Source organism: Abramis brama (genome assembly GCF_963993115.1).
Source record: "Abramis brama genome assembly, chromosome: 16".
In the NCBI taxonomy this organism is placed as follows: domain Eukaryota; kingdom Metazoa; phylum Chordata; class Actinopteri; order Cypriniformes; family Leuciscidae; genus Abramis; species Abramis brama.
The window spans coordinates 6,000,742-6,063,673 of record NC_139978.1 but is presented as its reverse complement, the minus strand read 5'-3'; the positions used below and the strand labels follow the sequence as shown (position 1 = coordinate 6,063,673).

The window sequence follows — 62,932 nt, the reverse complement described above, 5'->3', positions numbered from 1 at the left end:
CAGATCAACGTGCCGGCGGGCTCTAGCATATCATTAACAGCGAACTAGCAGGGGAGTCTCGAGAGATACCAGGTTAATATATATTTATATATATATACAAATCGGGTAGATTTAGCAATATAGTATGATGTATAAAGTATATTACTATGTTATGATGAACTAGGCCTATGCCTTTCTCCACTGAGGTCCTGATTTGTTCAAAGCGTTTCTGAGGATTGTTAGAAAGAAGACAGACTGATGGCAAACGAGAACATAGTTTGTGTAACATTAGCAACATATTATTAGCTGTTTAATAACATAGTCAAACAAAAGGCTAATCATATTAATTACCGTTATGTGTCCGACGTTGTAAAGAGTGATATCATTGTGCGTCGTTTACCTCACGAATCTACCTCAGTGAATCTCTGAGCTGGCGTGAGTGGAGGCGGGGCTAATTAGCATATTCATGGATCCGAGTATACAAAATGAGGCAAGGGTGTCAAGTTGCATTCAAGCTATTTTATTCAAAGGAAAAAACTTTTAAACATGTAATCATAAATTAGTTTTAAAGGGATAAAATGATTTACTACAGGGCGACTTAAAAAATAAATTAGGAGCTGACAAAAGACAAAAAAAGCTCACTGCCACATCATCATGGTTGTGACATTATTAATCTATTTAAGATTCAGAAATTCTAAATATAGAATGAGCCTCAAGCCAGACATTTCTAAATGTAAAATGATATAGTGTTTTTCTCTCCCAGGTATCGTTTAGTCTGTTCAGACAAGACAAATATTTTTAGCCAAAGGGCTAATGCGGTATAACAAGCTGACAGGCCAAGATTATATAGACCCTCCTAATGCATGCGAGTATTGCAACCAATCTGTGGAGGAAATCCAATCCAGTGTGAGTAGGGCAGCGCACAGCCTCAGGGGAACAGATGCATTATGGGGGAAGAGATCTATTACTTTATTCATATTTTCCCCCAAAGTACAGCAATTTCAAATAACTGATAAAAGGAACAAATACATGAAATCTTCTGATAAATCCAACATCACATAATAAACAACGGGTAAAATTATTCTTGTAAAGAGGACTTAAAAGAAACTTAGTTATTTGATATTGCAAAGGGATCACTGCAAAATAAAACTGACATTGTCTAGAGAGAATGATTCACCAATTTTTTTAGTTCTGACTAAATAAATATTTAACATTTCCACTATTATTGTCCAAGAAAAACACATTGAACTTTTGTGACAACATCCCACATTTGGACTACATTATACGCCAGATTTACTAACAGCTTGTGTCTGCGCAGGTAAACCTGATTTCACCAAGTACAACATGTTCCTGCATCAACATCTTTGTTGATTCTGTAGTTGCATCCAATCAACCAATCAGATTAAACAGACAAGTTTACAATTTATGTCAAGTTTAGGCTTACAACCAGGGTTAACAAAATATGTCTTACTTGACGACCCAACAGCTCAAACCCTCTTTTTGCATTAAAAACTAAAGGATTGACTTAAGACACGTAGTGAATAATTAGTGATGAAAATGTGTTATTTTTGCGTCTGACCTTATTGCATTATGCATTTGAAGGCAGCAAGTATTTAAATGAATTATGCAAAGTGATTTACCAACCCAATCTCGTAGATATTTTACGAGGTGGCGATTTTGCATGAATTCGTACAATGTGAATCGCATGAAAATGTATGATTTTTAGAAAAAAGTAAGCACGAAGGTCCACCCCTAACCGCACTCCTAACCCTTACCGCCACTGGGACGTTAGCAGATCATGTGAAATCATACAAATTAGCCACCAATTTGACAAAGCGTAAAATAGTTATGAATTGCTGTGAGATTGTGTTGGATTTACTAAGTATTGTCGTAGTCAATTTCAGTGTTGGGGTAAGTTCTTTTAAAAGTAATGCGTTACAATATTGGGTTACTCCCTTAAAGTAACTAATTGCGTTACTTGGTTACTTTTTATTGAAAGTAATGTGTTACGTTACTTTTGCATTACTTTTTCTCACCTGGGCTGGGCTTGCTTGCTCGATTTTTTTTTATTAAAAAAAGCTATATTTTTGGCAACTGTAAAGGCCCTTTAACACCAAAAGTGAAATGAATAAGCCTCAGGCTGAAGGAGATGTAAGTTCACTCCTGTACAGTAGAGGGCCCCACTCAAACAAACCTTTCAGCTGTACTGCCATTCTGGATTGCAGAAGAAAGTTCAACACTGTTCAGCAATAAAAACAAAAAAATAAAACACAAATGTGATGTTTAACTAAAGTCATATTTGCTTATATGGTGAATTGGATTATCGTAGGTCAGCAGCAACGAGATTGGCTAATAAAGTGAGATTAAATACATAAAGTGCATTTGTGTAATTTAACATTTAATCATTGCAGGTTTGCATAATATTCTCAGTTTGCATTTCACTGTTTATATTCATTTTGAGGAATACTGAATCAGTTTTGTGCAAGTGAGATGAGTAAATGCCTGCTCACATTTAGAACTACAATACCCATCATGTTCACACAGCGCACACACACAACGCCTCTGCACTTACTCACGATTTCTCTCAAAATGAGGACAGGAGAGCTGTCAGTCAATAAATGAGAAAACAAAGTAACTTGAGTTATTTATTTGAAAATGGAACTCAGATATTTTGTTGTAAATTTAAAAGTAATGCACTAATTTTCTACTCATCTGCACTTTTATTAGATTGCCGCCGCACGCTAATTTGCCGTTTAGTTAATCTGGCCGTATCCGGGGTAAGTTGCTTTCTCACAATCTTCTGTTGATTTCTTTTTCCACTATTTTATTTTTTCCACTTTTTGTTTTACAGCCACCATTATTCTGAAGGACAATACAGAATGTGAGATTGATTGACAGTTTGACGCCCTGTTTGACCTTTCTGTCATTTCTCCACCAGTGATTCAGTAGTTCCTCATGACGTGGAGTCCAGTGAGCAGTGCAGCCACACACACACACACACACACACGGGGTCACTGACCCAAAACACACCCCACCTACATTAAAGGTCAAAACCCCCTCCGTCTGCCAGAGACATTCTCATATAGAAATATCGTGGAGAACTGAGGAAAGTATATAGCCTATACACAGCCCATTGCAAATCCTAATGCAGATCCAGTTAGTTTTTCTGTTTGATAAACATAAGTTTAAAAAAATGTCACACTTTATAATAAGGTTTCATTTGTTAACAATGAACAATACTTTTGCAGAGTTTATTAATATTATTCAATGTTAATCTCAACATTTACTAATACATTTTAAGATCAAAAATCGTATCTGTTAACATTATTGAAAGCACTGTGACATTAACAAACATTATTAATTACTGGTATTTTTTTGGGGGGGGTAAAAAAGTTAAGATTTAGCTTTTTCTAAAACAGAAAGTTCTTTCATTTTTTGTGATCACAAAAGGCATTCATCTTTCTTTTAGCATCCAAAGATGATTTCAATTGCAAATTATTATTAAGACGTTTCAAAAATAGTAGATCTGCCGTCATGTATACATATGCTGTGATTAACAACTGAAAACTAAAGTAGACCAGAAACGTTTTCTGAACACGTAGATCATGCAGTAAAGCAGTAAATATATGTGGGTTTGTCCTCATCTAAAGTATTCAGGGAATAAACAAAAATCTCTTTCATGAGACCTTCATTTAGAGAGCGATCTGGGTCTGTTTGAAGATTAGAGATTAAATACCCTCTTTATCTACAAACCCTACATTTCCTTTTCAGAGAGTAAAGATATCAGAGACTGTGATAAAGCCCCTGAACTCCTCCTCTGCTTCAGACAGAGAGATCAGATTGGTCATGAACAGATGCAGATGGCCTAAATGAGGTGAAATATTTATGTTGCTTCTAGTTAAGAGGGTTTGAATTGATGTTCGAATTACTTTTCAATTTATGAAAATTACACTTCAAATGTTTGGGGTCGATAAGATTTCTTTAAAGTGATTTTGAAAGAAATCTCTTATGGTGAATGTAATTTATTCCTGTGATCAAAGCTGAATTTTCAGCATCATTACTCCAGTCTATAGTGTCACATGATCCTTCAGAAATCATTCTGATTTGATGCTCAAAAAACATTTCTTATTATTATCAGTGTTGAAAAAAGTTGTGCTGCTTCATATTTTTGTGGAAACTGTGACACTTTTTTTTTTCCAGAATTCTTTGATGGATATAAAAAAAAAATTACACCAATTGTAGTATTGACTTTGTTACCCAAGTTATTGTAAACAAATTGGCTAGTTTCATATGTTTTATGAAAATATAAGTTTATCAGTACCTACAAACCCATATTTGGTCCCAAAATATTTCCCTATTCTTGCAACCTTCATAACCATTCTGGCATTTTTTTTAAACAAATTGTTATTTAATTTTTGTTTGTGGAATCTTATGTAATGCTTGAAAACAGAGAAAACGCACTCACCCTAAAGACTCTCCCTCTGTGTTTTGACTTTATAATCCCTGAATAATTTAAAAACAAAGTCTATCCATTAATAAATCAACAAACACACATAACTCACTGATTACTACATTAAAACTAATAGGATACTCTGATTTTCTTGGCCACTCAGAGTAATTTTCGCCCCAACATGTGTACTTGCCCTCAGTGTGACATGTAATGTTTGGAAGTACACAGCTTACATTGGATTCCCTTCAACTTTTGTGCTGAAGGCTGAAATTGTGCTGACGTTGTTGAGTTCACACTTACAGGCTCGAGCACAGCTGTCCTGGACCATCTGCCCAGAGTGAGATAATACAATTCACTTCACATCCTCCACTTCCACCTCCGCTATTAACACTCCCGCTCTCGCTTTCACTCAGACAAGAACATTTAGATGATGCTGCAAGGGTTTCTTGATGGAAGAGAGAGACAGATGCCTGTCGTCATTTACTTGTGTTGTTCTGTTGAGACTTACTTTCTTCCATGGAACACAAATGGAGAAATTTAGAAGAATGTTCTTGCTGCTCTTTTCCATACAATGAAAGTAAATGGCGACCAGAAGCTGTCAGGCTACAAAAATGACAGAAAGCACCAATAAAGTGGTGTTACACACACAAAGCTATCATGGCTTCAGAAGATTTGGAATATAGCGCATCAGTCATGTGAAATACTGTTGTGATACTCTTTGTTGTAACAGGCGTTTGTACGTTTTTACTTAAATTGGAACGTAAAAGTCCACATTAGAGGTTTAGTAACTAGTTAGTTTGTAATGTTAATTTGGTTGCACCATTTGTTCTTAAAGTCACGATGAAATCAAATTTGATGGAATATTATATTGCAGTATTCCATCAAATTTATCCATGCAGATCATTATTTTATTTTTATTAAATAAATTTACCTTTGTGGTCCTTAATCAAAAAAATTCCCCTCCCGCTTTCAAAAACATATCTTCTCTTCTCTGATGATGTGTTTACTGGCGTGAGGGCGGGGCAACCTGTCACTCACATGAGATCCACCAATAGCAAACCACAACCACCCAATCAATTCCTGATGGATAAAATCAATCCCGCCCTACATTTGTTCTTGTTCCAGAAGCCGTTTCACTCGGATATACAGTACAGTACGTCACAATAGGGAAGACTATTGCAACTTCCTTTTCGTGCCAACTATAAGGCAGATCGTAGCTAGCAGGTCGTAAGCTCTCCATAAATTAATGGTTGCATAATATTAAGTTAACCTTCAATGATCCAATGGCAGCCTGCAAAATCCTGAGCAGAAGATGTGTTGAATTCCAGTTTATCCTGTTAAGGCTGATTCTAACTCATGTTACCTCATGTAACTTACGATACAAATACATTTCACTGAAACGATGCTTAATCATGAAATAATGTAATCAAGTATTTTATATGCAAATAACATTCCCAGTCTAACAGTCTATGAAGCTTGTTTCCGCCAATAAATACAAATTAAAAAGGGCAATTGCGACTTTTTTCTCCCAATTGTGAGTTTTATCTCGCAATTCAGACTTTTTTTCCTCAGAATTGTGTTATAAACTCACCATTGCGAGTTATAAAGTTAGGATTCGATTGAGAAAAAAAGTCAGTCTTTTTTCCTCAGAATCGGACTTTATATCAGAATTTAGAAAAGTAGTCAGAATTGAAAAAGTGGCAAAATTGCAAGATTTAAACACGCAATTGCGAGAAAAAAGTCCGAATTGAGAGTTTATATCTTGCAATACTGACTTTTTTATTGCAATTCTGACTTTTTCTTGCCATTCCCAGAGAGCTACATAGTGTCGGCCCAGATCCGGCACACGTGGATTCCATTCGGCCCAGATGTGGGCCGGATCTGGGCCGACATTATGTTGCCGTCTGGGTTGCGAGTTAACATCTTGCAATTCTGACTTTTTTTCAATTGTGAGATAAAAAAGGCACATATATCTTTTAAACTGTTTTATTTTGTGGCGGAAACGAGCTTCCATACCAATCGGTATTTGAAATTAGTAGCAATAAATGAATACTGATACAAAAAAAACAAACAAGAAATGACATTTATGATTGATTGATTTTATTTGGCAAGCACATGGAGGGCGCACACAAACGTTTGCCGTTTAGATCGGGTTCGTGTTGAACAAGTCTTTTATTCACAATGTTCTCTCTATTAAAATGTAAACAAGTGTAAATGTCAACATATCACCACGTCTAAAGGTAATTTATCAGGTAATCAATCTGTGTTTTTATTCCAACCATTACTCCAGAAGGCTTCTGTAAATATTTAGTTTATACGTAGGGTTACGTTTCAATTAAGTGTAAAAATATAGTGCGTGACTTTAGTGGCCCTGTACGTCGCAACGAAGTGCAACATGTTTCCGGTCACCAAAGAGCAACGTCAACAATGTGCCAAACAGCTCCTTTCTGTGTAAATGATGATTTTAAGGTGAACGTCATTCAGTTTCAACTCGGAATAAGAATTCAACACAAGCCGTTGCATATCAAATAAAAGCTGATACATTTATTGATGCATTTGAGCTATAAATCTGGCGTCGACTAAACCGTAAAGCAACAGTCCCAGTCGTAATGCACGCCTTTGGAGAAAACAGACTCGCAAACCAGTGTTTCTAAAGTCCATATCTGTTGACCCGCGTTGTCTCTCTCAGAACAAAGCAATGTTCCACTAATGAAAATTTACTACAGCCGTCTCATAAACATCACAAACAATGTTAAATGTAAACCGCTGTATACTCTGCGACCTTCAACCGTATTCTTCAAGCGTGTAAATCAAGGCTGGTGTTGCAGGAGTGTGAGCTGGGACTGGGAAGCGAGCCAGTCGTCACTGCTAACAGTCATGCATTTGTAGCGTAAGATGGGTCATTCACACCGCTATAAATAAGGAGCTAACGGTTACACTCGGCTTTCAGCAGGAGACGGCATTTACACTGCGAGCTATGCATTATAATATTTAATCACCCCTACTAACCTGCAGTCAATTTCACTGTAAACACAATTTATGTTGTAAACTCGTCAGCAAGAATGATGTTTACAAGCTTCTTTATGCGTTCATGAACAGCATTTATTGGATGTAATCCTTGTAGAGTAACATAAGTGATCTGCAGATCTTACACACTGTTGATTTTAACGTGCGAAGCGAAACATTTATCGAATTCATCGAGATTTATCATTTTAAAACGCATCAACTCGGACTCGCTTTTAAGACATGAAGAGGAAAACCTTATGAGCCTTTTTAATACGTATATTTCTATAGCTTAAGTCTGACGCTGTATAGCAGCAGTTCTGAGCCACTTCTGCATCAATGATACACCACAACAACATTACGAAACAAAACTGGCCGTCGATCAGCTCTTATTAATATCATTTCATCTACAATTCTCATGGTCACTTTCACAAAAACTACACTTCAAAAAGTTCTAGATAGACGCATCCTGGTACAAAAAAATGCAACAAAATTCAAATCGTGTAATAAAAAATAAGGGTAGAGTGTAAATATATATTCATATTTATACATTTCTAGATGTATTTACAAGAAAGGCTGTGAGTTGCCCGTTGTTAAAATACATTCGGGCAGACCGTTGAGTGGAATACATTTTCTTAAGAATTTGGTCTCGGAGGCAAAATAAAGGTCCTTGTTTAACACCAATAGAAGATATAAACACTCCCAACGTCCATCGATCCGTCCCTCGTTCAGTGATGGCAAGGGTTTCTCTACTACGGATGACAGACGCGGATATTTCATACTGAGAAGTCTGGAGAAGCAAACACGCACCACTTTCTGCTCAAGTGCCCTAGGACAGGTAAAGGGGTCAGTGAACGGCCGGTTTGTTCTCTTCCAGCCGGATCATTACGTGATGTCCATCCCAAGCGCTTCATCTCTGAAGTGTGTGTGCTCTGTGGCAAAGCGTGTTCTCCGTGAGTTCATCCAGACAGGTCACACACTGAAGAGTGAGGGAGCTCAGCGCTTTTTGAACGCCACCCCGCGGTTGGGGTGCGGGGGGAATTTGGGCAGGCAGGGCTCGTCAGCGCCGGGGTCGTGAGAGAACACCGAGTCTTCACCGGAAGAGCAGGTGGAGCTGCGGGTGTCCGGGAAATTTGGAGAAAATTGGTCCAGAGACATAGACAGGTCCAGATACTCCTGAAAATGTAAAACACACACAAAATGTATTAGTTTTGATATTTTTGTTACCATAACAACAACAACCACGATTATAATAATAATAAACAACATTTTAATTGTAATTCTATTTAATAATAATCAACAAAAACACTATGTTGTTGTGCTTGTTTATTATTATTATTATTATTATTTCATCTTGTTAATGCATTATTATTTATATTTTTAATTATTGAATAATAATAATTATTATGATTCTTGTTGTTGTTGATTTATTATTAATGACTGAATAATTATAATCATCATAAAAAACAAATAACATTCTTGTTTATTGTTATTATTATTTGTTAGTTTTATTATTGATATTATTGATTATATTATTTATTATAAATTACTGTATAATGATAGTAAAAATAATTATTATTATGTTATTGTTATTATTATCATTATTATTTTTTATGTATTTTTATTGATATTAATACTTATTGAATAATGAATTTTGATTGTGACAGCATAGCTCTAGGTATATTAAATAACTATTGAATAATAATAATAATAATACATTAAAAATAATAATAATAATAATAACAATTATAATTTTTATTTGTTAATGTATTATTACTGATATTATTATTGAATAATAATTATTTTTGATGATAATTAATATTATTAATGATTGAATAATAATAGTAATAATTATTATTATTAATGTATTATCGGTTTATTATTAGTAATAATCTGAATAATCATCATCATCATCAATAATAATGTTGTTTTTGTTCATTGTTATTATTATATACTGATATATTGATATTAATTACTGAATAACAAAACCAACAATAACAATTATTATGTCAATGCATTATTATTGATATTAACTATTGAATAATACTAATTAATGTATTATTATTTGATTATTATTAATGATTGAATGACAATAACAACGACAATAATTCTTAATCATTAGTTAATTACTTATTATTATTTAATAGTCACAATTACTGGAAATAATTATAATAATTCATTTAAATAAAATAATAATTATTGTCCAATTCATTGAAAAAACTTTTTAAGCACCACTGAAATGTCACGCAATGTACTGAAAGCTGATTTGTGGATTATGAAGCTGTTCTGGGCTGCGTTTCCCAAAAGCATCGTTAACCAACTCCGGTCGCCAGTTCCACTGAACTCTATTGGTTCCGACAGAAGTTGGGAAACGCAGCCCTGATCCGCTCCTGCTTCTGCTCACCTGACAGGACGTCATGGAGAGCGTGCGGTCCAGATCCTCCACCAGCTGTTTGAACGTGGGTCTCTGAGACGGGACGGCATGCCAACAATCCCTCATCATCATATACCTGCAAGAGGAAGGTCATAAGATCATCATAAGATCATCATAAGATCATCATAAGACCTCCAGCACCATCATGACAGAAGTCATATCATTACTACAATCACGGGTCTCACAGTTCATGGGTGCATGTGGAGGGCCGGTCCATGCGGTGGCCTTCCTTTAGCAGTTTAAAGAGTTCCTCGACTGGGACACCTGGGTACGGTGAGCCGCCCAGAGTAAAGATCTCCCACAGCAACACCCCAAAAGACCACCTGACACGCAAAGACACCATCACAATGACCATTATTAACAGACAAAGGCATTATGTATCAGAGTGTGTTTGAGAGAATATCTTCAGACGTACACGTCGCTCTGATGGGTGTAAATGCGGTCGAACAGAGCTTCAGGCGCCATCCATTTCACTGGTAAACGACCCTGTGAAGAACACAATCACTTTATTCACCAACTCATCTCCTGTTCAAGAGTATAGATCAGCATTTGTGACAATCCTGCAGAGAGGATTTTATAATTATAATTATGGCTCAAAGAAAATCAAGACGACGAGAATCATACAAGTCCACCTGTAGTCAATTTTATACCAGATCCACTGGTTGACCTGATTGGTTATAAGCAGGGTTTGAAATGAACTTTTTCACTCACCGGCCAATTTGGCAACTACATTTTTAAGTTACCGGCCATTCAGAACTTCTACTAGCCAAAAAAAGAAAGAAAAGAAAATAACCAGATTCACTATGTTACAACTTATATATATATATGACAAAAATAAGACCACTCTACCGCACACTGTTTACTTTACTCTTATTTTATTCAAAGTGAACAACGCGTTTCGCATATAGCGTCCTCAGGTTCGCTCCGAATAAAATAAAAGAGTAAAGTCAACAGTGTGCGGTAGAGTGGTCTTATTTTTGCTATATATATATATATAAAATTTGGAGTTCATACATTCATTTCGTATTTAAACAAAATCCTGTCATCCAGCAATCTCCTCCCTTCCTCTTTTATCCTCATCCTTTTCACCAAAAATGTGTTTTAGGTGGACAGATCAATACAGTACAAAGAACATAAAAAAAATTAAAATTAGAAATTAACACCCACCAAATGCGGGTAAAAATCAACTGTGGCGGTTAACGCTGTCAAATCACTAGCCAATTTGGCGTGTTACTTATTATGTTAATACTCAAATACTGAACATGTGTGTCATCGTGATATATTAAATACAGCATATTGCGCATAATCTTATTGCGCAAAGCTTACTTGAACACACGTCCCTACGCAAAAAAATAATGGCGCACTTGTTCATTTGTACCCGCATTTGGTGGGTGTTAATTTCAAACCCTGGTTACAAGGTAGTTTGTGACGTCAGAAACACCAGCGATTTCAAAGCGTGTTTTTGAGACTGTCTTTGGTTCACTGCAGTTTTAAGGAGAAAATACTCAGCAATGGTTTTGACTTATGAATTTGCACATGGTTTGTCTTAAAGCATATTAAAAACACCACATAGACATATAAACAACATTAAATGCTGGATTTTCACCACAGGGGGACTTTAAAATACAGACAGCATCAGATAGCACTCACTGCGAGAACTAAAAGCAGTGGAAGACCAGATTAAAAATTGGTGTTTAATAAAGTGATTTTTCTGATGCGTCTCAGTCTGAAATCTTACATTGGTGGTTTTCTTGTAGTAATCAATATGATGAATGTCCCTGGCCAGGCCGAAGTCGGCTATCTTCATCACGTTATCTTCAGTTACCAGGACATTACGGGCAGCCAAGTCTCTATGAATACACTAGAACAGTGAAAACACACATGTACATTAATCAAGGGAACAATTATAAAGACGCCATTTGACTGCGATGAGAACAGAAGAGATGGCAACCTTCTTGGACGAGAGGTACTCCATGCCACGAGCCACCTGGTAGGCGCAGGAGATCAGGTCTTTGATTGACATGTTCTCCACGGGCACCTGGTCGGGGTTGTAGCAATACTCCATCCCAGGTGGACGGCGCACACGCAGATACTCTCTCAGATTCCCCTTTGCAGCAAACTCCACAAGGACGTAGAGCGGACCTGACAATGGCCACATGAAACATAATCAGTCTTTACCGGAGAGGCCACAGTTTTTGATACACTAATGTGTGATTCAATAAGGAAGTTAGGTTCAATTAATCTAGCCGTGTGAAATCATAACAGCTGGACTGATGACAACCTTTTGAAGCCAAAAAGCAGTGAGCCTAACAGATTGGTTTTGAAATGTGATTTACGCCCGTACTGCATTATCTCTAAATGCTTCCCTCCGCCCATCCGCTTTCTTAATTCACCCTTTACTCACCATCTTGTGTGCAAGCCCCCAGCAAGTTGATGATGTTCTTGTGTTTGCCAATAATCTTCATCATTTCCATCTCGGAGATGAGATCTGACAGGTCCTTCTCTGTGGCGTCGGCTATAAAAGCAATATTGATGAACACACATATATCTTAGTATGACAGGTCACGGAACCTTCAACCTCTATGCCGAGAGGGACAATCAGGTTATTATATTCATGCTTTCCTTTTTCATATATTTTCCGGTGTGGACTTGAAATCAACTTAACATTCAAGACAATGACATGAAAAAGCATTCAGAACATAATCGGATGCATTTCCCAGCTATAATAAATTCTCGGTGGAAAATAACGTAGCATGATGATTGATTTTATTGGATGGTGAAAAATTAGGCTATGCCACTATAGAATAATGTGTATTGATGAACTGTGTACAAGTTCAGAAACATTGATTATTTTTGTTTAGCCGGTTAATTCAATTAGTGTGTTTTTTTTTTACCATTTATAATGCGGTTGAGAATAATACTGTCTATGCATGATACATTACAGCTCAGTAAGTGAGTCAAATGTGAATGCATTGAATAAATCAAATGGATAATGAGAGTCTGGGAGTTTGTTTCACCAATTCATCCACAGAACCGGTTCATAAGAGTCATTCATTTGTGAATTAGCCTACTGTACAGTGGTCAAGCTCAATGCTTGCTAAGGCTCCCAGTTGCTTAGAACTTAAGACTAAGAGAAAACTGTTATTCATTTTTATTTATAATGTTTATATTTGTGAAAAGGAGTTCAGTAAGGAGGTCAAAAGTTTTAGAAGCTCATAAATCATGTACAAAGACTCCTGTGAAATCATACAGGAGAGAAGCCAGTCAGCTGAGTTTGTGGCAAAACCTTTTACAGTGCTTGTATATTGTTGTCTTTTACTGCATATGTTAATTCATACTCAGAAAGTAGAACTGAAATGACAATGAACAATGAAAACTGAAAATATAAAAATAAAAACTAATTCAAAATATGAATAAATACTATAATAGCACATAAATAAAACTAAAATAACACAGATGCAGGACACGTCAGCACACACTCTTGTGTTGCCGATGTTTGCCAATGTTTCCGGGCATTGACTCGCGAGGAGAGGACAGGAAACAGACAGACCCTGAATCAGAATAAACAAACTGCTGTGGTACGGTATGTGACACCAGAGCTCAAATAACATGCTTCAGGGCGAAGGTGGAATACAGACGAAAGCTCAGTGGACCATCAGATTCCTCATGAGATACTGAATTCCAGACAGAGTTTGCTGGCATATTTCCCTTTTTACACACACACACACACACACACACACACACACACACACACACACACACACGTGTCAGCTAACAACGGTGGCAGAAAACACTTACATTTAAGCATCTTGACAGCCACTTTGGTGACACGACTGGGTTTGTCTTTATCCATCCCCATAGCCTCGGCCATCATCACCTGCCCAAAGCATCCCTCTCCAAGCGGCTTCCCAAGAACCAGCCTGACACACACACACACACAATATCAATCACTGACACTGCATACTTCGCCTGGCCATTTTTGTGCATATATTAGGGCTGCACGATTAATCGCAATTTACATGAAATCGCACTTAAACCGATTTGGGTTTTCGCGCTTACGAAATTGCAAAGGCTGGGATTATTTGTTATGCACAGCTTGTCATTGATGTACGGCTCTGTAAACGCTGCTCCGTCTGAAAGCACTGCGAGTTTGAGTCGCTTATAATGTGCATTTGAAAAAGCAACACGTGTCAAACATCTTTCCAAACATGAGAAGCATTTATGAACCTCGTCCAACAAAAGACAACATTTAATAACATGCTTTTACTCAAAACTCACATTAATCGTGCAGCCCTAGCATATTTGCATCTTTAGTTAGTGAATGAGTACAATGTGTGTGTTACCTGTCTCTGTGTACCTCCCAGCGTGGGTCCTGGGGCAGTTCGTACTCGGAGACCCCTGACAGCATAGGAGAGCCACTGGAGGATAAACGCGAGGGCCGGACCAGCATCCCACCAGAGTGCATAGATGAGCTGGAGTCCACTGACACCTGCACGGAAATACTAACAAATTACTCTCCACACAACACAGCAACAAAAATACACATATAAAGACTGTGGTCTTGTGCGCTCATATGGGTGTATGCAAGTTACTTGGTCAGGGGGCATCTATAGACACAGATGCAGAGAGACGCACTGATATTATACAACAATCATCAATGAAAACAGATCAAAACGGAAATCAAAAACAACCTCAACAAGAAAATTGTTGGAGAAACGAGAAAATAAGTTTTACATTGGAATCCTGCACGAAACCTTGAGTTTAAATTAGGCATTATATTATTTTAAACAATATCATATTTGTCACATTGTCTGGTGAATTTTTGTGGGCCAAATAAAGTCATTTCAATAAGAATTAACGCAATCCAAAATTTTGCGTGAGGGCGAACAATTTCCCCATGTTGGTCAAGCGGATTCGCAGCTGCTTGGTTTGAAACTGACTTTATACATCGCTGCAGGCGAAATCATTTTAATCCACATGATTAGGAATTTCATGAGGGTGAAAGATTTCCTATGCAGTTTTCTCGACGGGTTCAAGTTGGGCACTGCTTGGTTTGAAAGCAGTTCAGACATCGCTAGACTATTGACAGACCTTTTTTGCCCATGAAATTTCACAAATGCAACTGCACCTTAAGGAACAGAGAAATTAAGTCTTACAAAATAATCTTGTTTTTTCATGAAAACGAATGCTTTAAATGAAAGAGGCAATATTATACCCTTTTACAAAGTTTTCATTTTGTTTTTGGGCTCTGCTAGAATAGGTTTTCATGCTTGAATGTTCAAAAAACACATTATTTTTCATATATTCTTTGTTGCAGCTCCTCTCTTCCCAGTCTGTCAGTAACGCTCTGTTTACTTCCTGTCTCTATGAAGCCCCTCCTTCTGAAAAGCACACTGTGCTCTGATTGGTCGTCTGGATCTGTGTGTTGTGATTGGTCGAGCGCTTCGAGTGTGTTTGGGAAATGTCCCGCCACTTACCATAACCGCCAGTTTCAACACACTACTAACTCACTCAACCAGGCCCCGCCCCTTTATTCTGCGTATGAATTATTTAAATGAGGAATATCGTGACGTGTTCGTTCCCGGAAGAAACTCAAGACTACAATGGAGGCGTGTCAGGAAGTTCAGAAACACTAGCCGCGTTTCCATTACCTTTTTAAATTGCGCAAATTGAAATTGCGAATTGAAAATACGCTCAATGGAAACACGACAATTTCGCAAAAACTCCCATTTATTGCAAAAAAGTTTTTACGCTTGCATGAGGTGTTTTTCAGGCTATTCGAAAAAGAAATACTTCGCAAAACTGCAATGGAAACAGTTTTTGTGCATTTACAGTCACCTGACTTAGGAGCGGTGTGTTTGGACAGAATACGAGACAGATCTCTTTATTAAATTCATAAAAGACAAAAGAATTACAGGAATACTGGATTCTAAACCTCAAAGAAATGCCACAATCCAGACCTCGGAGCAGAAATGAGCGAGAAACACCTCATACATAGTATAAAGGGTTTTTCCTTGCCATTAATGCTTGGATAACACACCTACGTCTCTTTCCATTAATAATAATAATGTCTAGTGCGGTGGCTGTGATATAAATAAACCTACCAACATCCGTTGGCATGATTTTTGGAATTACTTTTTAGTCTTTTTATTACTTTTTAAAATGACGTTTTAGTCGCATAACATTGGTTAATGGAAACGCTGTAGTTCGCAATAGTTTTTTATCGATATTTAGAAAAAAAAATTGCAAAAGTTTTGCGCACATCTGTAATGGAAACGCGTCTACTGACACTGATATAGACAACAACTCCCCTTTTTCATGCTCAAACAGCAACATTACACACTAAAGAAAGATGAACATGGGAAAAAAAGCATAACAGGTCATCTTTAACACTATTATAGTTAAATATCCCCACTATCAAATTAAATACTACAACACCCCAACATTAACATTAACATAAGAAACTGTTGAAATATGATGTTTCTATGTTTAGTGGTAAAGAGATCAAACCCCCTATCTACTTTCTGTTACCTGTCTGCGCAGAGGGATGCTCTTGGCCAGCTTGTGAACCGCCAACTGGCTGTTGAAGTCACTTTTCTTGGTGGAGCTGTGCATTTTGGCCAGCACGGCGGTCACCACCATCACACAGATGAGAAAGAAGCCCACGCAGTAGATCAGCACCTCCAGGTAGGTCTGGTTTGGCAGTTGAGTCGGGGGAATGGCTAGATTATGAAAGAAGGGAGCAATGCAAGGTGGCAGAAGGGAAGGGAATGAGCTTGCTGAACGCTAAAGGGATGATGTGTTTATTTACCTTTGTGTGCTAAGAATGACAAATCAGCCTGTACCAGCAGAGCTTGAATGTTTGACAATCACTGCAACTGACCCTTTGCTAAGTCCCGCCTTAATGTTGCCATCCGCCATGTTATCAGGCAAGCTTTTGGAAACCAATGTGTTCGAAAAGCTTTAAATGGAATTTTACATAAAATATCCCAAGACACTGTAAAAAGTTGTTGCTGGTGCTCTTATAATAGTGATACAAGTTTTTTTTTATTAATATTCCCTCATTCCCAAATGAGCATGCAACCCATCAGTAAAACACCTAGATTGGCTCCAAAGTAAATTAATATTAAGTAAATTCGTTAAATAATTATGGAAGACCATTTCCATCACAGATTTAAAAAATTTACTTTTTAAATCTCATAATTCAGAAAGTTTAAACCTCACTATTTTGAGTTAACATCTTTCCCCCAACCTAATATCAATGAAAACAGATCAAAATGGAAATCAAAAACAACCTCAACAAGAAAATAGTTGGAGAAACGAGAAAAGAAGTTTTACATTGGAATCCTGCATGAAACCTTGAGTTTAAATTAGGCATTATATTATTTTAAACAATATGATAGCTTTGTAAAGTTGGGGTCATATGTGTCACATTGTCTGGTGAATTTTTGCGGGCCAAATAAAGTCATTTCAATAAGAATTAACGCAATCCAAAATTTTGTATCATCTTTCCCCCAACCTAATATCTCGTAAGTCTGCCGTTTTTCTCAGAATTGAGTTTATTCTGACTTTATTTCTCACAATTCCGGGTTTATATCATTTTGCAATTCAGACATTCTCTGAATTGCAAGTTGATATCTCGTAATTCTGCCTCTTTTCTCTGAATTGAGAGTTTATTCTGACTTTATTTCTCACAATTCCGGGTTTACATCATTTGGAGTTAAAATCTCTCGATTCAGACTTACTTTCTCAGAATGTGTGCGTGTATTACATGTTGTTTTAATACAGCAACATTACGCAAGCTGGAGTGGGGCTTAGCAAAAGGTCAGTGGGAGAGAATGACTCAATATTGTACACATTCCTGCCAAAGTTAGAGTATCTGCCCGTTTAAGAAGCTTGAAATATCATATTAGCAGGAGACCTTTTTTAATGTACATTTTTAAAACCACAAACACACTGATGCACACACACACACGCACATGCACATGCACAAAACAAAAATCCTCTAAACGGAGATGTCGTTGTTCACGTGAATGGTGAATTGCAATGAACACAAACTCCTATTGTAGCATCATAATTACTTCTTTCATGGATCAGGTTTCATGGCACATTCTTCTGCTTATGTGACTAGCAGGAGAAGGAAACCACTGCTCATGATACTTGGCAGCCCTCGCTACGAGATTAGGCCAAAAAACTGCCTTATGTAAACTCATATGAGACATTAAATTTGCAACACAAATACAAATGTAAATTGAGAGGAATGGCTTATCTGGGTGGGTAGACAAAATCTGAGCGGGTATGCATTTCAGCAAAGTATAAATGGAGAGCTGGGTTATGGGGTAAAATTACATGAGAAGTCTGGCTGATACAGATATTTCCTATGCTATTTGGTTGGCGTTTGTCTGCCCCAAGGCTCTGGTTCTTTATACAGAGTTTCTTTCACACAGTTCATGCACACAAAAGATGTTATTGTATCATGTATACATTTCACACAACAATGCACATGCAAATGCATCTCATTGACAGATCACTTCTCTTTGCCTTCTCTTTTAATAACTTAATGAACAATCAAATATATTGTAGCGTGAACATGAAGCTCAAATGCTCTTGAGTTATTATATTTACATAATGGTTTATGATAAGAGTAAGGCCCACAGTTTGCTGACTGCAACATGCAAATGCAAAAAGATCAACATTCAACATCCAGAATTAAATCTTATTCTTCATGTTGAATGTGTTTAAGACTTTGACTGGCAAGCATCTTGATAAATCGAATCTATTTAAACCGCGAATAGATTCACCTTCTAGGTGAGGTATTTATCAAACCCGAGCCAAAGAGGAAATGATGTCAGCATAGTGCTTATGCGTAAACTCATGCTCTTTGGGATGCTTGTCCAGTGTTCAGGCACACAGAAATGTTAATTGGAAACAGGTTAATCTTGAAAAACTAGGAAAAGGATTTTATAATATAAAAGAGTAAAATGGAAACAAAGCTTTGCCAAACCACTAGCCACAGTGTCCCATCTGTTCTCAGTTGTTATTTGTTATACATTACATCATTTATTTTGCAGTTAAACTACAGCTCTTGTTCGCAAAACATCTTTAAATTAGGAAACATTTATGGTGCACTCAGTAATTTTGCACTGGTCAGTATTTACACATATACCGATACCTAGTAGCAGGGATGCGACATTGTGTGCAAAATCAATAGTTTTCTTTGTGGTGGGGTGGGCGATCCGATAACTTTAAATCGTTCGTGATGATCTACTTTTCAAGTGAATCGCAGAGATTGTGATCTTTTATGTTCTCATAATAATGTTACAATACAGCAATGACTGCCAACTAGACGGCTGTGCTGACTGGACAAATTATATCATGTGTCTTTCATGCGTGGTGACGCATTTGGGCTGTGCGATGAATAAAATTGTAGTTTTGGTTTCAATTTTGGCTTCCAACACTTATGAAAACGTGATAATCAAGATAAAATTCATTTATCAATTCAAATTCGTCCCTTTCATTTAAAGTGGTTTGCTTAAAAGCCTAAACTAAACGTCCAAATCAAAGTCCGAACAAAGTATACTTGGGGTTTCAGGTGTGCGCCTAAACAATCAAATATACACAAAAATATGTCAAAATGTCCGTATTGGTGAGTATTTACATAAAGACAGTCAGTTATGTCTTAAGTGAATAAACAGTTGGGAAAGAAATCGGATGCGTGTCATTATATTAGATCCGTGCATTCAGTCTTAAAGCCTAATGCAAATAACTGCTGCTGTCTGTCATTAACGTTAAACAAAAGACAGACTAAAGCACTCACTGCTCTTGACTGAATAACTAGTAGTTTAAATAAGAATCAATGTATATTTAATTCATACAGTGAAGATTATGCAGTGTTTTAGAGTTTAACTCCAGGTTTAATGACTATTTTGACAACTGATGTTTAATGCAATATTGTGTTTTAAATTGTGAAAATAGATAAGTCCATAGGCTTGTTCCAGTCTGGATATTCTCGATAGTACATCTCAAAATTGGGAAGATTGTGATTTAGATCGTGGTATGAAATTTTGGGAAGATCGCCCACTCCTCCTTTGTAGCATTTTATTTTACATTCCTGTCTTACATGCATGTCCTATGTACTTACTATGACTAGGTACTAACCCTGAACTTAACACTAAACCTAAACTTAACCTTAACTTAACCCATTTTAAGTAGTTCACTTTTTGTATTACTCAGTACTTTCTTGTGTAAATACACTAAGTACACGTACTGCAAAATAAAGTGCAAATGTTTTCTTTACAATGCCATTATTTATTTCGCAGTCGGCCACAAATAATTACAGAAGTGAGTAAATAACATGGGGTTCCCGAGAAAAAGTGAGTAGTATTTGGCTGGTCATGTGATCTCAACATGACGCCACCATGAGCCGACCCACTACAATTAATCAGCTTACATAAGGCCACTATTATGAGCCTTCAACTAATATTAGTGTAAAAGATTTTTCTAAAATTATGTTCCTGTCTTCGAGTAAATATATACTTATGTGCACCTTTAAATTCAGTTGTGGTCAGAGACAGTGGGAGGTTTGGCTTGGCTTGATTCCACTTTTGTAAAGAAGGACAACAAACATGTCATTTTGACATGCTTCAACTGACATTTCAAGTGTCAGTCAACACCCAGATGAATAACAAAACCACAAAGCAGACACACAGGGGTTGAAGAATGGTGCGGTTCACAAAGAATTGTTATTCGCTATAAAACCACTGTATTGCTTGTAATGGAAGTAAATTAAAGAGCTAGTGTTTACTAGCACTGACAATGTCTTAACACTCATGTTCTGTTTAGAGACATTGAGGTTATTTTAATAGCTTAAAGAAATATTGATGACATTCACGTTAAAATTATCTTACAAAATACCAAAAATTGATTTGATTTATATCAAATTTCACCCAAATCTTAATAACTGCAATATATTAGACAGTCAAACTGTCTATACTACATTAGAAGTGTCTGCACTATATAGTCATATTTATGAAAAGTGAATGTCCACTTTGTGCGAAAAACGTGGTGGTATTTTGAGGTTTCTTGGACCTCAAGGATAAAAGCTATAAAAGTCAATTTCAACTGAACATTTTGAACAGATTTTTATGGAAACTACTGCAGTGATGTGACCAAATTCAACCCACAGTGTGAACTGCCACTGTTAAGCCCAAAGTATACTTCAGTTTTGACGCAAACGCTTGGCGTATGTAAACAGCCTTTCAAAGTACACTCCATTTGATAGCGTGTGCAATAGAAAGTATTATCCTCGTTCAGTGCTTCTCTAAAAACGTCTTTGCACTCGTTTAAACTGTGAACGGGTATGAAGACATTTAACATTGTTGCATCTCCATTAGTTTGTTGTCGTTCCACTTCAGCGGTGAAACAGCGGCCTGGGCCAGTGTTGCCGCCTTGTGGACAAACTAACTAGTGCAAAAATCCTCAATGCACATGTTCAAGCTGAACTTACATTGTATGTGCGGTTAGAAAAATCTGACTACAGTACGCCCGCACTATGTTGACGAATAAATTTGCATCACACGCACAGAACGCATACTCTAGTCTACATGTAAACAACAAAATATACTTTGGGCTTTAGACAGGGAGAAACATCAACCAAAAAGAGCACCGCAAGAACCACAGATACCTTTATAGACAGTCAACCATGCAGAGTGATGGGAGTGGCCGATAGAGTTCCCAGCCAAGCAGGTGTACTCTCCAGAATCCTCTAAAGACACATTCCTGATCTGCAGTACCTCCATCTCCTTATCCGTAGTGTTGACGCCTGCCGTCTAGAGAAAAGAACCACAGGATGAAGCCGGAGAGCTCCAGGAAAACCCACCAGATGAGAGAGAGAGAGAGTGTTTTTGGATGAAGAACGGTAAAGATTTGACATCATGGAGTAAGAGAAGGGTGCTGGAGAAACACCCTTCACCGTCCTTAAGGAAAGCAGGACAGCTCCATGATCGGAAGTGGATCCTTCGATGACCCTGCTGGCAGATTGGTGGTTAGCTGGAGAACGGAGCACGCGGCTCCACCCGCTACAGACCCAACACCTGAAGATGAGGGTGACATCCACCCGCCTCCATCTCCACATGCACAAGACGGGCCACATGGAACATTACCCAGCAGAGACTGAACACAATCGCTCTCACATATGCACGCATTCAGAAAAGGAAGCAGTGGCATTTAGACTGGGAGATTAGAAAGGCTAGTCAAAGAATACGTGAGAAATATGTGCGAGTAAGGATGTCAAAGGTACTGCCACTTTGCTTCAGGCGATGCTATAATACCTATTGAACAGCACTATTAAGAACATTTAGCCATCTACAGAAGTGGCCAGTGAGTCCTGTAGGCTGGAAATGATAAAAAATAAAAGCTGGGGACTGTTTAAAAGGCTACACTAAGTCCGCAAAGCACAGCTTTCCCAATTAAGGTTTTATGCCCGCACATTAATCGTACCTAACATGATTAATTGCGATTAATCACAAAAAAACATGCAAGTTATTAGTACAATTTCTCAAATCAATTTGATAAAACAATTATTGTTACAACTGCACTTATTATAATTATTTATTACTAATTACAATTATTATTAATACAATAAGTAAAATGACTAATGTCATTGTTATTCTTGATAAAAACACAAGCTGTTATAGCGGCTGTTTACTACACATTATTTCTTAGCAGCATGCAACCAAAAGTTTGAAAACCAATAGTCACAGATAAATTACCTCATTAAAGCTACACCGTGTAATTTTTTAAGTTGATTCTTAGCAAAAAACACTTTGTTCTTTCAAAATGATATGTGCTCATTAATGTGTAATTACTTCTACCAACTAATCAAGTATTCTCGTAAGCGTAGAATCTGCCATTTAGAATACATACGAGCGAGTAGCTCGAATGGCGGCAGCCATGTTGCGCCTCCATCTTGAAAATACATTCGCCAAAGAGGGACATACCTGGATATTCAAGCTTCGCCTTTCGCGTTTTTACACTCAGTGACACCGTGACGAATGCGTGGGGGAGATTACTCGCGACTGCCGGCAGATTTGAAATAATACGGCCACCGTAGGAGTTAAAACGCCCTCGGAATGGGAGGAGCTAGAAAGTAATATTCAGTTGGTAGTCATAAACAATTTCACCGCTAGATGGGAGAAAATCCTACACAGTGTAGCTTTAAGCTTTTCAAGTATATACTTAAACTTTATAAATACATCAAGGCTATATGCCTTATATTTAATTATGAGACTTATATTTACATGTAGGCCCGGTTTCACAGACAGGGTTTAGATATTAAGCCAGGATTAGGCCTCATTTCAATTAGGGCATTTAAGTAGCTTTTATAAATGTGCATCAGAAAAAAACATTACTGGTGTTAATCTTGAGACAAAACAATGGCACTGACTTATATTAAGATATGCCAGTGCAAGTTGCATTCAGTTAAAACAGCTCAAACGTGCATTTTAGTCTGGTACTAGTTTAAGCCTTGTCTGTGAAACTGGGGGATAGAGTTTAAAATAAAAGGAGAGCATGTTAAATATCATTTTAATTTTAGCTGTGACATCAAAAACTGTGAAATGCCAGTGGTATTTATGAGGAAGAAAGAGAGACTGCAGAATTTAATAGTCATGGAAACAAAGCAATCCTGAAGAGAAAAATAGCAGGTAAAGAAAAAGCCCTCGAGCGAGGTGAAGGAATTTAGACGGGCACATTCTCAAGGTGCCACTGAAATGCTTTTGAAGTGCAAGTAATCTTCAGAGGGCATGAAAAACACCCTTATTAGGAGGGCAAAGTGCTGCACAGAGATGGAGAGAAGGAAACGTCCAGTGTAAACACAAGCCAAAATACTTCCAGTTGCTCTGCTGGGATTTTCCATGGCGTCATTTGCGGCACCACAAGGGGCACCGCAGAAAACAAAAAAGATCGACGAAGTGGGAAGATGTGTTACGGTCACCTAAGAGCCCGATAACCGCTGTCTCTACCTCCGTCTAACATCTACCTCTGCCTCTTTCTGCACTGATGTGTCTCTGTAGCAGGGGGCGTGCGTTACCTTGCGAGTGTTTAACGACGGTGAGCCATGCTGATTGGTTGGCTTGGCCTATATAATTGGCCACTTTACATATATACTCCCCACTTTCTTCTTCTGTCACGTTGTACAGCGTCAAGACCTGTGTGTTCGAGCTGTTGACCCCAGAGTGCTGCGGAGGTCAAACATATGTCAGAGGTCAAGCACAGTCAAACATTAAGGTCACTGTGATCCCAGCGGTCACTGAAGGACAACACCTGCCATTACAGCTCTTGTGAAATGGATTATGACAGCCTGCCAAGAATGTGGCTCATATTTTTTCCTAAAAGCTGTTAGTCCTGCTCCATTTGCTGAGGTGCTCCGTCCATAGAGGTGAAGTAATACGGTGAAAGACACACTTTTAACAGCAACAGAAAAAGTAAAGAACTTTAGACAAGACTGATTTCTGATATTTAAAGGAAAGTTCCAGGATACAACTAAAACGCTATCAACTGTACCAGTGGCAGCATCAATTACCACAGGGACAAATATATATATGTATATATAAATAAAACCGTATAAGTTTATGAGGAATTTGGTTTGTTTATTCCATAGACTTAAACTGTCAGCACGGTGGCATCAAAAACAACACTTTTTCATCATTTTTATTGTAAACAAAATATAGGGTAGTGTTGCTATTGTTAACTAAAACCAAAATATAGCTCAAATTAAATTAAAAACAAATATTAGATGACTAATTATTAGATTATTAGACTAATTAGATTATTAGACGAATCCTCCTGATCAAAACACATGCAAAAAAGGAGCAGGAACAAGCGATAAAACCATTGCTTTTGCACGTTGTAGTGTTTGAAAAAACAACAACAACATGAATATCTCAGCTTTTTGTTCAAAATGTTGTTGTTTTTTGAAAATTACCCACATACCCACATTTCTCTGTTCTTTCTTTTAATATATTGCATGTTCAGATATTCAAACATCAAAATATTCCAGCGGCCATTAAAGTTTTGTGAAAATGATCAAAAAAGCTGGCGCTGGCTGGCAATAAAAAAAATAAAATAAAAAAAACTGGCAGGGAAAGAGTTAAATTATTTGACTCTTGATTAAATATTGTAAACTTTGAGGCGTCACCACATTATTAATACTGACAAAAAGACAGTTTGTCAAATGGACAAAATACCTTGGTGTTTGACCAAACTTTCGGAGCTTGACTAGTAAGAGGAAATGGATTTTACCTTCAAGATTCGAACGTACGGCAGTCCGTCAGGGCCGACTCTGCTGCCGTTCACCTCGATGTGCTTCAGCCACTGGATGTGTGGTTGAGGATCACTGAAGACTTTACACTCAAACTCCACGTCACTTCCCACCACTGCGGTACGGTTAGCAGGCAAACCAGCCTGGAGGATCGGCCTGTGCGGTGAACGCTCTGTGTCACACACACACATTTATGTCAGTGAGGTTGAAATAAGCCTGATTAACAATTTTTTAAAGTTCTTTTCCCCTATTAAAAGACATCAAAATGTGAATCTGTATTACGGCAAATGGGATCTTCAACAGGGCTCGACAATAAGACTGCTCGATGGCCCAGCGTAAACGACGCTCGGGACAGTTGACACAACTGGCACTTGCCCGATCGGGCCAGTGCTGCATCATGAAAGTTTATCATTTGCACGTGTTTTTAAGCCTTGTCAGTTTAAATAATCAAGCGCAAGAAGACGCGAAAGAGATCTAAATTCAGTAGTGTGAGAAGTTTTGTGAGCGCACACATCTGAAGCGTGCGTCCAGAAAGCCGCTTCTCAGACAGCGTGCGAATGCTGAACTGAGCTCTCGTTCACGTCTTCTTGCGCTTGAACGGATACATTCACACAGAATTACATCGGAAAATGCCAGTCTCGGCGAGTATCCTACTAAATGTAGTCTGTTATATCTTAAGTGACATAAAAAATTGAGAAATAAAATGCATGTGTGTCAGTATATGGGATCCGTGCAGCTCTTAAAGTGACAGCAGCTTAAAGAACCTGCAGCTGTCTTTGTTTTAATGTTAATCAAACAACAAGAATCACTCACTGCTCTTAACTTTTGTAACTTTTCTGTATTTAATTTATACAGAGAAGACTATTCTATTTTACATTTGATTATTAATTTTCTCTACCTGAAAATTACTGTTAGACTTCATGAAAATCATGAAAAGCAGTGTTTATTTCATTTGTATGTTCATTCTACTGTATTTGTGATATTGCTCGTAATTTGATTATATGTTCTTATTTTATTGCTGACCATTTGCTTGTCTTTAACAATTTTATTTTATATTTTATATTATATATATATATATATATATATATATATATATATATATATATATATATATATATATATATATATATATATATAGTTAGCAATAAGAGTTAGCAGTTTTTGGTGCCACAAAATTATTTATTGAGGTTATGGGTCAAAAACAACAAAAGCAATAAATAGGCCTAACTTTTTTTATTTTAATTATTTATTACTTCTTTGTGGTGCGCCAGTGAAAATTTTGGCGGGGCAAGTAAAAATTTGAACGACCGGGAAAGTAGAAAAATAATCCTTAGCGTTGAGCCCTGCGTTCATTAGATGCTAATATCACAGACAGTGCCTACAGGGAGCAGCCAATTTAACATGCAGACTAAAAAAATCATTATAATTGCTGTAATTTGGTGGAAATGAGTGGAAATGTTATTTTAAGCCACAGCCCATCTCTCAGGCCTTCTGAACAAAAGGCAGCAAGTCTATAAATCTACAAACAATCATTAAAAAAAAAAAAAAAAGAGAAAGAAAGAAAAACGTACGTGTCCATTTTATTTCGATACAAATCGCACATGAACTCACATCGCAGTTACATCCTCTGAACTCATAAGTAGGAACTTCTCAAGTGGACTTGATGCCGTAGATGTGTGAGTGTTGTGTGTGTGTGACAAATTCAAATGGTGTCTTCTCATGAATGTGTATGTAGGGTGCAAATGATGTCACAGCAGCACTGATTTATTTTCTACTTAATGAAGGCATCAATCAAGTCCATGTCAGCCAATCAGTGTTTGAATTACTTTCTTCCAAATACACTGATCTCATCTTGAGCCACTAACCGCGTCTCTAACTCATCCAATGCATCACGTAAACACTTTGTATTTGCAATGGATCATTTAACACACACCATCAACAGAGTACACGTGCCTGTCCTTGACAAGCACGTACACACAGACACTCGCACGGAAAATGTAAAGCCAGCCGTTACTTCGGTTCATTTAAGGGAAGTAATGGTAACCATTAGTGGTGCTGCGCCAAAGCATTAGCTGCATGGTGAACAACACCCATTTGCATCTGATTGACTCAAGTAAACATTGCAGTGCTTCAGCGACCCTCCCTTAGGGATCATTTGCCTGTGCTAGCTAAAAACGTAAATCGATTTAATCAAAAGGGTTCGCAATAAATCACTGCAACTGAGCTGGTGGGGAAGGGAAGATCAACACAAATTTGCCCACAACCAAAGAATAACAAAAAAGTTGGGCTTGGGTGAAGATGACATTTACACCAACCTAACTTTTAAAATGTAGAGGTAAGACAAGAAACAAGACTGACCGACTACGTCCAGCTGGTAGGTGTGATTGATGCTGCCGTATTTGTTTTCCACCAGACAGGTGTAGTTGCCTTTATCTGACGGTACCACCGACTCCATTATGATGGTCCACATGTGCTCCCGAACCTGTGCAGTAAAATGAAAAAATATAAAAAAGTGTGCAGATTCTGTGTGCGCCACATAAATTACCACATAATGTATGATCTATTTAGAAAAATAGTGTCTGTTTACACTAAATGAAAATAGCCCGCCTTGTTGGCAGAGGCTATTTACACTAACTCCACCCACCAATGTCTGGTTGGGACAGACAAAATTACAAAAAACGCCTGTGGCCTGTTACCAGCAATGGCGTAGAGCAGGGGTGTCAAACTCAGTTCCTGGAGGGCCACAACCCTGCAGAGCTTAGCTTCAACCCTAATTAAACACACCTGATCCAGCTAATCAAGGTCTTCAGGATTACTAGAAACTTCCAGGCAGGTGTTTTTGGAGCTGGTTGGAGATAAACTCTGCAGGACAGTGGCCCTCCAGGACTGGAGTTTGACACATGTGGCGTAGAGAGTAAAGAGTACTTTTGACGCGATCAACCAGAGTTCGAATCCGCCTTTTGCCGAACTCATTCTTCTCCCTTTTCCGACTGCATATCAGATTGAAAAGGCTTTTATTGTCAATAAATATGAAGAAAATATGTGAAAAGTGCCTAACGGTTAATAATAAAGTGTTTAGGGTTCGAGAGGGCTTTATTGTCCCAATAAGGCGGCATTTATTTAATAAATATACTAATAGTATCTAACTACAATTTACACTTATTGCTAAGAAAATACTGCCATTTTCACTTAATGTAAATAGCCCTGCCTTTGCAAAATTGCCTGTATGGAGGCACAGAAGTGAATCTGATCCAAAACTCTTCAATTAAAGACTTCTTATAGACAACATCTTCTTGCAGCTCAACATCTAAAAGCAGAAAGCTGCTAAATGCATTAGAGGGCTGCTTGTCGTTTAAGATCATTTCTATGAAAGGCTGAGGAAGTTTAACAGAGCGAGCTGGCAGCAAATCCCCGTCAGGTCAGTTTAACATCAGTCAGGCACAAGAACAGAGCCGTGGAGAACAGCTTGTTCCATGGCGGAGAGTGGGAAACGGGCCGATCCATGTCCACGGACACAGAGCTCTTCTCAAGCCAAGAGCTCTATAAACCGCCAGCAAACATCAAACTTCAGTCTATTAAACAACATACATCTGCTAAGCAACATGGACCTCCACAGATCAGTGGCGATTTTAATAAATACATATTTTTTATGAAACTACTTAAAATATAAATTTGTATTTTGTGTATATTATATTGTATCAGCATATGGCAGAGATTTTTGCTATTTGTGAATTATGTACTATTTGTCTGTTTGACACAAAGTTATCATCAGAAGTGCACAAGTCTAATGTTACGGTACTAAATATTGATATTTTGTCCTCTCATTTTGTGTTCCACATGGAAATATGAATGTCATTACAGGTTTGGAATGATATAAAGGTGAGCAAATTATTTTAGGGTGAACTAAACCTATAAAAATCCAGCAAACAGAGCATGTGTTCTCTGCAGTAACAGCTTGATGAAATGAGCTTTAGGTTGGGCAAAATTAATAAGAGGTTATAGGCCTACAGAACCCCAGATGTGAGCCGCTACACTCAGTCTGTCTGACTTCCTTTTCACAAACACTTAATGTAAATGAACAATTGTGCCAGACTCTTGTTAAACAAAAGAAACCACGAGAGACTGGGAAGAGTGCAGGGGGGAGGTTACTACGAAACACTGCAGCAGGGCCCCTCAGCGGAAGTCCTTCACACTCCTGGAGCTCAAACACACGTTAGGATGCATTTATGCACACATTACTATCGCTATGGTATGGTACTGAGTCTGTCTCCACACACACACACACACACACAAAAGAATGCACTTTTCTTAGTATACTCAAATGTCTGTATAAAACCATGTCAATGCACATGTTACTGTGTGTGCGTGCATGTGTGTATGCATTGCAGTGGCCTCAAACACAGTCCAGATGGTAAAGTGTGTATGCGGTGAGGGAGAGGAAGAGGACTAATATCTCCCAGCTGGGAAACACCTTGATGAGAAACACAGACGCTACAGGTCCACAATGACACGAGCAGAGAACTGCGGAGAACACCACTATAATGTCATGTAGAAGGGAGAGGAATGGAATAAAATTTTGAATTTTGATCTGTAGTATTTTTTAGAGACTCATTCTCATTTTGATTTTCTAACAAGTGCGCTGTGGCCAAAACTCTCCTAATGACGCGTTGCTAAGAAATCAATTTAAACGTTACTTTGAGTTTGTTGACATTCCTGATCAACATGGTTAAATGAGTACAAGGACAGAGCTGGTTTATCCTGGAGTTTATTCTCATCTGTCTGAGCACAACGAGTTGTGTAAAATAAGGAGCCAAGCAATAGTAGGCCGCCTCCACCAGAAACCCACGGCTCCAATGTCTGCCTTCCAGGCACGGTTATTCAACCTCTGTCATGCAACAGTGAGGTGTCTGGAAGACAAATCTGTTGAGGAGGAGGTGCCCTTTTAACCTCCAAATCACAGCAGCTGGCTGGCAAAAATTAAGTTTGGGAACCAGTTTGTGACGTCAGAAAAACCAGCGATTTCAAACCGTGTTTTTGAGACTGTCTTTGGTTCACTGCAGTTTTAAGGTGAAAATACTCAGCAATGGTGTCGACTTATGAATTTACACATGGTTTGCCTTAAAGCATATTAAAAAACAACGCATAGACATATAAACAACATTAAAAGCTTGATTTTCACCACAGGGGGACTTTAAGATTAAGACATGGATATTTTGAAAGCATCTCTGAGATAGAATTGGGATGATGTGTCACCTTGAAGCCTCCTATTCGCTGGTCTCTCTTAAACTCTTTGCCGTTCTTGAGCCACTTGAGAGTTGGTGTAGGGTTACCGTTGGCCTGGCAACGGAACTTGACAGTTTTGCTGGCGGGAACCGCGTGGAGCTTCTTCTCCATCTTATCAGGGTGAGCCCAAACAGGAGCCATTGCTGAGGAACCGATAGAAAGTACAAAAAAATAAGACTGAGGAAATTGCTATGAAACTACAATGTGAACATTATCAGGAGGATGACCATCTTAGAACACTAATCCAAAGCAACGATACGAGCACGTTCCAGGCGAGTGATTGTACTAAGGTGACCTCAGATCAAAGTGTGCAAGATTTGGGTGTTGGTGGATGGTTTCGCTCCTTTTGACTGGCTTGATAGTGCCCTTGGGACTCAAAGACTAATCCATCAAAAGACATAAAGACTTTCAGTCTAATAAACAAAAGCTCGGCACATTCCATAAGACGGCTGTGGTTTATAAAACAAAAATGTGCACTATTTCCTGTTATAATTCCTGCTTTGAAGGACAATCCTAACAATATTGATTCGCATTGACATTTGCATATCTTTGAGTCAGAGTTTCGAGCACAGAGAGTTTGACTAAGAGAGCAACGGTGACTCACGAAGCAGCTTCTGGTCATTTGATAGCTTGGCCTCCTCTGAGGAAGACTCATCTTCATCATCATCTTCTGAGGATATCAATCCATCTGACCAAAGAACAGAAAATCAGGTTACGTTTTTGCTGTGTTTGTGAACAATACAAATGTCAACCTATCAGCAATTTTGAATTCAATTGGTTTCTCACCTGTAACGTTGACATTGAAGTAATCTGTATGGTTGCTGTTGGGTCCCTGAGCAAAGCAAGCATACAGACCAGAGTCAGCCGGCTCTACTGTTTCGATCTCCATCTGGTCGCTGCGCAGACGCGTGTGCTCTCCGTCAACCAGTGGAAAATGGTCCTTAGTCCAGGTCACTTCCTGTGTCTCCTCTTTACCTTTACAGGTTAGCTCCAGTTTATCCCCCGGATACAGAGTGTACGGCGTGGGATCAACCAGGGCTACTGCTAAGAACAAGATGAAAAAAATAATGAGTTATGTTAAGCTGTAATATAATTAGAATTCCTGAAAATAATGTACTTTAAAAAAATCATCGTATCGAATTCTAAAGTTCCTATCCAACCATTAGGTAAAACCACCAAACTGGCGACCATTAGGATAACCTCCAACTTAGTTAAATCTAACTCCACAAAAGGTAAGATGTTGGGCTGTTTCAAATATTAAGCATTACGACATAAAACTAGCCACACATAATATGCATCACTATTACTAGGGATGTGCACGAGGACTCTGAAGTGACACCAATGATTGATAATGTGAACAATGATCGGCCATAATGAGTTACGTGACTTTTTGCTGAATTTGAATTTCTTAAGAAAAAATGAAATTCTGAGAAAAAGTCAAATAGGGATTTTTCTAGAAAGATGGAGTGCAAATGGATGCAATATTTTGACATAATTTTGTGCGTGTGTCCGTTCAAGCGCAAGAAAACGCGAAAGAGGAATAAATTCGGTGTTCGAACGCTGTCACAAACTCGCCCCCCTCTCTCTCTCTCTGTGCAAGCGCAAGACCCAATTTGTCGCCACTTTCGCGTTTAAAATCGCTTGAATATGTAAATTGGCAAGACAAAACACGTCCGAATGATAAACTTTCACTCTATGATGGTTAAACTTATCAATTAATCCGCGAATCACATGCTAGCCAAACCGCGGGGCAGCTGGTCCGTACGGATCACGGATCAACTTATAATTAATAAACACACTTAACATCATGATTGATGCAATCAATCCTTCTCCAGCTCCAGTAACAATCCTACTCCAGTAAGTAAACGTGTAATGTTGGTACTCAAAAGGGTTTCCTCCATGTTTTCTGCTGCGCATAGTTTATTTTTACCACACATGCGCACCAGTTATGTGCACACCTGTTTATAATAGTCATATCAAAATATTTTTATTGGTTTCGCTATTGGTTAAAAAAAAACAAAAAACATTTTGAGCAAAAAGCTGAGAAAAATGCGTTTTTGTCACAGACTACATCCAGATCAGATTCAGATCGATGATCAAAACACAGATGGAGTAGATCGAGTCCATCAACACCCCTAAAGCTTCACAGTCCTAAAGCTCGTCCTGGCTCGATATTTCATTGAGTAACATTAGGCAGTTTTGATTTATATGCCGTTTAATGTTGATGATTGCATTATTTTACATTTGCATCTGTTTACAAATGATATCGCTTGTTTCTGCTTCTTTTTCACGTCTTCTACTTTTTCAGAAGATGTGTAATAACGCCCCCTAGCTTATAACAGTGAAAACAAGGAAAGCAGTCTTTCCGTCAATGGCGGGGAAAAAGTTAAGAAAACATTTGAGAACTTAAAGTCCCCCTGTGGTGAAAATCAAGCTTTTAATGTTGTTTATATGTCTATGTGATGTTTTTAATATCCTTTAAGTCTAACCATGTGCAAATTCATAAGTTAACACTATTGCTTGGTGATCAAAGATGAGTTTTGAGGGATAAGATTATTGACTACAAGGGGACTTTAAGAATTTTAACGAATGTCTCAGAATTTATCTAAAAGAAACTTCTTTCTTAAAAAGATTTGTGTGAGTCAAACCCTCGAACATTGTTGCAACTGGCATCCTATAGATGAGCAGAAACACCTTCTAACGTCTATCAAAGATACCAGCTCAGTCACTGCTAAATCAAATCTGAGTTGGAATTAGTCAAGGGCCAATTGTCAGGCCAATTCTGAGATAGAGCTCAAATTTGATTATGGGATGCAAGGTCGGGGGCATTGCCTCGGATACCGCCACCTGAGCCGACCCGTTGCTCCAGGCGACCAGTGGAGGGGGGTGGGGGTGGGCTAAATATAATTACGCAGATTCATTGTCCATCAACATGTCATTCATTCATCTGCACCTTTCAAGCAATTGGCTGTGCACTGTTAAAGGGGAAGTGCTTCTTGCGGAGCAGAGCACCAGGGGATTATCCCTGTTGGGGTTCCTCTTTAAAAGAATAGACTGATGTTGTCAAAGAGCACATTCTGACACCATATGCTAATTGTGACTCTATACTAACGGTAAGATGAGGTGAGATTTTCACTGCTTTGGTGACTGCTTTGTATTCTAATGCTAATTGGATTAATTTCTGTTCAATAATGCATTTGACTTGCGCTGAGGGATTTGAATTACACCAACTGGATTCCTGTAAAAGATGCACCAGGACTTGATGATTGTTCAAAAAAAAGGTCAAATTTCCATGAAATCCTGCCACCTTGCAGAAGACGACATTTACACTATTGTTTTGAAATGTGAGTAAATCCAAAGAAACAATGCGTGGCCTACATCCCATTGAGACACTTTTGGTCAAAAGTAATTGCAAAGTATAAGTAAGAAAATTACAAAAGAATTTCTTCTGCCAAAGATGTGCGGTTGTGAAAAAGCATTCAGCGCACATTTCATGAAAAGAAACCACTTTGGAGAAACTGGTATGCTTTTTTCCCCTGACACGTTTTTAATAGTAAACGTAACCCAGGTTTCCTCTTGACTAGTTCTGCTGTGGTAACTCCGCCCATCACCACCATTAACTCTGCTAATAAAGGAGAGCGAGCGAGAGGCCTGTAGCAGCAGATTTTTGGGATGGTATCCATGGTGACCTCAGTAGGGTCTAGTTAAGGTATTTCCTGCTTCGCATGTGTCTAACAGGCTCTTAATCCTGACAGGAACAGGGGGCCAGGGAGGGATCAACTTTCCCCACCAAAGCACTGCAGAAAAGAATGAAGGAAGAGACAAGAAGATGAGCTAGTCTAGTCTAATTTAGACACAAATAGAAGCTTAAAAAGAGGGCGAGTAACCACAGTTTAAATAAGTAAACATTTTTCAAGGTTGGATTGCTTTTAAAAGTCAATTATATACCTGGAATAGCAAAAAGCTATTATACATTTACACCCACATTGCTTAGGGAAAAAAATACTTTAATTGGCCTTTTGTGACAACATGCCCCAATAGCAGGCATAATATGGGGTAAATAGCCACATTTGTTGCACATAGTCCAACCATTGTTTTAACCAATACTATAATTAATGCATTTTTATTGATTTTATTGGTAGCACTATATTTTACAGTCCTGTTGCACATGGACATACTATGTACTTATTATAATAATTGCAATAACTGGGTAATAACTAGGTACTAACCCTAAACCTAACCCATTATATTACCAGTACTTTCTTTGGTACACGCAAGTGCACATACTGAAAAATAATGTGCAACCATTTTTATTTTTTAACTGATTCCCAATCTGACATTTACGAAAAATAGAGACCAGTTTCAACCTTTATATTTTCAACCAATATGACAGCATTCAAAGAAACTAACTTCAACCCTAAATAAGCACAGCCTCACTTGACCTCAGTGTCAGTGAGCCAGAAATATTTCACATTATAATTGATGAATTCATATTACAGATACACAACTGACCATAAGTTCATGACAATGAGGTTCCAATTTCCTCTTGGCATTTTGAATTGAGCAGAACAGATGCCGAAAACATTTTGCACCAGTCACCAGAGAAGCTGTTTACTGTGAGGTATCAAGTGAGTATTCCGCAATAATCACACAGGGAGAAAACTATACAGCTGCTTTATGATTTATAGTCATTAATCGACATGCTTCCTTTCCAGGATATTAAATAGTGGCATGTTACCAAGCCATCAGTCACTTCAAAGCACAAAACTCCATGCAATACAAGCTGAGGACATGCACCGGTGTGCAAGCTATAGAGTCCAGATGTTGTCTGGCACAACCACTACACTGGAAATAAGAGCATTAAATTGAAGAAAAAAATAATTGAGGAAACAAATTTGGTGTAAAGGTTGTTTAAAAAAATAGGAAACAAAAAATGAAAGCCAAATAGTTCAATCTATTGAAATCTTTTTTTAAAAATGAATATTCGATTTGGAGATTTTCCAAGACAAATTCCCGACTTGGATAACATTTTTTTTAAAACGTGATTAATCGCACACGTATTGTGAAAATAAGCATATACAGTTTATCTTGTTTAACGCATTCTTTTTTTTTTTTTCTATCATTTGCTATATCCAGCAAAGTAAACCACCAGATTGACGATTCTCAAAAAACGACTTTCTGCAAGCCTTTTTCCCCAGGTAAATTTAGAGGTCTTTCCAAAAGAGGAAACTTGGAGACTCCAAAAGGACACTAAATAACCAAATGCGTTTCTGCACACCAAAGCACTTGGAAAAAAAAAACATTACAGAAAAAAGAAAAAACACTTGCTTTCTCCAGCCAAGAAACATAGTATGCGTATCATCTGGCCACAGTGGTGTCCCGTTCAGTCTGTATTTCACTTGCGCTCTTCATAATCACAGAATATGACAGAGCTTGTGTTTTAAAGTGAAACACACACTGGAATGAAGAATAGCTCTGTGTGTAAGTGTGCACACAACGTGCAGACTGCACATTTAGCAGTCACCTTATAACAGTCCTGTTTGTATTATGATTAATTAAACAGCCCTACTTCTAACTCCACTAACTTTAATATATGCACCCTGCCAAGCTGAGTCTCTCCCCATGAAATCTCAAGACTGTTAATCTTCCAGATTCTCTGACCAGATTAGCTTGGATTTAAGTCCACATTTTTGGAACGGCAACCCAGCTGGAATAGCCATTGCATTTTTTTCTTTCCTGCTGCAAGCCATTAGGAAAAAAATGATTGACATGCCTGAAAATCATGTTAATTATGTTAAATCATGAAAGGGATTTTTCTTTTTTGGGCGAAGGATAAAATGAGAGGTGAGCGAGTGAGACTGATGTTGCAGAGAGGCCTTTCAGGATACAAGAGAGGAAGCAATACATGAAGAGAATGACCACATGGATTTCCTTTCATGACAGAACGATGGTCAAGTAGAGAAGAGGAAAAGATGGAAGTAGGAAGATAGAGCCAGAACAACTGCAAAAAAAGGCCAGAAAAAGACCAACCCTTTATCTCAGATCTGATCTGCGGGTGATTATATATACAGTAGTCATTTACATTTCATATTAAAATTCAAGTATAACTTTGATGATAGGTTTTGATCCACTTCAAATGTTGACTACTGTGTGTATATGTATGTATGTATGTATGTATGTATGTATGTATGTATATGTATATATGTATATATATATATATATATATATATGTATATATATATATATATATATATATATATGTATATATATATGTATATATATATATATATATATATATATATATATATATATATATATATATATATGTATATATATATATATATATATATATATATATATATATATGTGTATATATATGTATATATATATATATATATATATATAAAATCCTAATAATCCTGCCAGTGTCTGCGTTTTTAATGTTAACCAAACAACAGAGGGCAAAGAAAAAAAACACTCACTGCTCTTGAACTTTAAAAAGGATATGAAGACTATGCAGTGTTATTTATTTGATTAGCGTACTTTATTAAATTTCAGTAGCCGAAGAGCACTGTTTATTTCATTTGTATGTATTGTATTTATGTTAAGTAAACTGACTGTTTAGTCAAAATGTAGGCTATTAAATGTATACATTAGTTAAGCCAGTAGTTTGTGCTGTGGTATCAAATTGGGATAGAGCAATGTGAATTTTCACTGGCATCTAAAATGTTGGTGTCATAACTGCCTGTTTTTGTGTCACGGCTGGTCAATTGTCTTAAGTCACCGGCCATTCAAAGGTGTGGCAAAAAAATTAGTTTTAGGCCCTGTATATACACACACCGTATATAGGAGGTTTAGTCTCAATAACAGATTGAAATGTGCACAGTCACAAAGAATACCACACAAAGAAAGTGGAATGTGACTAGTAAGTGACCAAATTTGATTATTCCTCTGACTATCAGTCCATTACTTGTGATTAACGAAGGTGTGGGCACAGTGTGACAGAAGAATACACACACACACACCTCCCCTACCATTAACCTGCCTTATGCTAGCCTGCGTCAATTAAAGCCCACATCAGGACTTGGATGCTAATGGCATTTGTTCACAATGGCCACGGTTGTACAAACATAATCACTGCTTGCCTACACGTAAATGTGCTCATGTACACGCAGGGGCAGGAATGAGATCAGCGTGCCCTGCTGAATCACAGCCATTGTTTCCCCCAAAGTATTTATTCATCTCCTTTTAGATGGTCAGCGTGTTTTACAGAGAGTAAGACTGAGAATGAGAGAATGATGTGGCAAGAATAAGAAAAGTGCCATACATTAAAGAGCATCAATGGACATTAATCATGAACAACAGGAATTAGATGGAAACGCACATATTAACAGTATGTTTCTATATCCTTCAAGTCATTTAATGGGAATATTGGGAATACTATTGAGTGACAAGCAAATCAGTAAATTGTGTTTTTCAATATACTGATTCAAAACTGGTTCATTGATAAAGGTTTGAAGTAGGAAATAAAATTCTTTACATTTTTTGTAGTATCTGCGACTATAGAGCATGTTTTACAAATGTACAGAAGTGTCATAGCCGGAGACTAGTAGTCGCCAACCAAAACAGCAAAAACATTGAGCTTAAGTCTTGTTTAACTAAACTTAAACTATTAAAAATAGTTTTTGTTAATCAAAATGAAGCTGCAGTAAAATAAATCTGAAATATTAAAGGTAAACTTAATTCGACTAACTGAAATGAAATAAGCTGAATTTTAAATTCGAAAATAATTACAAATACAAATACACTAACTAAACAGAAATATGAAATAATGATGATAATAATAATGACGAAACCACATAAAATTACAAAGACTAAAATATAACTCAAAATCAAAAAATAAAAGCTCATTAAAAGAATTATAAATTATTATATAAAGTATTATATTATACTTACACTAACAGTTTATAATCATTAACAATAGATAGTTAAAGATTAATTATATAAAGACAAAGTATCAAATTATACAAGGGCAAAATAAAAAATGTTTTGCTCCAATTTTTCCCGCTTTCAATTAAACATGCCTTGGGCTTTTGAAAGTGTCTTCCGATCCCAAAACATTTAAAAGGGTTTAAAGTTAAAATGCTACTTAAGGAAGTCTGTTATTTGTGCAGGTTGTATTCCCACCTAGGGAAAAAAAAAACAAATGTAACCAAATGCTGGAGTGTCAGTCACTCATCAACAGCTGAAACTATCATTTACGCCACAGGAGGCCTGAGGGGAGAGAAGGAAAAGTGCTCTCCGTCCTGACAGGAGGAAGAAGGGAGAGGAGGAGTAGAGGAAATGCTTACAGGGAATCAACACGCTCGGCCATTTGGCTGTCAAGCATTAAGTGGGTAAAAGGTAATTCATCAAGGGTCTTCCTCCCTTCATTATAGTCAAAATAAAGTCTCTAAGGGAAGTGTTCAAACGAATGGCAAGAAACTAAAATATATTATCAAAATAGTCAGATGCATGGGGATAAAAAAAAAAAAAGTATATTCCCAGCGAACCGCCAATTTGTGCATCTAGGGTGTTAGATCAGCACCAACTTGAAATATTGTTTAAAGTCTCCCTGTAGTCAATCATTTTATCCCTTAAAACTCATCTTTGATCACCAAAATTACATATTTAAAAACAATTTCCTTGAAAAAAATTCTTCATGCCTTAAAATAGCTTGAATGTAACTACACCCTTGCTTCATTTAGTATACGCGGTTCTATGAATGTGCAAATTATCCCTACCTCCACTCACACCAGCCAGTCGTACGATAATTATTGTATTTATACAATGAAAAAAAATCCCATAATGTACGATCATTTCAGAATTTTTGTGACAAATGATGGTCGTTGTAATCATAGGGCTTCTATACTCATTGATCTAGCTGTGTATCCTACGTCTACAGTCATGATTGTGCGGAGAACGTGAACGTGGTGTTACGCATGTCTTCCATCTCATCTCACGTTACGTCTTCTCGGCCAATCATCGTGGAGAATGACTCTCTCACGAGCACAAGTTAACGTTCCTGCCGCTGCAGGTTGAGGTTGATAGGTCAGCAATAAAGTAATTTGCAAGTCGTGCAAGTTTGGTCTTGATAAATAGCTGTATTCTGTATGATCATTTTCTTCCAAATACGATAATTTTGAGATTCTGGTATGATAATTGGACATTTCCAATCTGGCAACACTGACAGCAGCTCAGAGATCCACTAGTTGACGATCACACGTTGAACCGTGTTTTCGAGACTGTCTTTGGTTCACTGCAGTTTAAAGGAGAAAATACTCAGCAATGGTGTCGACTTATGAATTTACACATGGTTTGTCTTAAAGCTTATTAAAAACACCACATAGACATATAAACAACATTAAAAGCTGGATTTTCACCACAGGCGGACTTTTTCGTGCAATGCAAGTTTTCTTGAAGAGCACTACAGTACCCACAGGGCTACGCTTCACAGCTCTGCACTCAAACGTGCTTCATTTTCCCAGAAACATGATCTCCACTGTGGAACCGCTCCACAGGGCGGAGTACTTTCTGTGTCTTCTTTTAAAAGCAGTAATTTATAGCGTCTCAGGTAGTCAACTCTTCCCCTTTACAACAAACACCTTTTCATTACAAAAGGAGGATGATGAGACAACGGAGAGGGAGAGAGAGAGAGAGGGGGAAGAGGTATCTCTGCATAGCCGGAGGATACAGATGGCAGCTATTTCACACCTCCAGCTCTGGGGTCCACGTTTATTTAAAGCCTTCACAGGCGGCCAGAGCAGAAGTGACCGCTCATTTTATAATGTAATGCAAGGCATTCAGAAGTCTCCCGGGAACACTGTATTTCCGAAACCCAAAATACGGGGATGACGGTAGGGAAGCACGTTCGGGCCTGTGAGAGCCACAGGCACTCGCTCCGCTGGAATGATGCCAAAGGACACATTTTTCAGGGTTTTATTTCAGCTGCTGTTTTTTTTGTTTTTTTTCAACCCGTTTGCCTTTTTCACTCTCCGTCTATGACTTGAGCGCTTGAAAGTCCTTAGGGTTTTAAATGGCTATTTTGGATATGAGGTGGAAATGGAGAACAAATGGCATCCAATTGTAAACTTCCACAGCTTTCCCCCACGGCATACGACTGACATACACCTTGAATATGGTTTGAGAAAGTGCATATAGTGATACGGCATAGCTATACAATCATGTTGTACAATATTGACAGATATCAAAGTCTAGCTCATTTTAATAGGGACAAATTGTGGAAAACAGTATTTGACTTGCTCTTCAGAATAAGTATAATAACAACAACATGACGAAGATAGATGTTTGATGTACTATGTAGGCATAGTTTCCTGAATATACGCTTAAAAATAGGCCACTGAGATATCGTAATGATGTTCTTTTATATGAACACATCTGCAAAAGAAAACAAAAACAGCCTGTTTAATTCAGGCCCAGACAGAGGGTGGAAAACAATCACACCTGTTTTTGTTGAAAGAAAGCTTAAGCAACATTAAAGTAAAAAAAAAAAAAAAAAAAAAAAGCTGCCATAAACACGTAGGATATGGCCAATTTAAAAACTATTTCAGAGAGCTTAATTGCAAAGTGTCTGAGACATGGTTTATTGTTAACACATCTTCAACTGAGATACAACAAGAGGACTACAACAAAAAAACACTTACTCTCTTCTTGGGTGGCTGGTCTGCAATGGGACTGAAGAGCCTGAGTTAGGAGTATTGAGATCAGCAGCAGCATGGTCTTCATCATCGTCATCATCATCATCATCAAGGGTTCTCTACATCTGAACTCTGCATCCAGCCCAGCTCTCCATTAAAACAGCTAGGACATCCGCACTGCGTGTGAGGTGAAGAAAACCAGAAAGCGAAACAATTAAGAATATTTCTCTATTCACAACCAATGATTAAAGACAACATGTGGCATTTATGTTAGCTGGTGATATTGTTCTCCACACACCAGACCATTAATTTCAGAAGCAAAAAAACATACAATAACCTTCTCTTTAGAGTAACTTGAACTGAGGAGTTGTACAAATTAACATCAGGGACGCTACTGACGAAATTAATCTTATGGCTTAATAGAAAAGAATCCCTGACAGAGAGTAAAACTCCCAGTAAAACTCTATAATAAGAGTCACAGAAACCCCTACATGCTTTGAGCAGCACAGATCAAAGTTTCTTATAAACAGCCTGATAAAACTCTCCATCCATCTGAGCTGTAACCATGAAGCAGACGAAAACATAACTTTGCTGAATAAGGTCAATACTGGAACAGCGCGTCCTTTAAGAACTCAAGGATTTTAACCTCAGACTTTTCCACTACATCATTGTCTTTAATGAGTTTGCGTCAACAAAATCGCCTTGAACAGTAAGCTAACGTGGCTCTCTTTGATTTTAGTTAAATTATGTATTGAAGACAATGCAAATGTAGAAATTTGATTGCATAAACCTTACATATTTTTTAGTAGAAAGAACCGTTTCGTAGCGCAGATCTGCAGGAGATCTTACAAACACACGCAAGTAAAAACGCACAGAAACACAAACACACTCTTCCAACCCTTCACGGATATCTGTCAACCCTGAGCTGGTTTAGACCCCAGCATGACCCCTTCACGCCATTTGTCCTAATAGCTATCGGAACTCCTCGTTCAAACATCATTTACACATTTCAACACACACCCCACGAGCGGATTGGTCTGAGAAAAAAAAAAAAAGCAGCATTTCAGATGGCAGATGTTTTTCCTTCAGAATGTTTAGCTGTGGCAATGTGAGTGTCTTTGCTTGCATTTGGGATTTTGCTTCTAATTCACAAATGTACATCTTAATATGGTTAAAGCTAAAGGTTATATGAACCCTAGACTTTCTAAATAAACTAAATGAAAACTCAACTTACCATATGTGTGACTATTCAACATTAACACAAGAAAAAAAACTCAAGAAATATCCTGGCGAGTCTGTGATCTCATGAATCGTTTTTAATTCTCGAGAGAGATCAGGACCCGGTGGCACCAGCTGTGTGTAAGTTACAACTTAGCATAGCTTTGAAGAAAATGGGCTCTAAGTTACAACTTATGCACTACTAAATATTTTTGCGTTGCACCATTAAGCTTAGTTGAAGCGTAACTCTTCTTATAAACTAAACATTTACTGAAGCCTCCGATCAGGAGTAACGGTTGGAATAGCAGACAGACTGAACTGCATCAATACCCGACAGACTTCAAGTCTGTATAATTCTTACATTTACACTCACTAACATTTTAAGTAAGAGAACATTATGTGAAAAGATTACTTTGTTAGCGGCTCTTCAACACGAACCCGTCCAACAAGAGCACCACTGTGTGCATAGATCACATCAATAAATGTCTTGCTTATGTTTTTTGTATCAGTATTTATTTAATGATCCTTATTTATTGCGTTTCAAATACAGTTTCTGAATGTTATTTACATAAAACATGCATTGTGTTATTCATGATTAAGTAGTATCGTATTTAGCTAATATTTGGACGTTTTTACCCGTTACGTGAGACAATTACAGTTAGTTAAGTGAGACAAAAGAAGTTAGAAGGAAGGATAAACTGAAAATCATGGCATTTCAACAGCGTCTGCTCACATATTTGAAGGCTGCTATTGGATCGTTGAGGGTAAACATCATATTATGTGACTATGCATTACTTTACAGAGGGTTTATGACCTACTAGATACGTTCTGCCTTAAGAACAAATTGTGCAACTGAATAAAGTACAGAGTTAGTTACAAACTAGCTAGTAGTTACTAAGCCTCTAGTGTGGACTTTATGTTCAAATTTAAGAAGAAACTTACGAACGGCTGGTGCAATCCTTCCTAGAAGCATCATGCCTATTCAAACTGGACACATGCCATTCAATTTAAAGCCAAGAGCATTTCGAATGTAACTTCTATAAATATTAAGGAATAAATTTACAATAATTTCTCTTACACCTATCATTTCTTGCCTAGGACGGTTCTAGCAAAGTCAGTGCATCATAATGCACTTGGAGTCTAATATTTTACAGAACAATGCAATGAGATGTCTATCACCTTCACAGCTGCTCTAATAAGGACAAGAAATTTGGAAAAACACCAAGAAATGAGATTTGATACACATAAAATTTTTCCCATTGAGTTTGGGTTGGTTTCATTTTTCAAGCCATGTCTGCAGCTGGAACAAACCAGAAGAACAGATGATTGGAGAGACGGGCAAACGGTCAGAGGTGTGGGACTCTGAGCTTGTGTCAGACACTGCAAAAGACACTTACAACAACATACCAATGATCGTCTCCAGGACAAAAACATACAGAGAAAAGCCCACACACATCAGACTACATGGAAAAGCAAGAAAACAAAGACCTACTAATGTAAATCTGCTCTGTTTCAGTAATATACTGAAGTGTAACAATATACAGTGCGAACGAGACATGACAAAACCAGGAAGCTTCCATTATAATCAAGGCGACATGGTGTAAATAAGGGATTTAGGCATCATCTTATTGCAGTAAATTATTATTATTTGAGGAAGACAGTTCTCAGCCTGTAGTAGAATATTGGCTGCACACAAAACTCAGTATTGCATTACAATATCAAGGGACATTTTATATATTTCTAATTTATTTAAATCAATTTTTTTTTTTTTTCTCAAAACGGAGAAAGGTTGAACACAGTCCATGGGAAACTCCCATCAGGACAGGTGAGCTAAGAGGAACCGGATACGATGAACAGCTACGATTTGCAACAAGTATCTTTAAACCTTCAGATGTTAGCTAATCCTTGGTTGATTGCTCTTTAACACACATGCTAGTTCTTTTTTTCAGCCATGGTCTGATATATTATCGAAGATAACATGTTTGAATTTCTTATCCTCTGTCTACATGACACCCTCTCCAATATTGCATCCATTAAATGTGTAAAAAATTCAGAACTAAACGTGTACTAAATTTGAGTAAACCTGTGCTCATTTTCTCTCTTTATCTCTTGTTTTCTCAGTGTAGTCTTTTTACTGAAGCAACAGGTCAAGTTTACATGGCTGGAATGTCTAATGTACCCTAAACTAGTTTTAACTGTTAAACACATTTAATGAATATGCTTTTGGGGAAACAAAAATGGTATAGTTTAAGAAAATCGCAAACCAGAAGGCTTAGTTCATGACTAAATTACTTGGCTTAGTTTCTGCTGATGTAAATGTTTGAACTTTTTTTTTTTTTTTTAAGTTCCTCTGTTTACGTGAACTATTTCTAAGTAAAACAAACAGCAGAACAAACATTCAGCTGATTATATTTAAAGTCTTTTCCACGGTGTTCACTTTGAGAGGGAAAGACACGCAGACGGTCGAGAGAGAGAGAGAGAGAGAGAGAGAGAGAGAGAGAGAGAGAGAGAGAGAGAGAGAGAGAGAGAGAGAGAGAGAGAGAGAGAGAGAGAGAGAGAGAGAGAGAGCATGGAATAAAAAGAAATCGGCCAAGTCAAGTGGAAAGAGAAGTTAGTACCCTAATTAATGAACCCCAGCATGTTTTTCTCTCTCTGATCATTGGAGGGGAACATGGCGAGAGCGTATAGCAGGCCCAGCTCATTACTACTGGAGCGGAACATTCCAGAGAACAGCATTGGTTTGTGTCGGAGACGGGACGCCTGACCTCACTCATTCCAGTGCCGGTGGGAGCCAGAGCCATAGCCGGCCCACCAAACCAAGAGTCTCCAGACTGCCACTCCATAGGGAGGCTATTAGGGCCAGGCTGATGAACTTTACCTGCAAAACTCTTTACTAGCCGCATTTCCATTACCCTTCAAATTGCGTGAATTGAAAATAGGCCCAATGGAAACGCGTAAATTTCGCAAAAACTCCCATGTATCGCAAAAACTTTTACTCTTGCATGATCTAATTTTACTCTCGCACGCCAAATCTATTGCCATGATTTTCGATCGCGAAAAGAAAAATGGCATTTTAGTCACATAACATTGGTTCATGGAAACGCCATCATTTCGCAATAGTTTTTTTATCAACATTTAGAAAATATTCTATAATGTTCTTAAAAAAACGAGATCCCAGATGAACCCCTAACGAAACTGAATCTGGTGTTGAAAAGGACATCGTATTATACCCTAACCTTTCATATGCAAAAACTAAAGGCAGCCATTTTGCTTTGTCACAGATGTGTAGATGTAAACAAAATAAGGCATTGTAACGCATCTCTCCATTTTGAGACCTAATCTCCTTCTAAAGTTTCATGCTAAAGCTCTCAGACAGTTGTGTAATAGTAACTTTCCTTTTAAAAGTGCTGGGCGATGGTTTACTGTGCCAGCCCAGCCCTGCCAGCCCAGTAAATTAGAGGGGAAAGAATTCCTCTTCTCTCCAAACTCTTAACAGCGTACTTCCACCGGAAGAACAACCACAGCATCTCCATCCATTTGCTTCCTTTCATTTCACTATAAAGCAGTCACTACAAGATCAACACAACAAACCAAAACAAGGGTTTAGGACTGTATGCAGAACATGAAGGCTGGCTCAAATCATTGCGCTCACTCAAATACATCCATTATTATCCAGAAATGCACAGTAAACTAGCTATTAATGCAACTCAAACTGTCAATGCCATATCCCTCTATGAAAATACGAATGATGCTTTGCAAAATACTCTTACTTCACTGCAAACCAGATGAACCAGTGACCTGTCTGGAGCGGCTAACAGTAAAATCACTGGTCAGATCCTGAGGGACGAGCAGCCATAATGATTTCCCCTCTAATTTATGTAATTGATGTAATTATGGACTTAAACAACTACATTTTCACAAGGTTGGTTACAGTTCTTCAGTACTGGCTGAAAAGGACTTAAGAAAACTAGCAACATTAACAAAAAAACTTTCAAATGAAAGCATTAAAACTGCTGCATGAATACATGGACCGAACACTGAGCTTTATGTTCAGTGGAAAATAGTTTCAGGATTTAAATGAAATTACAGTAATGTATAAAAAAAAACTTAAAAAAAACTCAAGCTACTATATGGTTCTTGCACAGATTGCCTGAAAATGTTCATATCTAATTGACTGTAGTTTGCTCACATTTCTGCATCGACTTGCAACTCTGGGTCAAGTCTGCGCATGCAGTCGCCAGCCAGCGCGTCGCCATTCATAAACCACTCTGCTTTTCCATCATGTTCCTCACACCGGTGGAAAGGTGGAAACTGTCCGTGAATGTCTTTACTTGAAATTGCAATGGTGACTTAACAGCAGGGAGAGTATTTAAAAGCTCAACTAGAAGAAAGGATGTTAAGTATATGCAACTTTGATGTAAAGCTTCAATGATTAGAAAGTTCAAGACTGTGCTGAACAGTCCAAGAATGAAGGGGGGGATGTATTTTGCACTACTCTGAAATTATCTAGTGAGTGATGAGGAAGAAAAAGGGAGTGACACTGTGAGGTGGGTGCAGAATTATTTTGCTATGTACAAAGTGACAGAACAAAAGGCCTTATAGCACAACTAACTAACTACGACTCAAGATTGTTGAATTCATTTCTGTAAAAACATACATTTCTTTAGCTGCCCAAAAGCCCTATATTACAACAAGACTCAAGCTTGATGAATTAGGCTAATTTCTGTGAAAACATACATGTCTCTGCCCAAATAAAGACATAAATGTGACTTTCAGCTAGAGAGACGTTTTTTCTGTCTTTGAAATGCTGAAATGATTTCAGGATTTCTTGCGTCTTTTAACAATGTGTGTTTTTTTTACTGAATTATCCTTCAGCCACAGTGCCATCCAAACTCATACCTCAGTATAGTTACGTTGTTTGTGTCTTTTTTTTTTTCTTTTCTTTACTGTGGAAAGATAAACAACTGCAAGAATAAACCTGCCTTCACATCAAGATAACATGCAATTATTTTGGGAAAGGGAATCTGCAAATTCTCATGGATGAAGGGCCAATAATGCATGAAAACACTGATTCACAAAATAATACTAATAATTCTAATTAAAACAGTGCAGGGACAAAATTAAAAGTAACTGTCAGGGTCCCAAATAACTAGGGAGAAAATCATTCTTAAGTAACCTAATAGCTTAAGAGTTGTAACAAATGCTGAACACAATTACACCTTTTCCACAGAAGCCACTAAGTGAAACAGAAATCCAATATCTTAAGCTAAATATGCTTACATATTCCAATCGATTTTTCGATTTTGAAAACATTATTTCGCTGTACTGTCCTCCTGGATGGCTTCAAATATGAGATGATGTGCGAGAGCGCGCGTGACAGTAGGCTACAGGCACGCGCATCAACTCGCTCTCATAAAAACATCAGATTTGGGGCCATTTGATAATGAAAGCTAATGAGATCCCACAGCGTAGGCTACTCATACGAAAACCGTAAGAAAAATAAATAAAATAAATAATAATAATAATAATAATAATAATAATAGCTGGTCAGGCTCAATAAAATACATTAACATTTAAACAAACTGCCCAGTCAAAATGACTTTCCGTTTAAATACATTTTAAAGTGATTTAAAGAAGGGCCTCTTTTGGTTTCTGACAGACGAATAAAATTAAAATGATTCAAGTAACGTTGCAAGATGAGTAGACAAAAAGAGAAAAGAAAACGAAAAACACAGCGTTTCTGGAAACAACTGTCATCAAACTCTTCCCAACAGTGTTTTTATACTGTCCTGGCGTTTTTATAAAAACTCTACTGGTATTATTCAAATCAATAAAATAGCAAAGCATGTGTATTTGATTACAGACTCTAGCAAGAGTCCATTTACAGGCGTTACTCACCTTTTTCTTTCTGAAGCAAATCCTTTCTGAAAAGAGTCAATCCCAGATCAGATTTAAAAGTTCATAGAATACAAGCTCCCAAAAACAGTCAATGGACGAAACTCCACATTTCTTCCTCTGTTGTAAGTTTAGCCTTTTTTAGTTTTCATTAAACCACACGGATGTTACGCGTTCGAGTCGCCTGAGTGATAATCGTTTGAAATCAGTGAAAATATTCGGCGGAGACGCGTGCTCGTACTAAAGATCGCGTGAAGATGATTTCGTTAAGTATCATAACGTTTAAGACTCGCTCATAACACCAGCAAACCGATTTTCGACCGTGTTCGTCCGTTTTTCTTCTGAAAATCCCACCCGTGAGGATTTTGTTTTGTTTGCGCTCGTGCGACAAGGAGGTAGAGGGGAAAAACTTTTACCCCAGTCGCTACTTCGGTCGAAAGTCAAAACTAACCAAAACGATCAAATGCGCTTTTACTTGAGTCGCAGTCCTCTGTATAAATCGGTCTAGCTTCGGAAAACTAACTTCACTTTTGAGTGTTTGTACTGGTTTGTAGATAGTCCGTATCGTCGTCCTCCCCCAGCACTACAGAGGATACAGCTGCGAGATTCCGCACTCATGGATGGAGGAGTGTGTGTGTGATCAGAAAGACCTGACTCCCCCTCCATCACTCCAACACCTCAGGACTACCAAACAGCTCGCCCAGTGCATCTTGGGATTGTAGTTTCTGTCACACTGAGACTAAAAGAAAAACAATAGCCTACAATTCTACATTTCTTTTGAAATTACATTACATTACATTATAAGAATAGAGACACAGACTGGTTGAAGTCCCCATGAAATCATCACCCACATCAAAAGTTGTTTGGCTTTTAGTATGAATATGTTAGCCATACTGTTGTCTATAAGCTAGTGTGATCCAAAAACAATGACAAAATTCGCATTTAGAAGATATAAACGTTCAAAACATACAGTCTCTCACTTTTGTCAATATGAATCAATGATTTTGATGACATCACTCTGCACTTCTAGCCTGGCTCCGCCCTCCTACGTACTTCCGCTCAATTTTCATTTTCCTTCAGTACTCAGTCTGGGTTTGCGGTATATTCTTGGGTTTTCTCCGGCCAATTTTTTGGTGGTCCAATCAGCGAACAGAGGGAGTGGCTGAGAACGATGACGTGTCGTGAGCTAGTTTGATTTGTAGGGTTACGTCACGACCAAAGCGATTGGTTATGGCAAATACAATAGTTTTAAACTTCAACAGAGTACCCGCCTTCAAAGAAGTTAACACTTGTCAATGGAGAGTGGCCAAACTCTCTGTACAAATGAAAAGTACGAGAGTCTGTTAGGACCAGGCTACTGCACTTCAGCTTCTCATCAGATTTTCTGTCCAATCAAATGCTCTCTAGAATCTGAAGCTCCACCCCCTATACTATAAATATACGCTGAAGCTATGGCTGAAATCGGTTATAGCTCCAGTCCAGAGACACGATAGCACAGAGCGGATCATATGATCAGGTCGCCTCAGACCAGAAAACGTATCGAACCCATTTGAATTCTGCACAGAATGCTTTATTTTAAAACGATATGAGGGAGATTAGGAGGAGAAACTGTTAGAGATTAGGAGGAAACTGCGGCTTTACCGACTCGTCGTGACTGACTGTGATATGAACTAAATGCTATTGGCTATTTTTAAAAAGGGGAGGAGCTGATCGATATGTCCCGCCCACATTGAATAATGCAGCGCATTTCAAGGCACTTCAGTGGGCCTTTAAGCTTTGTAATGTCCATGTTATGCATCAACTGCCCATTGAAATAAATATGATAATATTCTAAATGCTTTAAAGACATTATTAGATAAATGACTGATAAGTCAGTTTCTTTGTCCTCCATAGATAAAGCTGTTCCGTTCATTCTTTATGTGTGTATGCATGTGTGACAACAATGTCCACACACCCCTAACACGGTTTGTGTTTGCATAGTGAAGATGACCACAACAAAGTCAAGAGTTTGCAAACGTATTATCTCAACAGCAGGAAAAGGTTCGATTAAGCTCCAGATAACATCTCCTCTTTTATTTCAAACTTCAATTAGTTCAAGAGTACTTTAGCATGGAAAACATCCGTGGGTCCAGGAAGCATCAGCTTAAGTAGCAGTGCAGCCATTGTTGGGGGTCGATGTGTGGATGGGGGGTGTACATTGTCCTGGCTCCTGATGAGGGAGCCCAACTAATGTCCTCTACCTTATTGGGCTCAGGAGAGAACACAACAGCTTTGTCCCGTGTATTTTTGTGATTGACCTGGGTAGCAGAGATGCATCTGTCAAGCTGTATTAAAAGATATGGTTAAAATACAAAAGTAAACATTTTAAAAGGTAAAGATAGAAATATTGCTATAAAACAACCAAGTTAAGTGTGACATGTTCTAAGAAACAACAAAACGGTTTCTTCTGAAATTTCAATTTAGACATTGTTTATTTGTTTGCCAGTGTTCTGTTCACAGTTGTAAGGTTTCACCAGAGGGCTTGAGGTGACAATTTTCTCTCCACTAAAACATTTATTGGCCCAATTTGCTCTCCAAATAACAGCAAAGTCCAAGAAAGAGACAGCAGACGCCTGTGTGACACACTATTTATGTTCCAATAGGGCCTCAGGACTGATGTTTTTCTTTTCTTTTGACACAATGTTTTATTGAAACATCAGTTACTTTAACATGATTGTTTTCCTGGTGACAGAGGAATGACTATAGGCCTATGCCTACTCTACATTAGATCATCAAGTGGTTTAGTCATCCCCAACCCCACTTATGAGACCAGATGCTGGTAAGACCCAAAAGATACATTTCCTGAAATGAAGAAGTGTTCTTCTGAGCTTATTTTCCACAATGGCAAAGCCTAGGAATAATTCTATCTAATTGTCTGCTAGCCCCCCTCTTGTTCTTCAGGCAAGCAAGCAGGCAGCTGAATCTGAAAGGGTCCCATTGACTTACTAAAGGGGGCTTATCACGAAAAACAGCAATGAATGGAGGTGGCAATGAGGTGTGAACCAGTCTCAGTGAGACTAATGAGGGTTAGACTGCAGGAAAGAAGTGGGGGGGGAGGGGTGAAGACAGACGTAAACAGAGAGATGGAGAGAGAAACGTGGTCAAAAGCACAACCTCATACGAGAATCAGTCATACATAATATTATTTCTTTGGATAACTCGTCCTGCACCATTGGTGGTACATGAATGATACCTTCAATCATGCATCTTGGTGTGGAAAACTATGCTAGAACTCAGATTTTCACCAGATGGATGATAAAATGGATGGAAAAGTCTCTTAGGGAATTTTCACACTTGGTAAAATTTCTTGGCCCAAACCAGAGTTAGGTTGTTTTTCCCTCCGCCTTTTGGGTTCTCTTCACAAACGGATAGTGTTGCTTTTCTAACTTTTGGACTGGTTTTTGACCTTTTTGTTTTGTTTCCAAAGCATCAACAAATGAAGGGCACTACTTGCGTCCATCTGCCACAAACATTTTACAAAGGCTCCATAGATCTTCTTTTTCAGTTTAAGTGCTTGATGTACTATTAAAAACAACCTATAATTGGCCAGTTCCTCTGCATTTAGAACAGACACCATTTACACCTGGCATTAAAAAGTTAGTTCACCCAAAAATTAAAATTATCCTATAATTTACTCACCCTCAAGCCATCCTCCAGCCAAACAAAATCTGAGTTATATTAAAAAATATCCTGGCTCTTCCAAGCTTTATAATGAGAGTGAATGGTACTTGTTTTTTGAAGCCCAAAAAAGTGCATCTATCCATCATAAAAGTAATCCATACGACTCCAGGGTTAATAAAGGCCTTCTGAAGTAAAGCAATGTGTTTTTGTAAGATAAATATCCAAATTTATAACTTTATAAACTATAATCACTGGCTTCTGGTAACGGCCGTACGTGAGTCGAGTTCCGGCGCAAGAGTGACCTCTGACCCGACGCATGACGTACTGACAAATGCGGAAGCGCAGTGAATAGAGCAAAACAAATCACAGGTCATGAATTAGAAATCTAAAACGAGAATTTTGAAAGAAAAATATCGGAGGAGCTTGAATTTGTTGCCCAGCCCTATTTGTTTGAACCACGAGAGGTGTCTACTCTCACCTAAGCTTACGTTACTCCTACATCATGTGTGGGGTCAGAGGTCACTCTTCGGCCAGAACTCGACTCGCGTATGGCTGTTATTGGAAGCCAGTGATTATAGTTATAGTACAGTATTGAATTCTACAGGATTTCCGGAGGAAGTTTGTGTTGCATTCTGTAATGGTCCACCTAGAAACAAAGCCGTCATGATGCCACACCCCCTTATGGAAAAAGAAAACCATCATGTTTACTTCTGTGACAATGAGTGCTTATCAAGATCAACTAAACGCTGGATTTTAAAAGCAGTGCCATTGTTGCAGTAAGCTTGCACAACGTTCTTGAATGAATAATTTATTAGATGGATGCTGGTCTGGTATTGTAGGGACATCAACTTTACATTTTCACACCCCTAAACATGTTCCGGAAAAAAACAAACTGTGATTGGTTGCTTTACATGTCTTCAGATGTCCTCTTGGGCAGTCCTTGGCCAATGGAAGCTGTGATGGAGTCCAGACCTTCTTCCATCAGTCTGAAGGTCTGGCTATGCTTAAACATTTTGTGATTAGATCACTGAAACCACATATGAAGGTTGTCAGGAACGCATGAGACCATATTGCATGTGCAGTGTAAAAGCTCATTTGTCCTGAATGTGTCCCGGACCGCAGTGAAACTCCCACTCCCATAATATGTGATTATAGCATCAAATGTGCTAGTGTGAAACAACTGAGGATAGGTAAGACTTGGCTCAGTAAGTGATCACCCACAACACACTAGGCAAGTTTTGCAGAGGCAAGCATAATTCATAATTTCTTCAGAAAAATGTAAAAATCTAGTTGTAAAAGAAATCTTACTTACTGGGCAAAAGCAAGTGGTTCAAAACTATTTACAACCTTTTTACGCAGCACACAAAGACAGAAGATATATCTGGAAGTCATATAACGATGATCTAATTCTCATATCTGTCATTTATTTCTAATGCCCCCATATGTGTCTTTGATGCTCAAAGTGAACTCATTGCAGCTTCATCTTTTGATAAAGCATGTGTGTTCAACATTTGCCTGCTAAATTATGCTGGCATTTCTTCAATAGAATCTGTAAATCATCTTGACTGTCAAAAAGAGACGCTGTGTTTGAATGCAAATCCTCTCTCTGAAGTAAACATGCTTTAAAGAACAATGGGATCCCTCATATTATTCAGAGTTTTTATAGTGTAAATTCTTCTTCTGTACAGAGCTAGTCATTGTTTGGATATATTTTTTTGTATATATCTTTGAGAACCTTTTAAAAGGATTGTTTACAGCTGTTTGACCAAAATCAATTGAGATTATTGATCACCAACACCAGACAATCCATTTAAAAGTAAAAGCCTGTCTGTTCTCACCTCACAGCTTTTCCCTGTGATAATTACTGATGCTTTTTAATCAAAGAGCTTTACAAAGTCAGTGAGAGTGTTAAAGGGATAATTCACCCAAAAATGAAAGTTAGCCCATGATTTACTCACACTCAAGCCATCCTAGGTGTATATGACATTCTTCTTTCAGACAAATAATATTAAAAAAAAATGTCCTGGCTCTTCCAAGCTTTATAATGGCAGTAAATGGATGTATATTTTCATAAGTCCACCAAAGCGCATCCATCCATGATAAAAGTTCTCGACACGGCCTTAATAAATAAAGGCCTTCTGAAGCGAAGCGATGCGTTCGTGTAAGAAAAATATCCATATTTAAACCTTTATCGACTAAAATAACTAGCTTCCGGCAGACGGCCTACGCAAGTCGATTTACGCCAAAAGAGTAACGCTTGACGATGTATGATGTAGGATGTAGGAGTGTTGTGAGCTTTGATGCCACTCGCGGTTCAAACAAACAGAGCTGAGCAACAAACTCAAGCTCCAAGCTCAAGCTCCACAATAATCTAAACAATGACTTGCTCTGTACAGAAGAAGAATTTACACTATAAAAACTATGAATAATATGAGGGATCCCATTGTTCTTTCAAGTAAGGCTAAAATATAGGCCTAAATTGAAGAAAGAACTGGTGCGACAATTTCAAACAAAATCAAGCCAAAACAAAGTTTGTTTGGTGTTCATTTCGGGATTTTGCAACAGCTTGCCAAAGTAAACTTTCCGAAAAAGTTTGCTCCGACTGGTAAACACCTTTGAATTGCAATTGGTCCGTGGTGATGATGTAATAGGTAGGTGTGGCTTTGAGGCTCTGCCTTATTTGTCGTGGAAATCTTCTCCGGTTCATTTTTTTTCTGTTCAGTCCATCAAGGTCAGATGTCTGTGAGTAAAAACATGAACACACTGGAGAGCAGCTGTATAGTAGAAAATAAAGATGTAATTATAATTGAAAGAGACACTGTCAGTAGCTACGTTTCCATTACCCTTCAAACTGCGCGAATTAAAATTACGAATTGAAAATATGCCCAATGGAAACACGTAAATTTCGCAAAAACTCCCATATATCGCAAAAAAAGTTTTTCCGCTCGCATGAGGTGTTTATTCAGGCAGTTCGAAAAAAGAATATTTCACAAAACTGCAATGGAAACAGATAGAAAACATTGCAAAAGTTTTGCGCAAATCTGTAATGGAAACGCAGCTACTGTCTTTTAATTTTTGATACTTTAAAGTTGCTTGCTTTTAAACAATCATTTGTATAAAGTGCTATATAAATAAACTAGTGCTGTTAAATCGATTAATCGTGATTTATCGCATCAAAGATAAAAGTTTGTTTACATAATCTATTTATGTATATATATTATTTGTGTGTATGTGTGTCCGTGTCTGTGTATATACACATATACACATATACACACACACATATATATGTGTGTGTGTGTATATATATATATATATATATATACACACACACACAGACATATATATAATATATATTTAAATATAATAATATGCACACGCATATTTTATGTAAACACAAACTTTTAGTTTAGATGATTTGACAGCACTAAAACTAACATGATGTGACTTTACTGGAGTGCGCTTTACTTATATAGCGCTCAATACAATACAGATTGTTTCAAAGCAGCTTTACAGTGATAACAGGAAAATTATGCATTTCGGTGTGACATGGTGTGATTATGATTCAGGCTGCATCACAAGTCAGAATTCAGGTCGGGATCGGTCGCATTCAAATATTCATCCAGTTCCTTCTGCTTGAAGATCGGATTCATCATGCTGGTATGGAGCTGAAGCTGGCCAAGTACTGTATGAACAATATGAAAGTGAAGCTTGCCTTAGCAAACTTAAAAAATCGTAATCTAAATACTGTGGCCATGCAGCACGTAAGGGTTCCAGCTGCAGTGGATCATCAATGCCAAGCACCACAAAGCATTTCAAACGGCCCACAGACATTTTTTCCGATCCTCAGAACATCCTCAGCATTCGGCATGTGTTGAACTCTATGGAGGCACATGGAACACATTTGCTGGTCAGGTCTTAAGTTAAGCATTCACACAAGGTCTGTCTTATTAACTGCATGAAATATACAATGCATATCTGAGTGTAGTATGTGGGTGAATCATACTAGCCTGTTTATCATCTGCACAGTTAAAGTGAGATGTCTCAATGTGTTCGTCTTTGAACTCAATAATTTATCCTTTGTGTAACACCCTGGGTTTGATTTAGAGGTGTAGAGGCCACAGCTAAGGCTAAAACTTTAACCCCAGTACAAATGCAGCAATGGTTATTTGGTCCTCAAATGAATTGCTCTCTTCCAAGTGGTTTAGGGGTGGGTTGTCATTTGAACAGCTACACAATGATGTATCAGTGCATGTTATGTGGGGGCTGAAAGTATAGGGTCCCTGTCATGTACAATAAGCTGGCATTGTATATGTAGAAATTTCTGGAAGACTTGAGTATACACAAAGCCTTAGCCTGGAAGGAGAAGCAACCATAGAGACAATAGTTCTGTTCCAAAACCTAATGAGCTGCCCTGCTTTCAATTATCTACATAAGAAGCTGCCTTTAAAGCACGGGTGTCCAATTCTGCTCCTGGAGGCCAATGTTCCTGAAGAGTTTAGCTCCAACATAACTGCTTGTAAGTTTATAGTGATCATAATAACCTTGATTTGCTGGTTTAGGCGTGTTTTTTAATTAGGGCTAGAGATAAACTCTGCTGGAAGGTGGCTCTCTAAAAGCAGAATTGACCCTTCGCAGGGAGTTTGATTGACAGGTGATCTGACCAATCATAATCAGCCAAATCCGCCATTTTTGTCCGACAAAGCAGTCAGGAGAGACGGGGTTTCATGTATATTACATGTATGCAATGTCTGTGAATGTACTGGCAGTAGCAAGTCTCGGTACTTGCTCTGCATCAGTAGCAGTGTAGCAGATCTATTCCACTAAGACCAAACACACTAACATTGCCATATCCATTGCTAAACATGCTTTAGATGGACTGTTGTAAATCTGTCATGACAACTTTCGGTAGATTGGTATAATCTACCGAAAGTTGTCATGACAGATTTACAACAGTCCATCTGCATGTTTACATTGAAAAACAATTTCAAAAACACACACACATGAGCACTTAAAATGCTGTCTAACAAGGGAGCTCACAGGTTTTGGAACAGAGCTAGTGAGGTCTGTCCAGTGTGTGTGTGTGTGTGTGTGTGTGGGAAGTGAGCTGTACACACACCCTAAGGAACTTTGAAGAGCGAGCACACACATGTCACGAGCCCCCATAAAGCTGCAATAAAAAAGAAGCCTTTGTGTTATTGGAGGTTTATATAAACTCTGCTCAGACGTTTAATGATTGACCGTTCCATGGGACCTCTGCATATCCTGGTTGTATTAGAAACGCAATGTAATAGCAACAGCTCTAACCCACTCACACAATCATGGTCAGATGAAAGTCACAAATTTTTGCATAGGACTAATAAGACAGATGTCTTTGTCTTTTCAGGGTCAAAACACCTGCCACTAAACACCCATTCATTTATTTCCCTTTAAAACACAGGCTGTTGACTTCTGCTTTGCTTCACAAAGACCCCATCCTCCATGGCTATATGCCCACTCCCTCCTTTATCAGCATAAGGAAATTCTGCAGGCACCAGTAAAGACAGAAAACCTCTCATCCGTGGAGATTTAAAAAAAAGAAAACCACACAGTGTCACAAGCCGGAGCTAAGAGGGAAAAGATCCCTCTCTGAACAATGGGACAGTGGGATTATCTTTGCATACCGATTTTCATACTCAGCTTTTTGTCTCTAACTGCTCCCACGGTCTCGCTCACCTTTTCCGGAACAATTGAGAATGATTTTTGCTGAGAAGATACCGGATATCACTATTATACTGGATATACTATATAGAAATACTGGATATCACTATTAATTCACTTAATATTCAACAATATTATTGATCTTAATTGAGCTGAGCTAGACGATGACATCACTGTTTTCTCCAGAGCGGATGTATAGATAAATTAACTAAATCAATAACTTCTTCACAACAGAAATGAACGATTACTGAACTTACTTAAGCTGGAATATGACACTTTTTTCTTCTAAATCTGCTGTATGGCCGAAACAAACTTTGTTGCATTATTTTCCTGTTATCACTGTAAAGCTGCTTTGAAACAATCTGTATTGTATTGAGCGCTTAATAAATAAAGGTGACTTGACTTATGTTATTATGAACAACATACTTGAAGCTTGAAGAGATAGTAAAATGATAAAAGAGAAGACTGTGGAATACAAACGGTGAATTATTGAGGAATATCCTGAACACTTCCAATTTAATAAACGTAAAAAGGCGTGGTCCAAAATAATAAAAAGCACAGTGAAAGAGAAAGAAGTGCACTTAATTGTACTGAATGTACACTTGTATAGTGTACTTCAAATCTTAAAAGTATATTTAAAAAAAAAAACTGTACTTGCAGATAATATAATATTAATGAAATAAATAAATTAGTTACCGTAATTTTATGAAATTACATATAAACTGTTCTATTTCACAAGGGGATGTGAATCTTTTCATGGGATTCAATTGTTTCAGTTTCAGTCTGCTCTTCACACAAAGCTATCATGTGATTTCAAAAGACTTATCAGGCACATATTGTACAAAAGTCAGATAGACTTTGGCCAGACCCCAAATTTTACTGTTGGAAAATCACATATTTTAAAAGATCATATTTATTTTATGATACAATAGAGGGACAAAGAACATAATATGGGGGTTACATAATAAATGTTAAATGTGTTTTGTTCATGTGCGGTGTTGTTGGAATTTGGATGAGTTAACTTGTGCCAAAGCAACGTTGGATGGAACCACCTCCACTTGTGATAAAGCTCATGCACCTGTCAACGCCACATTGTGCATTCCGTCAGCCTTTCTGTGTCTTTCCGGCATGTTTGTCTGTCTTTGTTTGGGATAGATTAAGCAGCTCAATGAGTGTGTGTGTGTGTGTGTGTGTTGGGGGTTACTTTCAGCTAATGTTTGAGAACAAACTTGTCACCAAAAGTGAGCTTGGACATTTGGTATCGTAATCATTTGGATTTTTTAAATTCTAAAATGCAAGAAGGCGGCGAAGGTTAAGGTTTTGTTTAGAGATATTTATGATTAAAAGTAGGGTATAGGCAATTTGTTTTATACACTTTTTGTTATACTGGTTAAAACTCTCTTCATCCTGATAGCAGTCAATAATAGAACTGGTCTAAATATTAAAACAAGTACATATATCTTTTATGGAGGTCTCAGGACCAAAATATTTTTTGTCCGATCATTGCATTCGATCCGTGTGTTCACACCATGTTGTAACCATAATTACTAGATAGCAACCCGTGACGTTCTACCCAGAGCTGTTTACGTCCTCAGACTTTAACGTCCTCAGATTTCTGTGTTTCTTTGTCAACACTATCAACGGCGAAATGAATCTGCAGCAGTCAGGTGGTACAAGTAGACCTCTGTAAGTTGTTTACGTTCATTATTATTGTAATGTTATGTGCTTTGAGACATGAAGTAGTTTAACACTGTCTCTCGTAATGCTCTGCTGTCTGCGTTCATGTGTTTTGAAGGAGGCGTGGCTTTGGTGACACTCTGAAAGGAGGGTGGGATCGCATGCTTTCAAAGCTAGCTTGCTATTGCTAGCCTCTCCGAAATTACCTACCCTACCTTTAATTAATCAACATTAGATGTTTATGGTGTACTGTGTGCACATTAAGTAACATTTAGTGTGAAGTTCTAACATTTCTAACATCAGAACTAACATTTAGTGTTAGTTCGCAGTTTTTCTAACTGCACAAGAATTGATTGTAATGACACCAGCATGATCTCACACTTTAGACAGGCCTTATACATCACACTTTAGCGTGCAGGGTGTGGGCTGTTGGCAGTTTTAGAATGAGGAAAATGACAGGGGAGCCTTTTATACCATTTCCCCCGACAGAATATTTTTAAAACTGGGAGGATGACAAAAATGAAAAGCTTTAGATGTTTCTGAACGAGCACATAGCTGGCTGCAACCCAGGTCTTAACCGCTCAGGATACTTCTGACAGCAAAGTCAGTTGTGTGGTGTGTGAATACAAGAGTTGGCAACAGTGAGTTTTTGTTGAATAGGCTTTAATGTGCTGTGGCATGTCTAGTGTTTAGATAAATAGTGCAATGTCTGACAAAACAGTTTTCTGAGATGGTAAACATACAGTGTAGGTATTTTTCATTTTTGCTAAGAAACAAAAATGTCTTTAACAAAAAAAAAAAAATGTCCACATTATGGGCCATTTAATAATTCCTCAGTGTAATGCAAATCATTTTAAGATGCATTACATTGCTTTCATCAAAATCAGCATACAAAAGTAAATGCGCAAAAAATACAGACACTATTCTCTCGCTCTCCAACCAAAGAGGTGGAGATAGGGAGTAAACATGCATCAATATCATGAACACATCAACACCAAAAAATTAAAACTGTACCCATGGGATTTCCCAATGTAGGCCTAAGCTATAATTCTACTCTCTAAGCGTTGATGTTATCTTCTCTGGCATGTATACATTTTCCTGTGCTGAGATATGGCCCTCATGACCTAAAATGAGTTCAGAGATGCTGATGTTAAAGGTGCAGTGTGTAAATTTTAGCAGCATCTAGTGGTGAGGTTGCAAATTGCAACCAACAGAAGTTACGGTGGCCGTCAGGAAAATATCGTCGTCTGACACAGCAAAGAATAGCCAGTTAAGCAATGAGGTTTCTTTACAAAGATGAATGAAGAAATTATGTTTACTTAATTATTCAGTAAAACAATGTTATTGCGAATATTATTGTTACTTGTTCATCATTGTGTCAGTGTTTTATTCGCTGACTTCAGCTAGCTTCTTTGCACGAAGAACAACATGGTGACGAAACGTGCTCTGTAGAGCAGTTTGTCCGTTTAGGGCCAGAAACATGGGTAGAAACATGTCGAGGTAAGGAGACCCTCGGTGTATGTAGATAGAAATGGCTCAATCTAGGGTAATAAAAACATAACGGTTCATTATATAAGGTATTTATACACCACTCAAAACATAGTTATGTATATGATATTGCATTTCTGTTAACAGATCCTCCTAAATATTACACAATGCACCTTTAAGCACATATACGCACCGAAATTATGAGCTTGTTAGATTAATTTCCATCTCAATGCAAACTTACCATCCCGTCTTCTAGCTGGTGTTACAAACCTAGTTATTTGGTAAGTTGGTCAAACAATATAATGGGGGGGGGGGATCAACCTGAATTCACCCTACTTTAGCCTATTCAACAAGGTGTGTGCCGCTTCACATAGCCTAGAGCATGTTTTTTTGTTTGTTGTTTTTTTGCAATCTGCTGCTTTTTAATTATGGTGTATGCGAACAGGAAGCGTGTTTTGAGCACAAGCCTTTAGTTTTTAACTTTTTCCCTGCCAATGACGGACTTTAACGGAATTCTATGTTTTCACTGTTATACGGTAGGGGGCGATATTACACATCTTCTGAAAGAGTACAGAATCTCCTGATCAAAACACAGGTGAAGAAGAAGCAGAAATAAAGCATTGCTGACACAAAAGTAAAATAATAATGCAATCATCAAACATTAAACAGCGTATAAATCAAAACTGCCTAATGTTACTGAATGAAATGTTGACCCATAAAGAGGTATAGGACTGTGAAACTTTGAGGGTGTTGATGGACTCGCTCTACTCAATCTGTGTTTTGATAATTGTTCTGAACCTGATCCAGTTGAGTCTTTGACAAAAACTAGATTTTCTCAGATTTTGTTGAAAATGTTGCTTTTTTTTTTTATGAAACCTACCTACCCACACGTGTGTTTTTTTTAAGCATGAATTGTGGATGACTGGAAATGGACAAGTTGTTTGGCCTCTTCTTTTGTCTCATTCTACTCTTCTGTGACCCACTTGTCTGTTTCTTTTGACATTTGAACAAACAATATGGTGCTGGGTGTGAACATATCACAGATTTATGCTCAGACTTAACAGACAGTAAATTGTTAGTGCCAAAGGATCAACTGTCTTTTGTTAAAGAATTCCAACCGAGGGCAGGGCGGTAGTAGCAATTTAATGCTGATTCTTAAAAAGTACAACTGTAAAAACACTCGTGTTGTCATTTTCCAGACTCATTTGAGCTCTCTAGTTGGATTTGAACACACCTAACAAGACAATAGACTCAAACCACTGCAAGGTTGTAACTTTCAGTTTGGTTTCTATTTCGTTTTCATGGACTTTTAGGGGCCGTTTACACAACACCGTTTTCAGCTAAAAACGTTTAGGGGGCCTGAAAATGGAAACTTTTAAAAACATGTTTTAAGGTGCAAGTCTTTGAAAACGATACCGTTATCATCTTGCGCATGCATATTACATTTTCAGTCAACAGGCACGTAGGGTTTCTTTTACAAAGTGACATCGCCAACTACTGGCCTTGCAGCAGAATACAGCGTTTTTAGTTGTATTTGCGTATCCGTGTTAATGGGGCTTGACAATGTTGTGATCTGTATGTGAAAAACGCAATGGAAAAACGTACCTTTTTTAAATGTTTTTTTTATAATGTTCTCATTTGTTGTCATAGCGACTCATTGTTTGATTGATTTCATTCACCTGTTTCTTTTTTGGCCCTTTATTGTCTCTGTGTATTTATGTTCACACTGTCATCCAAATCTGATTATTTGGGTATCCGTTTGGAGTCTGATCTAAATTATTGACTATCCACACTGTGTATTGCAACTGTTCAGATCTGATTTGTGTGTCCCGTTGGTTTCTGGGAATATCTGCATTGGTTTCTATGGCAATGACGTTGTGTTAGTAAGCATACACTGAAAACAACAACAACAAAAAGTAACGTGGATGGGGTTTGCAATACAGATTTTTTCTTATTTACAACATGACAATGTGTAGCCGCCTATGCTCGCCCAGCACTTTGCAACAACACAGTTTTGTGTCTGCAGCATTTTTCAGTATGTTGCCTGTAACAATGTCTGACGTTTATGTTTTATGTGGGGCGAGAAAGTCACATAAACCATGCAAAATCCGATTAGAGAGATCAGACTGAAA

General features: G+C 37.8%; 1 protein-coding gene across 3 annotated transcripts; it reads right to left on the bottom strand.

The window, feature by feature from the left end:
- Window positions 1-6,507: 6,507 nt before the first annotated feature.
- On the bottom strand, window positions 6,508-48,949 carry LOC311065669 (fibroblast growth factor receptor 1-A). 3 transcript variants are annotated; one of them, XM_084086331.1, is made up of 18 exons: window positions 48,282-48,949; window positions 41,172-41,342; window positions 31,255-31,512; window positions 31,073-31,156; window positions 30,439-30,611; window positions 27,544-27,667; window positions 25,167-25,357; window positions 21,550-21,694; window positions 16,392-16,588; window positions 14,210-14,355; window positions 13,665-13,786; window positions 12,271-12,381; window positions 11,818-12,008; window positions 11,605-11,727; window positions 10,282-10,352; window positions 10,052-10,189; window positions 9,837-9,942; window positions 6,508-8,608 (listed from the first exon to the last, which is right to left on the bottom strand). In XM_084086331.1, exons 2-18 carry the CDS (start codon window positions 41,272-41,274, stop codon window positions 8,429-8,431), a joined length of 2,463 nt encoding a protein of 820 aa, XP_083942457.1. In that variant the 5' UTR covers window positions 41,275-41,342; window positions 48,282-48,949; the 3' UTR covers window positions 6,508-8,428. The 3 variants fall into 3 exon arrangements, with proteins under 3 accessions (XP_083942457.1, XP_083942458.1, XP_083942459.1); XM_084086332.1 differs by having other exon boundaries at window positions 16,398-16,588; XM_084086333.1 differs by having other exon boundaries at window positions 16,398-16,588; window positions 31,255-31,509; window positions 48,282-48,916.
- Window positions 48,950-62,932: the final 13,983 nt, after the last annotated feature.

Excerpts from the sequence above, each read along its gene's own strand:
- LOC311065669 (XM_084086331.1), bottom strand. The coding sequence starts at position 41,274 with ATGATGATGATGATGACGATGATGAAGACCATGCTGCTGCTGATCTCA. Across the intron at positions 31,513-41,171 it reads ACCAGCCACCCAAGAAGAGA|CAGTAGCCCTGGTTGATCCC; the intron begins GTAAGTGTTTTT and ends TCTTGTTCTTAG. Across the intron at positions 14,356-16,391 it reads CTCTGCGCAGACAGGTAACA|GTGTCAGTGGACTCCAGCTC; the intron begins GAAAGTAGATAG and ends ATTTCCGTGCAG.